Source organism: Erythrolamprus reginae, chromosome 9 (assembly GCF_031021105.1).
Source record: "Erythrolamprus reginae isolate rEryReg1 chromosome 9, rEryReg1.hap1, whole genome shotgun sequence".
In the NCBI taxonomy this organism is placed as follows: Eukaryota; Metazoa; Chordata; class Lepidosauria; order Squamata; family Dipsadidae; genus Erythrolamprus; species Erythrolamprus reginae.
The window spans coordinates 4,822,234-4,894,322 of record NC_091958.1 but is presented as its reverse complement, the minus strand read 5'-3'; the positions used below and the strand labels follow the sequence as shown (position 1 = coordinate 4,894,322).

The 72,089-nt window shown below is 40.4% G+C and overlaps 1 long non-coding RNA gene across 1 annotated transcript; it reads left to right on the top strand.

Moving 5' to 3' along the window:
• The first annotated feature begins 18,150 nt into the window (after positions 1–18,150).
• LOC139172464 (uncharacterized) lies at positions 18,151–44,942 on the top strand. The gene is made up of 3 exons (XR_011559879.1): positions 18,151–18,235; positions 40,169–40,355; positions 44,734–44,942. It is a non-coding gene; the product is annotated as an uncharacterized lncRNA (long non-coding RNA).
• The last annotated feature ends 27,147 nt before the right edge of the window (positions 44,943–72,089 follow it).

The window sequence follows — 72,089 nt, the reverse complement described above, 5'->3', positions numbered from 1 at the left end:
GATTCCACTGTCCCTGAGCTGTAAACCAAAGAACAATTGGCCATTTGAGGTCTTCTTTAAAATTTCTCTGAAATTTGGAAGAGCTCAGAGAAGATGCCCCAAGATTATTTTTTTTCAGGATCAGGAATCTCTTTAGAAGTGAAAATGGTATCTGTACTGAAAATGGGAGGAATTTCTGCATGTCTTCTCTTGGGACTGAATTGAAGAAGGCCAACCAAAGGGGCTATGGATCACAGGCAAAGGAGGATAGAATTACAATTGGAGTAGAGTAGAGTACGGTAGGGTAGGGTAGGGTAGAGTAGAGTAGAGTAGAGTAAATTAGAGTAGGGTAGAGTGCATGATAATAGAACTGAACAGAACAGAACCAAACCAAGCCAAGCCAAACCAAGCCAAACCAAGCCAAACCAAGCCAAACCAAACCAAGCCAAACCAAACCAAACTAAACCAAACCTCTTTATTTGGCCAACTGTGATCACACACACACAAGGAATTTGTCTCTTGTGCAAAAGCTCTCAATGTGGCCACTTCATAAAAGAACAACTCTGGTTGTCCTACTGCAAATTGCCAAGCCCCCAAATCCTGATCACACAACTGTAGGGATATTGCCATGGTCATAAGTGTGAGGACCAGTCTTAATTCATGTTTTCCCCTCCAGCAGCGTTGTAATTTCAAACAGTTGCTAAATGAAAGATTGTAAATCAAGGGCTGCCTGTTTAAATAAAGATCATATCTTCTATTTACATAACCTGATTGTATCAGAAAGGTGGATAAATAAACCCCACAGCTTTCCTGGGACCATCCTGTCCAGATGTTGTTATTTAAAAAAAAAAAGAAAGGAAAAAATTCTTTGATTCCAATTAATGAAAATGGCTGGGTCAGCCTGTCATCTCCTATGCTCTTTATTGCTGTACAGACATTGACACGGCTTATTAAAACCTCAGGCGCTCGACGTAAGCTCTGCCTTGGAACCAGTTGCCAGAGGCATCAATGCGCACACCGAACCTGTCTGCAGGTTTCTGGGTTTTTCAGATCTGTCATCGCTTGAATCCTTCTCATGCATCCTGGCAAGTACAACAGAGCAGATGAAAAAGTCCAGCCAACCTCGCAGAACATCAGGGAGGACGGAGGGAGAGAGACAGTGGGAACAATACATAAACACTTCAAGGGTGTTGCTTTCCCTGCCTCCTGGGTGAGGACTCCATGATCAATACGGTCCATGTAGGAGGGGCCAAAAACAAAGACATAAATCTGGGGAAAGACTCCTAATCTTTGCTAATCATTCTTCCCGACTGCTTCTCTGTGGTGGCCCCGGCCCTCTGGAACCAACTCCCCCTGGAGATTAGAACTGCCCCCACCCTCCCTGTCTTTCGTAAACTACTCAAGACTCATTTATACCGCCTGGCATGGGGGAGTTGAGATAGCTCTTCCCCCTAGGCCTTTACAAGTTATGCATGGTATGTTTGTGTGTATGTTTGGTTTTATAATAGGGGTTTTTAGTTGTTTTTTATTATTGGATTGTACATGTTGTGTTTATTATTGTTGTTAGCCGCCCCGAGTCTGCGAGTCTCCCCGAGTCTCCAATAAATTATTATTAATTAAATTATTATTCTAAGGTGTGGGCCTGAGTTGATCAAAGCACCAGAAAGGTAAGTGATACAAAGGAATATCACTCAGACCACCAATTTTCTCTGATCCAGGAATAGTGCCTACATCAATAAGTTCCCTCCATGTTAGCTCAAGGGCTCGACATACTTTGTTGGTTTGCTCCTCTGAAGACGAGACCATCAGTCCTGTTCCTGGACCAGAGTAATTATGAAAATGAAATTGCAATCGATTGTTTGATTAAATTTTATGCCACTTCAATCATGCAACTCTTGGTGTTGTACAAATCAAAGGGCCACAATAAAACGTGTTGGGAATTAAAAACAACTCAACCAAAAATTAAACAATAAACAAAGTAATTCATAATTACATTGAGATCCCAACGGCCTTATCTAACCAGGAGAAAGCTCTCCACAACATGTCTGTTTTAACCTCCTTCCAGAATGCTGAATAAATCTAATTTCCTGGGGAAGACTACTTCATTTGAGGAACATATGTATATGAGTGTGAGAGACAGGTAACTTGCTCTATATACCAAACAAATGACACTTTGGGATCCCCATATCAAAACAACTTACCTTGTGTGCGGCCAGAATCTTAAAATAACATTTAACGCAGCACAGTATTTAAGCAAAATGGTTTGGTTGAGATCTGCATAAGCAGGACGGATTGAGGTAGATTGTAGGGGTGACCCCGAAATATAATTTTATTACATTTTATCTATGTCTTAAACTATTGTATTTTATTCCATTTTCACCTTAGATTGTATTCTATTCCAATTTTATTTTAAATCATATTTTATTTCATTTTAAATTATACTTTATCCAATTCCATTTTAAATTGCTTTTATTGAATTTCAGTAATAGTTTGTTTCTAGAACTCTGATACAGTCCAAAAGCTAATCAATCAATCAATATAAATATATGACGGACACCTTTGGTTAACATCTCTGCTGTTGCCCCCTGATGTCTTAAGTGAGTTCTGGACTAAGATTCCCTGAGGTGCAAACTGTCTAGTAAGAAGAAATAATAATGCATCATAATGTATTAATATCAAGATGGTGAATATGATATTCAATCAAAGCTCTGCCTGATATTAAAGTTAAGGATATTGTAGATGAACCATCTAAGTTAAATAAAATTGATCATCTAATCCAACATCCAACAGTGACCGTAAAGAATCATCTAAGAGGATCACGCATACAACAGGAAGGCAATTAGTCTTTCCTCTTAATGTCAGGTGGTACTTACAGATTAACAGAGTTGGAAAGGACCATATAGGTCATCTACTCCAGTCAGTGATGAAGCTCCCACAACTTCCGAAGGCAACTTCTATTCCATTGGTTAATTGTTCTCACTGTCAGAAAATTCCTCCTTATTTCTGAGTTGAATCTCTCTTTGATCAACTTCCATCTATTATTCCTTGTCTGGCCTTTGGGTGCCTTAAAAATTAGCTTCATCCCTTCTTCTCTGTGGCAGCCCCTCAAATATTGGAAGACTGCTATCATGTCTCCCCTGGTCCTTCTCTTTACTAAATTAAAGGCCTACATGGCTTTGGACCAGACTACCTCTGGAACCGCCTGTTACTGCACGAATCCCAGCAACCGATAAGGTCCCACAGAGTTGGCCTTCTCCGGGTCCCATCGACTAAACAATGTCATTTGGCGGGCCCCAGGGGAAGAGCCTTTTCTGTGGTGGCCCCGGCCCTCTGGAACCAACTCCCCCCGGAGATTAGAATTGCCCCTACCCTCCCTGTAAACTACTCAAGACTCATTTATACCGCCAGGCATGGGGGAGTTGAGATATTCCTTCCCCCTGGGCCATTACAAGTTATGCATGGTATGTCTATGTGTATGTTTGGTTTTATAATAAGGGTTTTTAGTTGTTTTATTATTGGATTGTCACATGCACATTTTTATCATTGTTGTTAGCTGCCCCCAGTCTATGGAGAGGGGCAGCATACAAATCCAATAAATTATTATTCTTATTAATTAAATGAGCCATGTCCAGTTCCTGCAATTGTTTTAATCTCCAGTCCCTTAATCATCCTGGTTGCTCTTCTTTGTACTCTTTCTAGTCTCAACATCTTTTTTTATAGTGTGGTGACCAAAACTGGATGCAGGGTTCCAAGTGTGGTCTTACTAAGGCTTTATATAGTGGTATTAGTATCTCACTTGATCTTGATTGTATACTTGGAGAAGGACTCTTTTGAAGGTTAGTAAGAAGATTAAAAGATCCTTGAAAATCTGACAAAAAGCTATACTCTCTTACAATCAGTCACTTGTCTAAGGCTACACAGGAATGAGACAAGCAGGTATGGAAGTCCAACCACCATCCAAGAAAAGAGATTTATTCCCCAGTGTTGTTCTTGGCTGGCCTTTTGCCTGAGCTGGTAACTCAATTCTCATAAATTCTCCCCAAGCATGAAAGCTCTCTTATCCTGCCACCGTTAAGAAACAATCAGTAGCTCAGATTTCCTGGTCATTTATGATGCTCAGTATTTACGATAAGTCACCACTGGCTGTTTCTTTGAACGGGACCCTTGGTTAGCAAGGGGAAGGGGCAATATCAATCCACTGATGATGCCCAGTTGGACATCCAAAAATATTGCAACCAATTCTTGGGCTAGAATGGAATAACAGACTTGGAAGGGACCTTGGAGGACTTCTAGTCTAACTCCCTGCTTAGGCAGGAAACCCTATTTTACAAAAACCAGGGCAGTTAGTATCAATCCTGAAGAATCCAGGAAACTTTTAATTGTTGGATACCATCCAAGGACCAACCTCACTACTTTTCTGGAACTTATTATTACAAGAGGCCATGACATCAAAGTCTTGACTTGATTCTGTCTCCGTCTGAGTCTCCTTTTCTCCATAGCCCACACTTTAATAACAGTATGAGGGTCCGTAATTATAATTTTCTCCCCCCTCCAATTGGAATCTCGCTGTCAGCTCCAGTTTCTTGGAGCCATTCAGGTAGGGGGAGTCTACCATCACTGCCATTCGGGAAGGGGGAACTTCAAAACATTCACTCCAACCATGAACAATTATCACAATGTCGGCAAAGCCAGGAGAAGCCAACTAGCACAAATCCCAGCGACCGGTTAGGTCCCACAGAGTTGGCCTTCTCTGGGTCCCGTCGACTAAACAATGTCATTTGGCGGGACCAAGGAGAAGAGCCTTCTCTGTGGCGGCCCTGACCCTCTGGAACCAGCTCCCCCCAGATATCAGAGTTGCCCCCACCCTCCTTGCCTTTCTTAAGCTCCTTAAAACCCACCTCTGTCGTCAGGCATGGGGGAATTGAAATTTCCCTTCCCCCTAGGCTTATAGAATTTATACATGGTATGCTTGTATGTATGAGTGGTTCTTTAAATTGGGGGTTTTTAGATTGCTTTTTAATATTGGATTTGTTACATTGTCTTCTTTATTGTTGTTAGCTGCCCCGAGTCTTCGGAGAGGGGCGGCATACAAATCTAATAAATAATAATAATAATAATAATAATAATAATAATAATAATAATAATAATAGCAGATAGTGTAGCAATGCTCAGCTGGCTAGCGGGCATCATGGCTAGCGCGCAGAGTGTTAGGAAGCCAAGCTATCATGGTTTACTCTGAGTGATGCCGGGAGGGGGTGTAGTTGTAGGGTGGGTCAAAAACTACAGTTAAAAACGGTGGCAGGAGCTCCTAGTATTTGCTGCTGACAAAGTTTTCATTCTGCGGGATGATTGATAGTGAGTGCCTGGAGTCTGGAAATTAAAGGATTTTGTGTACAAGTCATTGTGTTTGCCTTTGTTCTATCGACCTTTGTGTGTATGTGCCTACCGTCCCTGTCCTACTGTCCTATTGTCCAAATTTACCTGTACCTAGCAATAGCACTTAGACTTATATATCACTTCATAGTGCTTTTGTAGCCCTCTCTAAGCAGTTTACAGAATCAGCCCCTTGCCCCCAACAATCTGGGGCTTTCTTTTGCCCACCTCAGAAGGCTGTGTCAATCTTGAGCCGGTGGTGAGATTTGAACTGCCAAACTGATGGCAGCCAGTGAGCAGCAGAAGTAGCCTGTAGTACAGCACTCTAACCACTTGCCATCTGCGAGTCTCTGGAGAGGGGTGGCATACAAAGCTAATAAATTATTTATTATTATTATTATTATTATTATTATTATTATTATTGCTTTTGTTTATGTTTATACCACACCTATTATGCTGTACACATTTTGAGAAAGAAAGGAAGGAAAGAAGGAAGGAAAGAAGAAAGAAAGAAAGAAAGAAGAAAGAAAGAAAGAAAGAAAGAAGGAAGGAAGGAAGGAAGGAAGGAAAGAAAGAAAGAAAGAAAAGAAGGAAAGAAAGAGAGAGAAAGAAAGAAGGAAGGAAAGAGAGAGAGAGAAAGAAAGAGAGAGAGAGAAAGAAAGAGAAAGAAAGAAGGAAGGAAGGAAAGAAAGAAAGAAAGAAAGAAGGAAAGAGAGAGAAAGAAGGAAGGAAAGAAAGAGAGAGAAAGAAAGAAAGAGAAAGAAAGAAAGAAAGAAAGAAGGAAGGAAAGAAAGAAGGAAGGAAGGAAAGAGAGAGAAAGAAAGAAAGAAAGAAGGAATGAAGGAAGGAAAGAAAGAAAGAAAGAAAGAAAGAAAGAAAAACAGACAGACAGACAGACAGACAGACTTCCTGGAACCTAACAAACCATTACTCCAAAGGGACTTTGGATACATGGCTGGCAAATTCAAATCCTACATCTGTCCATGACGGGATTCACACCTTCTGAGGCTACCTGCTTTCCAACCAGAAAAGGAAGGAACCAGGGAGGTTCCTTCAACATCTATCTAGGAAGCTGCTGGACATGCCACCATAGCTAGGACTGGTTGTTGTGCTGCACAGAACACAAACACAACTAGCATTGCACCGAACACAGAAATGTCAGGCACGACATTTCCTTTGGCGTCACTTCAGGCGCCATCCACAGCGAGGTTCACAGATCTGAGTTGTATGGAAAAGGCTGGAGGACGGTCAAACATTTCTACCCTGGGTTTGATGCCAAGGGATGAAGGCAGACGTGCGGGGAAGCAACCAAACTGCTAACGCTCTTGGCTCCCGTCCTGTGTTTATTTACACGAGCAATTTGGATGGGCACGCTGTTCTCCTGAGCCAGAGAACTCGTGTTTCCTTACCGAGTCTTAAATGTATTTCAGTCTCATGTAAAGTGTTCAAGCCTTTCATTAGTGGTTATGTTTGTTTATAATAGCTATAATAAGATGGCACCGGGGACGAGAAAAAAAAAAGTTAGGGAAGGATCTGAACTTTTTTTTTTGAAGTGCATGTTTTTAATGAGTCACTCTGGTTTAACCCTTTCGCTTGCATCGGTTTCCAGGCCGAGAACAAAAAAAATTACCCCTGAAACAAATTTTAAAAGGTAATATAGCAATGGCAGTAGCATTTATATATGTATGTTGGGAGCTGCCCTGGGTCTTCGGAGAGGGGCAGCATACAAGTCTAATATATATATACACTGTGCACACACCCCCCCGATGGCCTGTTTTGGTCCCAGGAAACTGCAGTGAGGCCTACTAGGCCCAAAAACAGGGCATGGTGAGGCCCAAAACAGCCCTCTCTAAGCAGTTTACAGAGTCAGCATATTGCCCCCAACAAGCACATTCTCCCCCATATTGCCCCCATGCATGTGTGACCCTTCCCATGCCCTATTATGGTCTTACTAGGCCACCCTGCAGCCTCATTGGACCAAAAACAGGCTTTGGGAGGCGCACCGCTCCCGTCATGCCCTGTTTTGGGCCTAGTAGGCCACCCTGCAGCTTCCTGGGACCAAAACAGGCCAATGGGGGGGTGGGGGTGGTACACAGTGTAGTGTAGTGTAGTGGAATGGAATGGAACGGAACAGAATAGAATAGGAGTAATAATAGAATAGAATAGAATAGAAATAATAGAATAGAATAGAATAGGGATAATAAAAGAATAGAATGGAATAGGATATAATAAAAGAATAGAATAGGAATAATAAAAGAATAGAATAGAATAGAAATAATAAAAGAATAGAATAGAATAGCATAGCATAGCATAGAATAGAATAGAATAGAATAGGGATAATAAAATAATAGAATAGAATAGGAATAATAAAAGAATAGAATTAAGAATAATAAAAGAATAGAAGAGAACAGAACAGAACAGAATAATTTGGTCATGTGATCGGACACCAATGCAGAAGCTCTCAGTGTACAAGGAAAGCAATAATAATAATAATAATAATAATAATAATAATAATAATACCAATAAGAGGCGGTAATAGAGGGAAGATATTAATAATACTAGAGCACTTGCTTTATGTTTACTTATACTTACAATAGTAAGTATACACCCAATACCAATCCGATATCAATTATGTGCCTGCTCTCTGAATGGTCCGATTGAACAGCCAATTTCAGGGCAGCTCAGCAAAAACAGGACTTCTTCAGATAACCCCCAGGATTGTTTTTTTTTTAAAGGAGGGCCATCCAGGGTAATTTAAGAGGTGGGGCCGCAATAGGTATCACATATTGCCAAGACAATATTACGTGATCAATTTCCCCGGATTTTTTTATTTCAAAGTTAACGACTGCCATACAAGAAACGGTACAAGAAGGGGCGACATTTGAGTGACAGCTGTATTATTTAATTCCCATTGTGTTTGTGTGTTTAAAACAAAAGGAAACCCATTGGGCTACTGACCAGTAGCTGTACAAAATAAGTGATGACAGGTGAAAGATAAGTGGTCCCTTGTTTGCTTTTCAAGCCACATCAAAGCCCGAGGCTCTGGCTGTGTAATTAACACCCAATGAAACCTCATGTCAAACAGAATTATTTAGCCAAATGTTCCACAGAATCGGATCTGATTTTCTTTTTCTTTTAATGGGGTCAGAATTAGTACCACCCTCTTCTATTTTATTCTCCCCCCCTCCTCCTACTCTTCTTTCCATTTGATGAAAGAGAATTTGCTTTCGCTATTTTGTTCAAAGGAGAAGAAGTCTGTTCTTCGCGGACCTTTTTCAATTATGAAGCGGCTGAGGAATCCTTACAGTTAACTTTTTGAGAGCCCTGCGCCTTTTCAGGCTCCCTGAATTTCAGCTTAAATCCCCAAGGGAAGAAATGAAGTGTTGGCTTTTCTTTTAATTGAGAAGAAAGAATAGCCAAGGTAACTTTGGAGTGCTGCAGAGGTGGAAAACACTGGCAGGAGTGCCCTCTACTGCCTTCTGTAATCAAAAAAGTTCCAAACTTTACTTTTCAACACCATGGACAACACATCTACTCTCCAAAAAGACTTTGTCTCAGATTGGTCTAACACCTGGCAACTTCAAATATCAACCAACAAGTGCTCTACCTTCCACATCGGCAAAAAGAATCCGAACCTCATATATAAACTGAATAAACAAAATCTCACAGCCAACCCCCACTCAGTAAAAGACCTTGGAATACTAATATCAAATGATCTAAGTGCCAAAGCCCACTGCAACAATATCGCCAAAAAGGCTTCTAGAGTTGTTAACCTGATTCTACTCAGCTTCTGCTCTGGCAATCTCACACTACTCACCAGAGCCTACAAAACTTTTGCCAGACCCATCCTTGAATACAGTTCATCTGTCTGGAACCCATGCTACATCTCGGACATCAACCCCCTTGAAAATGTCCAAAGATACTTCACCAGAAGCGCCCTTCACTCCTCCACTCGAAACAGAATACTCTACGAAAGCAGATTATCAATCTTAGGTCTAGAAAGCTTAGGACTACGTCGCCTAAAACACGATCTAAGTATTGCCCACAAGATCATATGCTGCAACGTTCTACCTGTCAATGACTACTTCAGCTTCAATCGCAACAACACAAGAGCACGCAACAGATTCAAACTTAATATTAACCACTCCAAATTTGACTGTAAAAAATATGACTCCAGCAACCGGGTTGTCGAAGCGTGGAACTCATTACTTGACTCAGTAGTGTCAACCCCTAACCCCCAACATTTTTCCCTTAGACTATCCACGATTGACCTCTCCAGGTTCCTTAGAGGTCAGTAAGGGGCGTGCATAAGTGCACCAGTGTGCCTTCTGTCCCCTATCCAATTGTCTGTCCTTATCTCATTTATCTTTTCTTCCTTTCAAATATGTTCACCTATACTTTTATATATTTTCTTCTATTCTTTTCTTTATTTATATTATTACATATCTATTCTCTTCAATGTGTATTATGTATTGGATTTAATAAATAAATTAAATAAATAAATAAAACTTCACCAACAGAAATTTTAAGGAAGTTCTCAAGCCCCCTGAAAATAGAAGAACCTAACAGAATCCTCCTTTTTCAGGGGAGGAGGAATTTCAAGGAAATTTTTAGCAATAGCACTTAGACTTCACCGTACTTTACAGCCCCCTCTGAGTGGGTTTAGAGAGCCAGCCTCTTGTCCCCAACAACCCAGGTCCTCATTTTACCAGCCTTGAAAGTATGGAAGGCTGAGTCAACCTTTAGCCGGTAAAGATCGAACTGCCGTCACTGACAGAGTTAACCTGCAATACTGCATTCTAACCACGGTGCCGCAATATTTTTGGAATATTACATGGGATTCATCCTGGATAGTTTGTTCCCTTGTGTGATTGATGCTCAAACAGTACAAAGAGACATCTACAGGACAGCCATAGTGTTCTGTCTGGGTGCCCCCAGACTTCAACACCAACTGGAAAAAGCAGCCAGACACGCTGGTAAAAGCAAAAGCACTTTATAGTTTGAAAAATAAACAGAGAAAAACCTGTTCTTCCCAACAGGCAGGCTATGAGGCTTCACAGCAAAGTCCTGACGGCCAGACAATACAGCAGACTTCTTGCTGGCACACACACCACTGTAGAGAATAAGCCCCCACGCCTTTTTCCCCAAGGTTTCAGCCTTCAAGGCCACAAGTCAGAATCAGAGACGCCAAAGATCACAGCCAGGTCCCAGGACTCCCAAAGATAATACTCCACAAGACAGGAAGGGTGGGTCTGCCTTTTCAGCCTTTCTGGGGAGAACCACACCCAAACCCAGCTGTTACCTATTTAGGACTGGAAGTACCTGGCTAATTGTCCCCTTCGTTGTGCTGCTCTTCTCTGCCTGTGATCGATGATGGCTTGAGCATTTTCATCTAAGGACTCCAGGCTGCTTGCTGGGGAGAGCTCCACCCCGGGGGACTCTGGCTGTTCTCCCTCTCCCTCGGCCTGATATTCCTCCTCCCCTTCTGCCTGGGCCTCCTCCTCCTCCTCCTGTTCCTCATCCTCCCCCTCTGAGCAGGGAGCCGGCAGAGGTTCAGCCGTTCCCTGAGGAGCCTCAGATGGAATCACAACACATAGTAGGCTTTGCACATCAATCAAGAGCTACCTTCAAAACCTAGGGCATAGCAATAGCACTTAAGCTTATATACTACCCCATAGTGCTTTACAGCACTATGTAAATGTAAATATTCTGAGTCCTCATTTTATCCACCTTGGAAGGATGGAAGGATGAGTCAACCTTGAGTCCCATTGTCTATGGAGATTGTTAGTCATCTAGGTCATGGTTATTTTCAAAGGTACCGGAAACAATGGATGAAAACTAATGGGGAAAGAGTACAGAGAAGAGCAACAAAGATGATTAGGGGACGAGAGACTAAAGCATAGGAAGTACAGTTGTAAGAACTGGGCATGGCTAGTTTAATGAAAAGAAGGGGAGAAACGATACAGTCTTCCAATATCTCAGGGGCTTCCACAAAGAAGAGGGAGTCAAACTATTTTCCAAAGCACCTGAGGGTAGAACAAGAAGCAATAGGTGGAAGCTAAAGAAAGAGAGAAGCAACTTAAAACTAAGGAGAAATTTTCTGAGTGGCAACAATCTGTGGAATAGCTTGCCTCCAGAAGTTATGAATGCTCCAACATTGGAAGGTTTTAAGAAGGTGTTGAATAACCATTTATCTGAAATAGAGTAGGGTTTCCTGCCTAAGTAGGGGGTTGGACTAGAAGACCTCCAAGGTCCCTTCCAGCTCTATTCTGATTGATTGATGGTTGACCCAAAGGTGTTTTTTTCAAAAGGCAACTGGGCTTCATTTTAGTTGCCTTTTGGAAAAGCACCTTTGGGACTTGAATCCTGTTGGGATCGAACTGCAGAGTAGGGCAGTTTGGCTGCAATACTATACTTTAATCATCACTGCGCTACCAGGGCTCCATAACTTGATCCCTCATTTGAATGCAGGTTAAAAAAAATTCCTTAGTGAGTCTTAAACTAGTCCACGTTACCCAAAAAAAAAAGGGGGGGGATGACTTGGGTTGACATAGAAACATAGAAGATTGACGGCAGAAAAAGACCTCCTGGTCCATCTAGTCTGCCCTTATACTATTTCTTGTATTTTATCTTAGGATGCATAGATGTTTATCCCAGGCATGTTTACATTCAGTTTCTGTGGATTTACCAACCACGTCTGTTGGAAGTTTGTTCCAAGCATCTACTACTCTGTCAGTAAAATAATATTTTCTCACGTTACTTCTAATCTTTCCCCCAACTAACCTCAGATTGTGCCTCCTTGTTCTTGTGTTCACTTTCCTATTAAAACACTTATCTCCTGTACCTTATTTAACCCTTTAACATATTTAAATGTTTCAATCACGTTTCTGTCCTCCAGACTATACAGATTGAGTTCAATAAGTCTTTCCTGATAAGTTTTATGCTTAAGGCCTTCCACCATTCTTGTAGCCCATTTTTGGACTGGTTAAATTTTATCTATATCTTTTCGTAGGTGAGGTCTCCAGAACTGAACCCAGTATTCCAAATGTGGTCTCACCAGCGCTCTATACAGCGGGATCACAATCTCCCTCTTCCTGCTTGTTATACCTCTATCTATGCAGCCAAACATTCTACTTGCTTTCCCTACCGCCTTGACTATCTTGAACCCACCAATTTTGGGAGCTTGCAAAAAGCGTGCCTTTCAGTCTCTGCTCTGGAGAAGCGTGGCAGAGTTTTAATCAAAAATAAGGAATTAACGTTTAATCTTTTGATTCCCCTGGGGTCTTCAGAGTTTTAGTTTTAATTACAGAGATGGCTTTCCTGGACAATGATGGCCAATTCCACCATTAGACAAAATGAAGCATCTGCCTTGGACGGGAGTTGAAGACAAGCAGGAAACTGGAGCCAAGCCTTCACCCGTTGCCCTCCTGACCCGAAGTAGCCACTTTGCTTGCTTTTAACTTTAATTATAGAGATTATTTTCCTGGCTGGTCTCAAAACATTGGGGCAATGAGATTCACATTGCAAAGGCAAACCCAGGCAGTTCAAGTTGATGCTTGGCTGCTTGGCTTTCAAAGGAAATGGAAGAAAACACTTACCAGCTTGCAAATTTGTATTGATCTGCCAAGCTCTGGGATAAACACATTTTGTTTCAATGTCAATTAAAGTTTCCTGTAAAGATAACAGAGTTAGATGCCTGTGGGGTTATTCACATGATTTAAGGTCACTGGAGTGAGTTTTGTGGAGACAAATGGAATATAAATAGTGCAATCGCTCTTAAGGAGCCTGATGGCGGGCAGTTCTCGTTGGAAGCCAGCTGATGGATCTATGTGCTGCTTTGTGTAGCTACATTGGCCTTCCGGAGTTAGCTGTCGTGGTAAACCTCCTGAAGCATCATGGGAAATTAGAATTTAGGGAAGATTTTTCAAGGGAAGAGTTATGACCAGAGGTGACCTGATGGGGGGTTCGCAGGAAGTGGTGGGTTGTTGTTTTTGTTGTTGTTGTTGTTTTTGTTGTTGTTGTTGTTGTTATTATTATTATTATTATTACTATTATTTAGATTTGTATGCCAACCTTTTCCGAAGATGGGAGGGGGGCTTACAGAATACAAAAAAACAACACAACAAAAAATCTAATTAATTAAAAATTACTACTAAAGTCCCATATATATATATATATATAAATATTAATAATAATAATAATATTAATAATAATATTAATAATAATAATAATAATAATTTATTAGATTTGCATGCCGCCCCTCTCCAAGGACTCAGGACGGCTCGCAATAACATAAACAGTGTACAAATTCAATTTTTAAAAATACAATTTAAAACCCTTATAATAAAATAAAACAATCACACAATCCAATCAAATCATACACCAACCTTAACAATTGGAGGGTGGTGTTAATTTCCCCATGCCTGGTGGCAAAGATGAGTTTTTAATAACTTATGAAAGGCGAGGTCTTACTCTGGGGGAGGCACCACAGAGAAGGCTCTTCCCCTGCGTCCCATCAGACAACATTGTTTAGTCGATGGGACCCAGAGAAGGCCAACTCTGTGGGACCTAATCGGCCACTGGGATTCGTGCGGCAGAAGGCGGTCTCAGAGGTATTCTGGTCCGATCGGCCAACTCATTCACAACCACACATTACATCTCCTCCTCCTCCTCCTCTTCCTCCTGCAATTATATTCTCCTTAAATACTGGTGATGAAATAAGGCACTCAAAAACTTAGATTTAGACTGAGAACTTAGATGGAACAATTAGGCTCCTAACCTTTTCTTTTCATTGCAAGATGCTTACTTTCAAAATCTAAATCTTCCAGAATTGCCTTAAGTCAGGTGGGACTTAAATTGATTGAAATAATAATAATTTTTAAAAACCCAGCTGGTCTACCTATTTTATAAAATCAGTCATTAGAATATTTCCCCCAGTTCTGGTGATCTCTAGATGAGATCTACCAGATCTCATGAAAAGAGCAGTTAGAAAGATGTGTTGTTTGAGAAATAACATCACTTTGAACTGAAGATCACATTGCTAAAATGATGCATCAGCCCCTTTTTCAAAGGAAGCAGGAGTTTGACATGTGAGTATTGAGTGACAGCTTCAAGAAAGAGCAATGTTCTCAGAAGAGAAGGATGAACTAAAACCATTTCTAGTTTTTATTTGTTTCTTTTTATTGGGGGAGTTGTGAGTGGGGTTGGTCAGCTTTGTTATCATTTTCCTCCCACACTATGTTAATAATAAATCATCTTGAGTTCTTTAGCAAAGCTAAGCAGGTTTGGATCCCGTACCTCTGGAACCATCCTCTGCCACACGAATCCCAGAGGCCGATAAGGTCCCATAGAATTGGCCTTCTCTGGCTCCCGTCGACTAAACAATGCCATCTGGTGGGCCCCAGGGGAAGAGCCTTCTCTGTGGCGGCCCCAGCCCTCTGGAATCAACTCCCCCCAGAGATCAGAACTGCCCCCACCCTCCTTATCTTTTGTAAATTGCTTAAGACCCACCTGTATCGCCAAGCATGGGGGAATTGAGACATCTCCCCCAGGCTTATATAGTTTTATGTATGGTATGCTTGTGTTGTATGGTTTTTAAATGATGGGTTTTTATATGCTTTTTTAAATATTAGATTTGTTATATTGTAATACTGTTATTATTATTGTTGTGAGCCACCCCGAGTCTGCGGAGAGGGGTGGCATACAAATCCAATAAATTACTATTATTATTATTATTATTATTATTATTATTATTATTATTATTATTATTATTAACATCCAGCAAACGAGATCACTATGCTGGATTTCGTATTTCATCACCAGCCAAGTGAATGCTGACTGGGGAATTCTGGGAGTTGAAGTCCAGATATCTTCAAGTTGCCAAGGTTGGGAAACACTGTTCTAGAGGATGATAGAGAACTGGAAGGCCTGGAGGAATCTTGTCGATGGGTAGTGATGGGTCGGACATGACTTCACAACTAACAGCAAAAACAACATATTTTCCCTAGTCCTCCCCCCCCCCCCCCCCGTTAAACTAGACATATCCAATTCCTGCAACGGTTCTTCATATGTTTCTGCCTCAAGTCTCCTAGTCCAACAAACTTCATTAAGGGGCAGAAATGAGATGGACAGAGAAACCCCTTAGTATAACCATAGTAGACTAATAAATACAAATAAAAGCAGCTTCCACACCCACTAAAGCTAGGGTTTGACCAGTGATGGGCTACCAAATTTTTTACTACCACACTGTGGGTTTCGCTTATGCATTTTGTTTCAACATCTTTCTGTGCAAATTGGATGCTCTGGGGTAGAGCTCCAAATTTTGCTACCAGAACTGCGTTCCTGACCGTTCCCAAGTCCATCACTGGGTTTGACACAGGGAAAAGACTAATACCTCGTTACACTTCGTATTAGGCAGATGATAGCAACACAACACTTGAGATCTACTTCCTCAGAAGACATGGTACAAGCAATTAATTAGGCATAAGGAAAAAGACAAATGAATGCTGAGTGTATTGATTAATGAACCGAGGAGGGGAGAAAATGGAGCAATACAAGAAAGTAGAGGCAGTAGGGAAAGGAATAATACGCCAATATGACTATGGATTATGAGCTTTGGAGTTGATGAGCTGCTTCTTTGGATGCAGTACTTCAGATGCCTAGCAAATTAATGCTGTAAATGCAAGAAGCAAAGAAAGAACAGTGTATGTTTGCATTTAATCTACACAAAGATGTATTTAAGGATCAGTCCAAATCCGGCACGTTTCAGTGGAGAAAAGCATTCTAGTGCTAGGTTGTTCCATTAAATTTTCTGCAAGTGATTAAGGTTTCAATCACCGAGTAATACTCTGCTTTAACACACTGCAATACGCTACACTGTGCAATAACTGGTGGTCCCCCCCCCCCTTGAATAATTGACTCAGTTGATAGATTTCATGCATTATTATTGGCCTGCAACAATGTTAACTCAGGTTGCTGGATGAAGAATGGTTGGTAAATGCAAGGACAGATTTTGAGAAGTGGTAGCAAACCTCTCCAGACCTTCTGACAGACAGACAGATGGAAAGAAGAAATTATTAAGGAGTGAAATGAAAAGTGTTGGAAACTATCCAACAAAGAAATCTCTTGCAGTTGGCACAGAACATAGCTGCTACAGACAGTTCTTAGAGACCTCTAGGATGGCCAATACACAAGCACGGAATAGATACAAACTTTAAATCGCTCCAAACTCGACTGCAGAAAATATGACTTCAGCAACAGAGTGATCAATGCCTGGAATGAACTACCTGACTGTGTGGTTTCTTTCCCAAACCCCCAAAACTTTCACCATAGACTGTCTTCAGTTGACTTCATGTCACCCCTAAGAGGTCTGTAACAGGCATGTATAAACATACTACTACCTTCAGTTCTGGAGACCTCACCTACAAAAAGATATTGACAAAATTGAACGGGTCCAAAGATGGGCTACAAGAATGGTGGAAGGTCTTAAGCATAAAACGTATAAGGAAAGACTTAATGAACTCCATCTGTAGAGTCTGGAGGACAGAAGGGAAAGGGGGGGACATGATCGAAACATTTAAATAGGTTAAAGGGTTAAATAAGGTTCAGGAGGGAAGTGTTTTTAATAGGAAAGTGAACACAAGAACAAGGGGACACAATCTGAAGTTAGTTGGGGGAAAGATCAAAATCAACATGAGAAAATATTATTTTACTGAAAGAGTAGTAGATCCTTGGAACAAACTTCCAGCAGACGTGGTTGGTAAATCCACAGTAACTGAATTTAAACATGCCTGGGATAAACATATATCCATTGTAAGATAAAATACAGGAAATAGTATAAGGGCAGACTAGATGGACCATGAGGTCTTTTTCTGCCGTCAGTCTTCTATGTTTCTATGTTTCTACCGTCCTTGTCCTACTGTCTTATTGTCCTCTTTTATCCTTACTTTTTTACTTATGCTATGTTTATGCAAACTACTACTATCCTATACATGTTTGTTTGATAAATAAATAAGATAAATAAATAAAAACCTGAGTTGAGCTAAAATTTCCCCTCCATGTTGGAACCTGCAACTACAGCAAAACATCAGAACATAAGAACATAAGACGAGCCCTGCTGAATCAGGCCAAAGCCCATCGAGTCCAGCATTCTGTGTCCCACAGTGGCCCACCAATTGTCCATGGGGATCTTGAGTAGAAAGAGAAGGCAAAACCCTCCCTTTCCCTTGACCCCCAACAAGTGGTACTCAAGGGAATCCTGCCTGCCTCAACCAACATAGAGGCAGCACTTGGACATCCATTTCAATAACCATCTACATGCTTGGCATCCATGAATCTGTCTAATCCTGCCTTGAAGCTATCAAGGCTGACAGCTGTCACGACCTCTTCTGGAAGTGAATTCCATAAACTAACGACCCTCTTGGTGAAGAAATATTTCCCTTGATTTGTCCTCACTTTCTTACCTATGAGCTTTAGGAAGGGCCCCCTTGTCCTAATATTGTGTGATAGAGAAAATAATTTTTCTTTATCCACCTTTTCTATCCCATGCATGATTTTATACACTTCGATCAAGTCACCCCTAAAACAAAGTCGCTGAAGCTGCATCCAGCTTTATGCTACAGGATATCTTTATTTTTCTACTTTTTTTGCCTTCTTCCTCATTTTTGCCATTCTTCCTCCTTATCCATTTCCCCCTACCCCCCAAAAAAAATTGTTTTGGAATGTCACAGCAACTTTAGCACAGATAAACCGTTGGCTGAGAGTGTAATGATTAATGATTGAACAGTGCAGTTGTTTCAGAAATAAAGACATGCTGTGACAGGAGATCTGAAGATTATATCTAACATTCGGGGATGGCTTATTAATCATACTTCTAGAAGAATTTGTGAGTAAATCAATCCGCCTTATTAATGATATTTCAACTTTGCTCTGCGAGATGTCTTTTATACTTCCAGATGGGCAATTATCTGTTTAGACCAAAAAAACAATATTAGTTACAGCCGGTATGGAAATGTTTGATCTGCGTAATTTAAATAAAAAGGAATGACGGCAGGTGAGTAACGAAGTATGAAAGATATTTGAAAGATCTTGCAGAACCGCGATAGCACGGCATTGGGAAAAGACTTAATTGTGATTTTTTTTTTTGTTGTTCCCTTCCCTTCTGGAAATCATATGATGTATGTACAAAGTTGATGTTTGTACACTGAAACGATGATCATAAACTAGCATAAAGGAAGAAAAAACTTCCCTTGATTGCCTCCAATTTGGATAATCTTCATTTATATATGAAGCGGTTAAGTATATTCTGGAAAGATTTATTAATTGAAGAGTTCTTCAAAGAGAAATCTTACATTCCTGAGCGCCAAAAGGAAAAGGCAGACAATAATTTAAAAGGACTTAAAAAAAAAAATCATGTCAGGTAACTAATTTTTCAGCTGCCTGTCATTTGTAACTCACTGAAGCTAGAAAGGAAGATATACTTGGTGACTTGGTGTAAACACAAATGGAAATTGATTTGGAAACCTACAAAGGAATTTGGCTAACTGTTTTATCATGGATATTTTAAATGTTTTAGCTCTGATAATGTAAAACATTTAAAATTAAGGCTTTGGACTAAAACAAAGAGGCACAACAGACACACAATCATGTGAGAAACACATTAAGTCTTCCTCAATAGGCCCAAATTGGTGACACCAAAACTATCTAAACTTGGAAGGACACTTTTAATGGTGTGAACGTCACGCTATTCTGGGTTTAGCTGGTTTGAATTCTGATGGTATTTCACAACCCAGCTGGGGCGAGTTCCATATTTTATTCATGTTTTTAAAGCTTTCATCAAAGCAGGATATGATTTTTCTTTCTTTCTGGATATCTGTATACATCTTGAGACAGGCTCCAGGCTGGAGCGAAATGAAAAATTGAGTAAGTCACATCTTCCTCTTGCTTCTAGCTCTCTGGAGAGGACCAAATATGTGGCACTCTTGCCAATTCGCAAGTGAGTTCAAACAAGAAGGAAATAGCCTTCATCCAATTTTCATCCAAGCTTACCTACGTTTGTGATCAAAGTAAAGTTCTTGCACCACTTCTGGCTATTATATTTCTCTGACATCTGATTAATAAAAGAAGACGGATCCTGCCCTGATCTGGTGCATGTCTTGATAGGGACAGTATGTGGGCCACACAAACTAAAAGATGTGTCACCACTAAGCATCTTTTCTGTTCAGGAAAATGAGACATAGTATGGAGCCCTTGTGGACTCCCAGCTGTTTAATGATCATCAGTATGAACCTCACCCCAAGTCAGCAGTCAGGAGAGCTTTTAGCCAAGGATGGGCAACCATGGCCACTTAATGACTTGTGAAGTTCAACTTCCAGAATTCCCGAGCTCTGGGACTCTGGGAGTTGAAGTCCAAGGGTGGTAAAGTTGCCAAGTCCAACCTAGGAAAGCTATGCAGAGCTTCAAGTCAACCCTTTGAATAGTCTTTTAGATCAACTCTTTGAATTAAAGCCAAAGAACAGGTTGCCTTCAGAAGTTGTGGGTGCTTCATCACTGGAGATTTTAAAGTAGAGATTGGACAGCTGTGTGTCCATAATGGACTAGAAGACCTTTCCAGGTCCTTTCCAACTCTGTTATTCTGTTGTCAAATCTTTGAATCAAATCAAAAGGGTGACTCGAATCAATTTGACAGACTTTGGTTGTGCGCACATACACTTTTAATCAAATCAGTCCGACATATTATATTGACCCAGTCATTCAAGCTGACTTGGCTTGACCCAACTCATCCAACCTAACCCAACCCAAACCAAACCAACCCAACCATTTAAATTAGAAAATGGGATCTATTGCTAATCGATCAATCACCTCAACTGACAGAACCAAGTCTTTAGGCTTTTATGGAAGTTTTGAAGTTTGGGACCACCCTCACTTTGGGGCAGGGGGTCTGATCTTCCAGAGGGCCAGTGTGACAGCACAGAAGGCCCCCTTCATGGACCCCGACCCCATCCTTAGGCCCATTTCCTCTGCCAGTATTGATGGCAGAGGACAATCTAGTGAGACGAATATCCTGGACCATCTAATATGTTTAGCACCATAAAACATTGGATTCCTACAAGGATGACAAAATTAATTTTCTGAGAGATTTCTAGTGGGGACAAATTTTTGTTTTACTATAGGTACTTCTCAACTTACAACAGTTCACTTAGTGACTGTTCAAAGTTACAATGGCACTAAGAAAAGTGATTTATGACCTTTTTCACAACTACTTTTAAAGGGTCTCCATGATTGTGTGATCAAAGTTCAGATGCTTGGCAACTGACTGGTACTTATGACTGTTGCTGTGTCTTGGTGTCATGGGATCCCCCCTTTTACAACCTTCTGACAAGCAATGGGAAAGCCAGATTCATTTAACAACCAGGTCACTAACTTATCAACTGAAGTGACAACTGTGGGTAAGAAAGATCGTAAACAACTGTCTCAATTAGCAACAGAAATTTTGCTCTCAATTGTGGTGGTAAGTCAAGGACTGCCTCTACCTTCTCTATAATTAACCTGTTAATTATCTTTTCTTTTGGTGTTTGGGACCTAATGCCAATATTTTCTTCCAACTCCAATGGACAATCCTGTTGTGGTTAGCTCTGGCCCTGCTCCTGCCCCAAGGACTGTGGATGTGGGGGAGACATCCACATGCTGCAGGCCTGTTTTGCCCCCGGTGGAATCTGCTCCTCTGACCAAGAAGACATGAGTGACAGGAAGGAGGAGAGTGGGGCAGACAGCTCAGAAGGAGATCAACTATCTAGCTCCTCCTTGGATTCAGAACAAGAGTTCATGATACAGCCACGCATGAGGAGAGCGATGCATAGGCAACAACAACTGAGAGATTATTATCAAAGAAAATGAGGCCACCTGTGGGTGGGTGGGGCTGTGGTCATTAGTGAGGCTGCTATAAAGAGCAGCCTGTGGGTTTGGCCATTGTGGAGGATTATCTGATCGTTGTGTTTTGTGACTGCTTTACTGACTTTGACTTTTTGTGTGCTGATTTTTCCCCGCTTTGAAACTAAACCAGAGCAAAGTGTGTGTCACTTTGTGAAAGAAGAAGGACTGTGAATGGCCTCACATCTGCAAGCTAAGTATCACAGAACTGATAAGGGACTTGTACAAATTACCAGTTTGTTTCGGAAACTTCAGATCGTGCAGAATGCAGCTGCGAGAGCTATCATGGGCTTTCCTAAATTTGCCCATGTCACACCAACACTCCGCAGTCTGCATTGGTTGCCGATCAGTTTCCGGTCACAATTCAAAGTGTTGGTTATGACCTATAAAGCCCTTCATGGCACCGGACCAGAATATCTCCGGGACCGCCTTCTGCCGCACGAATCCCAGCGACCAGTTAGGTCCCACAGAGTTGGCCTTCTCCGGGTCCCGTCAACTAAACAATGTCGTTTGGCGGGACCCAGGGGAAGAGCCTTCTCTGTGGCGGCCCCGACCCTTTGGAATCAACTCCCCCCAGATATCAGAGTTGCCCCCACCCTCCTAGCCTTTCGTAAGCTCCTTAAAACCCACCTCTGTCGTCAGGCATGGGGGAATTGACATGTTCCTTCCCCCTAGGCTTATAAAATTTATGTATGGTATGCTAGTGTGTATGACTGGTTTTTAACTTGTGGTGTTCTTAAAATTAATTTAATATTGGATTTGTCTTGTATTGCTGTTGCTGTGAGCCGCCCCGAGTCTGCGGAGAGGGGCGGCATACAAATCTGATTAAACTGAAACTGAAACTGAAACTTGTTTGGAGACCAGTGCTTTTGCTATACCAAAAGAGGGCTTGGTTTAAGTGAATTTTCATTACAAAGAACATTGTTTTGAATTTTCAAACGTGTGTGTATCTGAAATTTGTACCTGTGAATTTTTGGGAGGAGTCTACCAGAGAGCCCGACAGAACAAATCCTAAAGAAAGAAGCAGTGAAACTCAGATAAGTGTGCCCATTTGCACACATACCTACACTGGCATGCATATTGCAGAATCACCCCCAAATTTTCAGCACCACCCATTTTTTCAGCAGGGAAAAATGCGGTCCACAATACTCCTTCCGAAGGGAGAGTCCTTCAGACAAAAATCTAATTTACGATTCATGCAAAACACAATGAAGTCCAAATGTTACCAGGGGGTTTTTTTTTGGGGGGGGGGGAAGCATTTTTGTTTCACTAAGGTGTACACGTTAAATTATCAAAGGATTCAGCATGACAATATGGTTATTGATGGTTATCTTAAGTGCCTTCTGTGGCGAGAAACTGAAATTAAAAACTTGAACAAAACAGGAGACATGAAAGTACAGGTTCTACAAACACTAGGTTGCTTATTAAAACCGCTTTGATCTATTGCTTCTTTGATATCCAAGGTCTTATCAAGAATTCACTTTCAGGGGTAAATATAGGTAGTTCAGAGAGATTTCATGACATACTGTAATGGTCTTTTCCCTGACACTTTTTTTTTAATTACTGGAAAAGGGATGGAGAAAAAGAAAATCACGGAAAAATGCAAAGTTCTCCTGGTTCATAATCTACCTGAAACCTTTAGTCCGAAAGAGTTGATTATTTGGAAATAAGACACATGTGTGCCACATTTTCAAGCAACCCACACTGAATTTCCATTTTCAAATATGAAGCATATTTATTTATTTATTTATTGGATTTGTATGCCGCCCCACTCCGCAGACTCGGGGCGGCTAACAACAGCAATAAAACAGTATATAACAAAATCCAATAATAAAAACAGTTAAAAACCCATTATGTAAAAACCAGTCATACATACATACATACCATGCATAAAATTGTAAAGGCCTCGTGGGAAGTGTATTTCAATTCCCCCATGCCTGGCGGCAGAGGTGGGTTTTAAGCAGCTTTCGAAAGGCAAGGAGGGTGGGGGCAATTCTAATCTCTGGGGGGAGTTGGTTCCAGAGGGCCGGGGCCGCCACAGAGAAGGCTCTTCCCCTGGGTCCTGCCAAGCGACATTGTTTGGTTGACAGGACCCAGAGAAGACCCACTCTGTGGGACCTAACTGGTCCCTGGGATTTGTGCAGCAGAAGGCGGTCCCTGAGGTAATCTGGTCCGGTGCCATGAAGGGATTTATAGGTCATAACCAACACTTTGAATTGTGACTGGAAACTGATCGGCAACCAATGCAAACTGCGGAGTGTTGGTGTAACATGGGCATATTTGGGAAAGCCCATGATTGCTCTCGCAGCTGCATTCTGCACGATCTGAAGTTTCCGAACACTTTTCAAAGGTAGCCCCGTGTAGAGAGCGTTACAGTAGTCGAGCCTCGAGGTGATGAGGGCATGAGTGACTGTGAGCAATGACTCCCGGTCCAAATAGGGCCACAACTGGCGCACCAGGCAAACCTGGACAAACGCCCCCCTCGCCACAGCTGAAAGATGTTTCTCTAATGTGAGCTGTGGATCGAGGAGGACGCCCAAGTTGCGGACCCTCTCTGAGGGGGTCAATAATTCCACCCCCCCCAGGGTAATGGACGGACAGATAGAATTGTCCTTGGGAGGCAAAACCCACAGCCACTCCATCTTGTCTGGGTTGAGTTTGAGTATGTTGACACCCATCCAGGCCCCAACAGCCTCCAGGCACCGGCACATCACTTCCACTGCTTCGTTTTATGTACACTGAGAGCATCTGCACCAAAGACAAATTCCTTGTGTGTCCAATCTCACTTGGCCAATAAATTATTCTATTCTATTCTATTCTATTCTTATTGTTTATTAGATTTGTATGCCGCTCCTCTCCGAAGCCTCGGAGCAGCTCACAACATTCTAGCTAAAAGCGTACATATCCTCAGAACTTTAAACAATCTTGGTGGAAACATGGCCTGGTTGAATTGGTCCATGATATCTTTATCATTGATTTTCCCAGTATGAAATATATGAAGTCAGTACATGGCCCCAAATTGCAAGCAATGCTGGAAAGCTAACCATGTATGTAAAGAAGGAATAATGCAAACCCAACTTTTCTTTCTGCCTTAGTGCCAAATCTTTCTGAAACAAACCTTTGTACGAACTACAGAAATCAGAGCCGAATTCCGATTTTATTTCCAAAGCTGTAGGGAATACAAAAATACAGAAAACTCTTTGCCATAGCCGTAAGAAGAAGAGGTGAAATTTTTTTTAGCGGACTGAAAGACGAACGGTTGTGCATATATTCATTCATGGCTGTGTTTGTGTTTGTGTCTGTGTGTCTGTGGTTTCAATTTTATGAACCCTTCTAGGCAAAAATCTGTAATCAATATGCTATTGTCTCAAGGCTTCAAAGCAATCCATGATGAGAATATTTGTTTAGCTACATGTAGCCTTTAGTTTTATGACATGATGGGACCAATGAAATGTGTTCAACGGCACAAATAGAAACATAGAAATATAGAAGATTGACGGCAGAAAAAGACCTCATGGTCCATTTAGTCTGCCCTTGGAGTATTTCCTGTATTTTATCTTAGGATGGATATATGTTTATCCCAGGCATGTTTAAATTCAGTCACTGTGGATTTACCAACCACGTCTGCTGGAAGTTTGTTCCAAGCATCTACTACTCTTTCAGTCAAATAATATTTTCTTCTGATCTTTCCCCCAACTAACCTCAGATTGTTCTTGTGTTCACTTTCCTATAAAAAACACTTCCCTCCTGGACCTTATTTAACCCTTTAACATATTTAAATGTTTCGATCATGTCCCCCCTTTTCCTTCTGTCCTCCAGACTATACAGATTGAGTTCATGAAGTCTTTCCTGATACGTTTTATGCTTAAAACCTCCCACCATTCTTGTAGCCTGTCTTTGGACCCGTTCAATTTTATCAGTATCTTTTTGTAGGTGAGGTCTCCAGAACTGAGAACAGGATTCCAAATGGGGTCTCACCAGCTATGCTAGAGGTACAACAAGCAGGAAGAGGTATAAAAAAAAATAGAGTTGTTTCATTTGTGTCACATGCACATATATTTCCAGAGTCAATATTCAGTGTCAAATGCCCTTTAATCTGTAGTTAAAAATATTTGCAAATAGGAAACTTCAAAGATTATTTCTAGGAGATGCAAGTCTCGGATCTGGGTGACAATTAGAGACAAGACCCCATAGCTATCCCCCCCACCAAAAAAGCAATTTTGGGATTTCCTTTCTTTTTCCTTGAAGACGTTTCGCTTCTCACCCAAAGAGCTTGTTCAGTTTTGACATTGGTCGAAATCCCATCAGATTCAGTCTGAACTGAAGAAGCTTCTTGAATGAGGAGGGAAACGTCTTCAAGTTGTCTCGGGAAAAAGCTCCTGTCTTAAACATTTTTTTTTGCCTATCTGCAATGAGTGTTAAGAATTTAAAATTTGAGGACTAGTTTTGTTTTTCTTAAAAAAAAAAACCCAATCAAAGCTTTTCCCTCTCCTCAAAGAGGTCTCCTTGTGTTTCTTATCTGTTGGCCCAGACTGAAATTGGCCTGTCATGTAATCAATGGGCTATGATAGGCTGATTATCATGTAGGATAAGTGATATCTATTAGATAAAATTGATCCTGACATAATTCAGGAGACGGAGGGGAAAAAAGCAATAGTTAAAAGCAAGAGACCGCGAACCCTGAATTGGGCCCTTTGTACATTTTAATGGCTGTCATTGAAAACATCAGATCTTTGGGCAAACCCATATTGATTGAATAATCCTTGTCATCTCTTAGCTCCTAACAAAGCTATAATGACACAACTACCAGCAAAGATCTATTTTGGGGGGGGGGGGTTCTCACTCCTCCTTTAATTAATTTGATTAATTTAGAGCCGGAGCGGCACAGTGGTTAGAGTGCAGCACTGCAGGCTACTTCAGCTAAATTCGTAGCTATAGTTCAGCGGTTCAAATCTCACTACCGGCTCAAGGTTGACTCAGCTTTCTGTCCTTCCGAGGTGGGTCAAATGAGGACCTGGATTGTTGGGGGCAAGAGGCTGACTCTGTAAACCGCTTAGAGAGGGCTGTAAAAGCACTATGTAAAAGCACTATGAAGCGATATATAAGTCTAAATGCTATTGCTATTTGATAATAAAATAAATGCTATAGTTTGATCACTTTATTAAATTATAATAATAATGTAATAATAATAATTTATTAGATTTGTATGCCACCCCTCTTCAAAGACAAATAATTGAGTAATGTTTATAATTGCAGGCAGTCCTTAGAAACATAGAAACATAGAAGATTGATAGCAGAAAAAGACCTCATGGTCCATCTAGTCTGCCCTTATACTATTTCCTGTATTTTATCTTAGGATGGATCTAGGTTTATCCCAGGCACGTTTAAATTCAGTCACTGTGGATTTACTGACCACGTCTGCTGGAAGTTTGTTCCAAGCATCTACTCCTCTTTCGGTAAAATAATATCTTCTCACGTTGCTTCTGATCTTTCCCCCAGCTAACTTCCTTTGACTTATGACCACAAGAGAGTCCCAAATTTCTCTTGCTAAGTGAGCCATGGATTAAGTGGGGTTTCCCCCTATTTTACAATCTTTATCGGCACAGTTGTCAAGTGAATCACTGCAGTTTTTAACTTAGTAACCTGGTCTTTAAGTAAATCTTGATTCCCCACCGACTTTGCTTGGCAGAAGGTCGCAAAAGGGGATCACGTGACCCGGGGACATTGTAACCGTCATAAACGCCTGAATTTTTGATCACGTGACCATGAGGATGCTGCAAAGTGTAAAAAAAAACACCCCACAATTCACTTTTAAAAGAGATGTTGTAACTTTGAACGGTCACGAAATGAGCTGTTGTAAGTTGTGGACTTCTCTGTATCATTTGATCAACACAATCATTTTAATTTGATAACTTTCTTTCCATTCATTGCAAGATTTCCCACCGGGATTCTCTTATTCTTTTTATTCGGTTTGGGATTTCAGTAAGAGGCAAAAAAAACCCAACAACCATTAAATTGTGGGGAGGAAGAACTTAACCCCTTTGTGGTGGCTGGACTGCTGCGCATTTAATGCAAACCTCTCCACCCCCCACCCATCCCACAAATGACAAGTTTGTGAAGGATTCGGACCTGGAATGGACAAAGAAAGCTGTCATTTGTGTGGGATCTGTTAAAGGCGAAAAGAGAAGGCCTGGGAGGGTGATAAAAATTGTAGGGGTGGGTATGCTGGAGGCGGCCCCCCGAGACCAAATTTCCCTTTATGAATGCAGAAAAATTCATCAAACGGAAATCATTAAATGGAGCAGATGGGGCTTCTACTGTGTGTGAGTGTGTATGTGTGTAGATTGCACACAAAGGAAAAGTAAGAGGGGAAGTGCAAACCCATCAGATCAAAAGATGACAGTGGTAGAAGGATCCTGGGCTTGGATTTGTTTATTCTACTGTCCTTATCTTTGTGGTTGGGTGTTTTCTTGTTTGCACTCAGTGTCTCTTCCTCTGTGTGTGTGTGTGTTTGTGTGTGAGAGTGGGAAGTCGAGAAAGAGCTGATCAGAAAGTCCCTGTCAAATTGATGTTCTCTAGGTAGGTCCCGTGAGAACCTCTCGCTTACCGCCTCTGCCTGTTTGAAGAAATAGAAAATAATGACTTGGAAGTGAGGGGAGGAAAGATTAATCTATCAGAGGGGAAAGAATCACACAATGTCCTTTGTCATTCCAACTCCTCTTCAGATTTGGAGATAGGGTCACCAGAAATAAACAAGGTTCTTTGACCATTGAAGTCCACCAGGCTGGTCTCATCGCCATATCTTTTCTGTAAAAAAGGTTCCTGGGATAACGCTGAAAGGGGCATATTCGGAGGGAAACTTACGTTCTATTCCTTCCAAACTCTTAGGCTGGCACATTGAACAAAATGGTTGTTGAACTCAACATTTATTTATTTATTTATTTATTTGGACTTTTATGTCGGCGTTCTCCGAAGACTCGGGGCAGCTCGCAACATATAATAAAACATAGAAACATAGAACTCTGACGGCAGAAAAAGACCTCATGGTCCATCTAGTCTGCCCTTATACTATTTCCTGTATTTTATCTTAGGATGGATCTATGTTTATCCCAGGTGTGTTTAAATTCAATTACTGTGGATTTACCAACCACGTCTGCTGGAAGTTTGTTCCAAGTATGTCCTACTCTTTCAGTCAAATAATATTTTCTCACGTTGCTTCTGATCTTTCCCCCAACTAACCTCAGATTGTGCCCCCTTGTTCTTGGGTTCACTTTCCTATTGAGAACACTTCTCTCCTGAACCTTATTTAACATATTTAAATGTTTCGATCATGCCCCCCCTTTTCCTTCTGTCCTCCAGACTATACAGATTGAACTCATTAAGTCTTTCCTGATAAGTTTTATGCTTAAGAATACAATACATGGAACAATACATAACATTTTGGGTCCAATTAATTAAATGTATAATCTAAAATTAAAAACCGTAAAAAACTCCAGTCATTCCCATTCAATCAGTTTCTCTCAGTCCATTCATTGGCTAGGAGACAAGATCTCCGGGGGGAACTGATTCCAGGGTGCCGGGGCCCCCACAGAGAAGGCTCTTCTCCTAGGCCCCGCCAACCGGCATTGTCTAGTTGACGGGACCTGGAGAAGTCCAAGTCTGTGGGACCTAACCGGTTGCTGGGATTCATTAGGTATTTACTTTAACCATCAAAGGTTAAAGTCTTTTCCGGCTCTAGGGGGCAGTGCTCATCTCTGTTTCTAAGCCGAAGAGCCAGTGCTGTCCAAAGACATCTCCAGGGCCATGACTAAATGCTGGAGGTGCACAGAGCGTTGCTATCTTCCCATTGAAGCATTTTTTTCTACTTGCATTTTTTTACATGCTTTCGAACTGCTAGGTTGGCAGAAGCTGGGACAAGTAATGGGAGCTCACTCCATTACATGGCGCTAGGGATTTGAACCGCCGGATTGCCAACCTTTCTGATCGACAAGCTCTGAGTCTTAGCTACTGAGCCACCACGTCCCTTATTGTAGCATAAATAGCTGTGCCATCCAAATGTTAATTCATGGTCCTCCAGCTCAAGTAACCAGAGTTTAATGCTGAGCATTTGATGGAGGGAGGAAGGAGGAGGAGGAAGAAGAAGATGAAGAAGAAGAGGAGGAGGAGGAGGAGGAGGAGGAGAGAGAAGGAGGAGGAGGAAGAAGGAGAAGGAGAAGAAGTAGAAGAAGAAAAGGAGGAGGAAGAGGAGGAGGAGGAGGAGGAGAGAGAAGGAGGAGGAGGAAGAAGGAGAAGAAGAAAAAGAAGAAAAGGAGGAGGAAGAGGAGGAGGAGGAGGAGGAGGAGAGAGGAGGAGGAGGAAGAAGAGGAAGAGGAGGAGGGAGAGAAGAAGAAGTAGAAGAACACAAAGGAGAAGAAGAAGAAGAGGAACAGGAAGAAGAAGAGGAAGAGGAGGAGGAGGAGGAAGAAGAAGAGGAAGAGGAGGAGGAGGAGGAGGGAGAGAAGAAGAAGAACACGAAGGAGAAGGAGAAGGAGAAGAAGAAGAAGAACACGAAGGAGAAGGAGAAGGAGAAGGAGAAGGAGAAGAAGAAGAAGAAGAAGAAGAAGAAGAAGAAGAAGAAGAAGAAGAAGAAGAGGAAGAGCCAACCACAAATTCCTTTCCTTAACCAGCAGGAAAGTCCCTGTCCTTTTGTGAGCTTTCAAAGTATATAAAGTATATATTCTTCTTCTTCTTTTTTTTTTTTTTGTAAATATGCCAGGCTAAGGGCCTGTACAACATGTGATCTATAATAAACTTCAAAAGAACACCTTTGACATCTTAGATAAGTTGCAAATGATGATGCGGTGAGATCTTTTGCCACTACAAAGAAAGAACAAAAGAACTAACATGAAAGAGAAATCAATAAACATATGGCAATTAATAAAACATTTTCTATGAATACCATACAAAGAGTTTTACAACAGCATTAAAAAAAACACCCAAAAGTTGTTTCAATGTGGATTTAAAAAGGATCAGCTGTTAGATTAAGATGCCCGTTTTAGTCACAAAAGATACATAAAATTTAAAGATTTTGTCATAAATCCATCACATGTTAGAAGTATGAACAGACTCTTTTTTTAAAAAAATCATCACCAATAAATCCAGGAAAGAAAACATAGGGGTTTTTTCAGTGTAACAAAAGCAACGATCACAGAATTAAATGAAATGAATGCTGTTCATTTAAAACGAAGATTGGTGAGGGGAGGGAATTTATCAGTTTTATATCAAATTTTAAACCCACATAAACACTTGTTTTCCTTAATATTTTAAACCATTTTTATTTATTTCTTTTGTAAGTAATGTTATGCTAACCATTACCATAGACCAGTGTTTCCCAACCTTGGCAACTTGAAGCTATCTGGACTTCAACTCCCAGAATTCACTGGCTGGGGAATTCTGGGAGTTGAAGTCCAAATATCTTCAAGTTGCCAAGGTTGGGAAACACTGCCATAGACATTACCAGTTCCTTTGCAAGATGCTATCAACAATAATTTATTGCCAAATTTATTGTCCTAATGAAGACATGGTTATTGAAAGACAGCAAGTTTCCTTTGGTCATTAACACACCTTTGAACTGAGAACTTAATGCTATCCTGAATTAGGATCATATAATATTCTTCTTAGCATGTCAACTGCTTGTTAAGTACCTATTGAGATCTTTCTTGTGGCCTGGCATTTGCAGTTGTTAAATGTGAACCAGAAAGGTGGCATCAAGCTAATGGCCAAAGCTAAGAAGATAAAACCACAAATGAGTGACTAAGTGTGAGCTAGGAGAAAATAAATTGTGGGCCAGGTAAAGTCTTGGCTAAGGAAAAGCTTGGTGGAACTATCAGAGAAGGTTGCTGTGTATAAAGAACACCTGCTCTGAAGCTTCTTCTGGCTTCTGGAGAAGACAGTTAGAGGGATAAGAAGCAAAGCAACTTCTTCACTTTGGGTTTTTGGGTTTTAAAAGCAAACGTAGTCTCTAAGAGGCTTCTTCAAGAGGCAACTGATTTTTCTTTGAAGAGGTTTCGCTTCTCATCGAGGAAGCTTCTTCGGCTTCTTGGGAAAGCACCTTTAGGGCAACCATGGCATGACTGAGAACATCCATAGGCAAAGGCAACAGTTGCTTCAAGGAGCATCTTCAAAAGATTGGTTGACTCAAAGGATCCTCAAAGTGATACCAATTTGTCACCAATTGGATCTTCTCTAATTGATTAAACCGGGAAGTGCTTAGCATTATTATGTCAATACAACACAGCAAACGAGATGACTATGCTGGATTTCGTATTTCATCACCAGTCGGGCGCTTCCCAAGCACCTAGGACTGCGTGATGTAGCAGAGAATTATGTTTGCCAATCCCAGTAAAGCGGCCTTTTGCAATTGACAGATGGAGATTTTGTCAATTCCGATGGTTTTCAAGTATTATTATTATTATTATTATTATTATTATTATTATTATTATTATTAGATTTGTATGCCACCCCTCTCCGGAGACTCGGAGTGGCTCACAACAACAAAACAGTACAAATCCAATGGTTAAAACAATTTAAAACCCTTAATATAAAAAAAACAGAGGTGGGTTTTAAGGAGTTTGCGAAAGGCAAGGAGGGTGGGGGCAATCCTAATCTCCGGGGGGAGTTGATTCCAGAGGGTCGGGGCCACTACAGAGAAGGCTCTTCCCCTGGGTCTTTTTATTATATCTTTTATTACCATGTATATTTAAATAGATTAATTGTTGATTGGATTATATCCAGTGGTGGGTTTCAAAAAAGAAAATTATTGGTTTTGTGGGCATTGTTTAGTGGACATGGTGTGGATTGGTGGGATTGGCAGGGGAAGGATACTGCAAAATCCCCATTTCTTCTTGATCAGCTGGGACTCGGGAGGCAGAAAATAGATGGTGACAGGACCAGTCAGAGGTGGTATTGACCGGTTCTCCGAACTACACAAATTTTCCGTTACTGGTTCTCCACAGCTGGTCAGAACTTGCTGAAACCCACCTCTAATTATATCCTGGTATCATACTCCCTTTTGAGAAGTACAGACCAAGATAGTTTTATTCGGGGGGGGGGGGGACAAAGCATGTGTGTCTCGGAGGATCTGCCAAAATCCCAATTTGATCCATATATCTTTTTTTTTAAAGTCAAAATTCCTTTTCTTAAGCTCTCAGTGTTCAAAGAACATGCAATGATTTGTTGAGAAGACAGGAATAAAGGAAACCTTTTGCGTTTTCGTGGCTGTTGTTCTAAGAATTCAGCTCAAGCTTTCTTTATACATGAGAGCCACATGAAAAACTTTTGATTGACTGGTGCTGCATTGTATCTCATCATCTCGAGAAAAACAGAAAGAATAGTTGAAACAATACCCTGAATCTTCTTAAATCTTTCGGCCAGACATGGTTCCTGTTTTCAATGATCAAAATATTTTTCTGGAAATGAAGTGATGGAATTTGAGATTAAAAAACAAAATAACAGCACCCTAAAAGAAAGTGGCACTCTTTTCAGTAAGGAGCTCACTCGAGTGGTGGTTGAACTTTACTTCAATGTTATTGTCAAGCCGGTGCAGAAGTTGGTGATAAATCAACAGTTTGCCATACTATCTGTAGAAAGTCTAATGTTTATGGGAACTTGGGATGGGTGATTTCACGAGGCAACAGATGCAGCCATAAAGCCTTCTTTCGAGAAGTTCAAGACCATAATACCACATCTCAGACATCAACACCTTTGAAAATGTCCAAAGATATTTCACCAGAAGAGCCCTTCACTCCTCCCCTCGAAACAGAATATCCTACGAAAATAGACTAACAATCCTGGGCCTAGAACTACGGCACCTAAAACACGTTTTGAATATTGCCCACAAGATCATATGCTGCAATGTCCTACCAGTCAACGACTACTTCAGCTTCAACCGCAACAACACAAGAGCACACACCAGATTCAAACTTAACATCAACCGCTCCAAACTTGACTGTAAAAAATATGACTTTAACAATCGAGTTGTCGAAGCGTGGAACTCATTGCCCCCAGCCCCCAACATTTCTCCCTAAGACTCTCCACGATTGACCTCTCCAGGTTCCTAAGAGGCCAGTAAGGGGCGTACATAAGTGCACTGGTGTGCCTTTCGTCCCCTGTCCAATTGTCTTTCCTTTCTTTCACCTATGTTATATATTCTCTTCCTTTCATATATCCTCTCCTCTAAGCCCTCTTTTATATTATCACATGTCTATTTTTCTTCCTATGTATTTGTGTATTGGACAAATGAATAAATAATAAATAAATAAATAAATAATATGTCCACTACCTGGGTGGAAGCAGAAGGAGGAGTTGCTATGCTGACATAACTTAAGTGGGCAACGTGGCAAAGTTGTGGGTAGGGTTGGAGCAAGGCATGTGAATTTTCAACTGGGTGGGAAGCTAAGATTCGGGTTTCCCGGTGTAGGTGCCAGGATGGCTCTGGAGTATCGGCGACAGGGAATCCTTCACTGGTGGGTAGGTTAAACTCTCCCAAATCCTGGGGCATCTCAGGGCTCTATTCATCGACCTTAGGGCAATTAAATGGATCAATTCAATTTTCCTGCTCCAATTATCCCCATCTTTCAAGATCATAACCATATTTAGTGTCATTTATGAAGTCTGCCCTGATGACACCTTTAATCTAAAACATGATCAAATAGTCTCCTTTTGCCTAAGGATAACTTGTCTTTTTTCTTTTAAAAGTCACATAGCGCTGAAAAAAGTACACAATAATTTAAAGGTATTTTTTTAAAAATTTCTGGCGGCTAAGGGCAAATTAGCTTTTCATTATGAAATTCAGTTTAAACAACTTATTAAGAGCAAAGGAGTCCTCCCTTTCTTCTGTTTAAGGCAGGCAAGTTTTCATTAACTTCCTTTCTGAATTAAACATCAGTGAAAAAGCATGTCATTAAGTTTTATTCCGATTGTATTTTTTAAAGAAAAATCTAATTTCACAGACTTTCAAGTAAGTCCAATGCATAATGTGATTTTTTTTTTTACCCTGCCAGAAAAATGATTTCTCCAATGGCTCCGAGACAACCTCTCCTGTAAAATATTTTATAAATAATCAGCTCAGATTCATGTCTTTGCTAATTGACAAAACCATCTCAGAATTCAGATGTTAAGGAGAGGAGAGAAGGGGAGAGAGAGCAAGACAGGTATTCCAAAGAAAAAGTCTTTTTCACCGATGATACTGAGTTGGAAAATCCATCTACTTGTTGTATGATCAACCACGGCTGGAATAGTGGAATATCTAGGATGTTCAGGAGAAGTCAGTTGGAAGTTTGGGATCATAGTTCTTCATTGTTGGATTATATGGTGGCCTCAGAACTCTTACTAAAGGGTGATATAGTATCCCTAAAAAAGGACTCTAGAAGATCGCCCAATCAATTAGCAAAGTAGTTATTTTCTCTTTGTGTTTCCACATTTATGATGGACATTTGCCTGCTAAACTTCTTGCAATTTGCAACTTCTTTATGCATGTACTTCCTTATCATGACCTCAGGACTTTACAACTGTTGCAAATACATTTTGGTCTCCAAAAGTGCTCGGATTTTGACCTTAGAAGATAGGACATCGAATAATAAGGTTGGAAAAGACCTTGAAGATCTTCTAGAAACATAGAAGATTCAATGATAATATTTCATTCATTCATATCTAGGATGTGTTATTTGAGTGTTTCCTTCAGTTGTTTGAGCAGTATAGTATTCCAAGTTTGGCTTCACCAGTGTGGTATAAAAAGCCGAGGTGGCGCAGTGGGTAGAGTGCAGTACTGCAGCCCACTAAAGCTGTCTACTAGATCTGCAGGTCAGCAGTTCAAATCTCATCACCGGCTCAAGGTTGACTCAGCCTTCCATCCTTCTGAGGTGGGTAAAATGAGGACCTGGATTGTGGGGGCAATAGGCTGGCTTTGTTAAAATAGTGCTATTGCTAACATGTTGTAAGCCGCCCTGAGTCTAAGGAGAAGGGCGGCATTAAAAAATTGAATAAATAATAATAACAACAACAACAACAACAACAACAACAACAATAATAATGTGGTACTATCATTTTCACATGATTTTGAAGCTATCCCTTAGTGATCACTATTATGGAGATACTGCAATGTCCATACCGTGTTTCCCCGAAAATAAGACACTGTCTTATATTAATTTTTGCTCCAAAGGTTGTGCTACATCTTATTTTCGGGGGGTGCCTTATATTTCTCAAATAAGACAAATTCACAGGCAGAAAAGCTGACAACCCCAAAGAAAGTGTACCGTACAGTACACTGATTACGGTACGGTACCTGTCAGTATGGCACCCACCCACACAAACAACGGCACTTATATGGTACAACAGTATACGCCCGCTATTGCAGCTTCCGGCCACCAGAGGAACTACAGTCTATGCACTGTAATGGAGACTGCAATGGCGGTGAGACAGCAGCAGACTGTGTCTGCTGTACTGGCTGGTACAAAGCGATGGAAGGGGCCAGCAGGGGACGCCACATTATTACGGTACTGCTATGAACAGCTTTGAATGGTACCGTATGTTTTTCCACCCTACCGTATGTAAACTTGACTACGCCTTATTTTCAGGGGGTGCCTTATATTAGCAAATTCTGCAAAACCTCTGACATGCCTTACTTTCAGGGTACGTCTTATTTTCGGGGAAACAGGGTACGTATGAGCATAAATTGTAAGTCAGTTCTTTGAGTGCCGTTGTAAGTCAAGGATTACCTGTATGCAGGTATATTTTACGGACATGCATCGTTTCGAAGAGGCATTTTGCTTTGGTGAATCATGGAGCGAAGCACCTCTAACGCAACTCATGCTCAACACAAGCACACAACTCACAGCTCATGTCCTCACACTCACACATATGGGGTGTAACACTTTCAGACGTAGCAGATTCATACCGAGGCACTCCCTTTCCCATCAGTATTTCTCCGCCATTGTAGCAATTTCCTTCATTTTCGTTCCAACTCTATCCATTGGAAGTTCTTTCCTCTCCAACACGTGCATGCAATATGCACACAGTTGTACGTATGTACACATACGTACAACTAAGAACTAAGTTGCCTTAAACAAGATCTAAGTATTGCCCACAAGATCATATGCTGCAATGTCCTGCCTGTCGGCGACTACTTCAGCTTCAACCACAACAATACAAGAGCACACAACGGATTTAAACTTAATATTAACCGCTCCAAACTTGACTGTAAAAAATATGACTTCAGTAACCGAGTTGTCGAAGCGTGGAACTCATTACCGGACTCCATAGTGTCATCCCCAAACCCCCAACACTTTACCCTTAGATTATCTACGGTTGACCTATCCAGATTCCTAAGAGGTCAGTAAGGGGCGAGTACAAGTGCACTAGAGTGCCTTCCGTCCCCTGTCCTATTGCTCTCCTATATCTCCTATACCTTTCCTCTATTCCTATATCTCTTCTTCTATTCTTTCATTGATATGTTCTATTCCTATATCTTCTTTTCTATTATTTCTTAGATATATTTTACTATGAGTATCTCCTCTATAACCTTCATCATGTATTTTACTATGTGTATATTGATATATACCCACTAAAACCCTCATTGTGTATTGGACAAAATAAATAAATAAATAAACACACACACACGCACAGAGAGAGAGAGAGATTTGGAAGAATCTCTCTCACTTCTTTGCAGCTTGTTTTATCTTTGCTTGAGAAGTGAATAATTCATAAGCCTCTCTCTGCTTTACAGTCAAACGCATTCTGTCCACCCAAGACTGCTCGACAGTTTGTGATTTATTATTTAATAATTTGCAGGGTTGCGCTGTTGTAAGGTGAGCAGTGTGGCTGCTTGCAGAACTGTTACAATCTGGCCTAGTTAGCTGTCCTTTCTTTTGCTTTCTCTGAACAGCATCCGCTATTGATTCTTTGCTTTTTTTTAACAAACCTCTGCCATGTAATCCCACAGCTGCTGATCTCAAAGCTGTTACTCCAATATAAAAAGTTGGCCCTACTCTTCCTCCAAAAAACAAAAGCCAGGATTTCCCCCGCCCTCCCCTTCACTTTTTTTCCTTTAAAAAAAAAACACACGATCAAGACTTTCCTTCTTTCTTACTGTTTTTTTTAATACTTCTTTTCTTTGTTTCTCTTGTTTTGTGTAGTACACCGTGACAATAACAGGAGAGATGACAGCCATTTCTCAGAAAAAAAGATTTTTTGGGGGTGGGGAGGGAATAAGACAACTCTTGATGAACAAAAGCCTTTGGGGAAATAGAGGCTGAAGCTTTCATTATCCCTCTTGGCAAACGTCTCACATAGAATATTTGCCTGGAACTTTCTCAGCCTTTGAAAGTTCCTTGCCATCAGCCCAAGGAAGCTGCAATCTTTCAGAGAATAGTTGTCTAGCTCTATTGTTGTGTTGAAGCTTCGCCAATAGAGTCCAATCTGGTTTTAGTGCTGTGTTTCTATAAGCAAAACCCAAAATTGAAACTTAAAAAACCCCATAACTTCAAACATCCTCATATTGATTTTTGTCTCTGTTTTTTAAAGAAACGTGTTATACTTCTGAAATTGTTCAACAACTAAGGTGAATTTTTGTCTGTTCCTAGACCTTGCATTTTTAGTATTTGTCTCTGCTTGCTATGTGAACCGGAGAGGCAACAGCACTACAAATATTAATTGGTGCATAATTGCAACATACAGTACATACACATCATCTTTCACTGGTTGAGACTCTAGAAAGAGTGCAGAGAAGAGCAACAAAGATGAGGCTAAAACACATGAAGAACGGTTGCAAGAACTAGCCATGTGAAGAGAAGGTTCAGGGATGACATGATAGCAGTCTTCCAATTTTTGAGGGGCTGTCATAGAGAGAAAGGAGGCAACCTGTTTTCCAAAACACCTGAAAGCCAGACAAGAAGCAAATGATGGAAACTGATCAAGGAGAAATTTAATCTAGAAATAAGGATAAATTTTCTGACAGTGAGAGCAATCAACCAATGGAGCAGAAATTGCCTTCAGAAGTTCTGGGTGCTTCATCATTGAGGACTATCCCATTTACACACCTGCCCATAGTATGTAGCAACTCTAGGTGGTGTAGACACTAAACCAATACAAACAGATAAAGACCAATTAAAAATACAACCAAAATACATTAAGATTTTTTCTAAGTGGTGAAAAAATTCACTCCTATTGAGTCTGCAAACCAATTTACTATCTTGTAACTAAGTTCCTTTTATCATAGAATACCCAGGTCTATTGACAAACCATGATTTGAAGTCCTTCTTGAAGGCCAAGAGGGTTGCAGTAAACATTACTTTGGGCAAAGGATGTTTCATATGGTGAAAACCATGGCAGAATTCTCCTCTAATTTTAATCTTCAGATAAAAGTTCAAAGTACATTTAGGAGGTACTTTGCAGGAGTTGGGTATGTCTAGTTTAGTGAAAAGAAGGACTGGGGAGACATGATAGCACTCTTCCGATACAGTATCTCAGGAATGGCCACAAAGAAGAGGGAGTCAAACTGTTCTCCAAAGTACCTGAGGGTAGGACAAGAAGCAATGAGTGGAAACTAATCAAGGAGAGAAGCAACTTAGAACTAAGGAGAAAATTCCTGACAGTTAGAACAATTGATCAGTGGAACAGCTTGCCTTCAGAAGTTGTGAATTCTGCAACACTGGAAGTTTTAAAGAAGATGTTGGATAACCAGTGGTGTAAGGTTTCCTGCCTAAGCAAGGGGTTGGACTAGGAGACTTTCAAGATCCCTTCCAACTCTGATATTATATTATATTATATTATGTTATGTTATAATAATAATTTAATAATAATAATTTATTGGATTTGTATGCCGCCTCTCTCCGCAGACTCAGGGCGGCTAACAACAATAATAAATACAACATGTACAATCCAATAATAAAAAAAGAAGATTATGTTATGCTATGCTATGCTATGCTATGCTATGCTATAATACTACATTTATTTATTTATTTATTTATTTATTTATTTATTTATTTATTTATTTGTTGAGTTGAGTTGAGTTGAGTTGAGTTGAGTTGAGTTGAGTTGAAAGGGACCTTACAGGTTATCAAGTTCAACCCCTTGCCTGAGCAGGAAATCCTACATCAACCCAGCCAAATGGCAGTGCAATCTCCTCTTGAAAGTGTCCAAAGTTGGGGAGTCCACAACCTCCGCTGGCAGGCCGTTCCACTGGTTGATCGCTCTCACTGTCAGGAAATTCTTTCTTATATCCAGGTTGAATCTTTCCTTGGTCAGTTTCCAACCGTTGTTCCTCGTCCGGCCCTCTGGTGCCCTGGAAAACAGTGTGTCCCCCTCCTCTCTGTGGCAACCCCTTAAGTACCTGTATACAGCTATCATGTCCCCCCTAGCCCTTCTTTTTACTAGACTATCCATGCCCAGTTCCAGCAACCTTTCCTCGTATGACCTGGTCTCTAGTCCGTTTATCATTTTAGTTGCTCTTTTCTGCACCCGCTCTAGAGTCTCTATATCTTTTTTATTTATTTATTTATTATTTGGATTTGTATGCCGCCCCTCTCCGAAGACTCGTGGTGACCAGAACTGGATGCAATACTCCAGGTGCGGTCTGACCAGGGCCTTATAGAGTGGTATTATTACCTCTCTGGTCTTGGAGTGTATCCCCCTGTTCATGCAGCTTAGGATTGTGTTGGCTTTTTTAGCCGCTGCTGCACATTGCTGGTTATCCACTAAGACTCCAAGATCCCTTTCACAGTCACTCATGGTGAGTGTGGCTTCGCCTAATTTGTATGCATTAACTACATGATAATCTTCAATCAATGAATAATTAACAGCCAAAGGAAATAACAAATTATTAAACCGGCTAACATTTCTTCTGAATGTTTCTTAGCGATAAAAGGAAACCAGGTCCCCAAAGAACAAAATGGCTGGACACCATCCAAGCTGACACCAGCCACAACATAGAAGAACTCAAAGAGGCAATGCAAGATTGGATGATATGGAGACACCTGGCCCATGGAATTGCCAAGAATTGGACATAACTGAATGGATAACATAGTCATCATCAACATTCTTCCGTAAGACCTAACACAAACTATTTCTTGGTTCAACTGAATCTGCTGGCAAAGCAATCCAACCATTATCTTCAATGCAATGCAAATGGGTTGGTGGGGGGAACCAACAAAATCCCACCACAACAATTGCATTCTTTCAGGTGTGCCTTTTCATACAGAATGCTAAATTATCTTATTATTTTTGTATGTCATTCCTTGGGGATATTGAATATTCGCTTGTATACAACTCACAACCTCTCTCTGCGCTTTGTTACAACCTTGCTCTGATTCTGTGTTTCTTCTTTCCATCCGGCCTTTTGTCGAGAGTCGAGCAATGTTCTATTGTGCCTTTTGGTTTTTCTCACATCCCCCCAACATATAGTATAGACACATTGTTTTTACAAACGCCATGACAATATCTTGCATTTGTCAAGTAAATAATTAAACGTTCAAGGCAGCCTTAAAAGGGGTTGCGATAGAACAGATGAAAGAATGGAGAAATGTCAAAACTCGATGTGAGAAAAGGAAACACACCGAAGAAGGGATTTTGAAAAGTTTACCCTCAAAGAAGGTTAATGTCTTATGCAGGTAAATTCAAAATGTTGGTTAGTGACCAACATAGCATCTTTTCCATCAATTCTTCATGGCACTGAAAAAAAAATGGTTTATGACATTTTCCAGCGACCGATAAGGTCCCACAGAGTTGGCCTTCTCCGAGTCCCATTGACTAAACAATGTCGTTTGGCGGGCCCCAGGGGAAGAGCCTTCTCAATGTCAGCCCCTGCCCTCTGGAATCAACTCCCCCCGGAGATTAGAACTGCCCCCACCCTCCTTGTCTTTCATAACCTTCTCAAGACCCACCTATACCGCCAGTATGGGGGAGTTGAGACACCTTTCCCCCAGGCTCTTTATATTTTATGTTTGGTATGTATGTGTTGTTTGGTTTTTAAATATGATAGGGTTTTATATACTTCTTTCTTTTAATATTAGATTTGTTTCACTATAATATTGTTTTTTATTATTGTAGCCGCCCCGAGTCTTTGGAGAGGGGCGGCATACAAATCTAATAAATTATTTAATTAATTATTATTATTCTCACATTTACAACTGTCTATGGGCGTGATGGAGAACCTACGGCACGCGTGCTACAGGTGGTATGTGGAGCCATATCAGAAGGCACGCGATGTGTTGCTGTATTTCAGGTCCAACACTCATGCGCATGCTAGCCAGCTGCTTTTTGGCCTTGGAGAAGGCTGTTTTGATCCTTCCATCCTTCCATTCCCCTCCTGTCAGGTAGAACGGAGGAAGTAACTGTGAGAGGAATCTTGGAGTCCTACTGGACAGACATTTAAATATGAGCCAGCTGTGTGCAGCAGCTGCCAAAAAAGCCAACACAGTTCTAGGCTGCATTAACAGAGGGATAGAATCAAAATCACATGAAATCTTCATACCACTTTATAATGCCTTGATAAGGCCATAGTTGGAATACTGCATTCAGTTTTGGTTGCCACGATGCAAAGAGGATGTTGAGACTCTAGAAAGAGTGCAGAGAAGAGCGACAAAGAGGATTAACGTCAACGAAACAATGCCACTTTTTTTTTAAAATAAATTTTATTGATTTTATAGGTTTACAAAAAACAAACATATAACAGTGCACAGTGCATGTGCCCATCACCAAACAACACACACACCCCGTCACCCCCACCACCCCTATAGGAGGATTCAAAGACTTTTAAGCTATTTGTCTATCTATTGATCCTTGGCTCTATCTTGAACGCTTTTTTACTAAAAGAGTGATTGTAGTTTATTTTTCGTATTTACATCACAGATTCTACTTAACATATAATCTTTTACCTTATTCCATCGCACCATCAGCTTCTCTAGTTTATTCTCATCAAAATTATTTAATCTTATTTCCATAATTTCAAAATGTATGTAATCCACCATGTACCAGTACCAATTCTGTAGTGTCCATTTTGTAGAGTCTTTCCATCCTAATACTATCACCGCTTGAGCACTTTCCAATGCTACAGTTTTAATTTCTTTAGATTCTCCTAGTTCCCTATATTTAATTAAGATTGCTGTTTCTTTTGTAATTATCCAATTAATGTTTAACATTTTATTAATTTCATTCTGGACTACCTTCCAGAATTTCTGTATTTCTGTACATTCCCAGATCATATGCATAAAGATTCCTTTTTTCTGGCATCCATGCCAGCATTTACCTTTCTCTTTCCCATGGAAGCATGCAAGTTGTGCAGGTGTATAGTACCACTTATGTAAGATTTTTCTTCTCATCTCTTTAACTTTCGTGTTTTTCATGAAACAATGCCACTTGGCGGGACCAAGGAGAAGAGCCTTCTCTGTGGCGGCCCCGGCCCTCTGGAACCAACTCCCCCCAGAGATTAGAACTGCCCCTACCCTCCTTGCCTTTCGTAAGCTACTCAAAACCCACCTCTGCCGCCAGGCATGGGGGAATTAAGACTTCTTCTCCCCCTAGGCTGATACAACTGTATGTATGGTATGTTTGTACGTATGCTGGTTTTATATATTAAGGGGTTTTAAGTTAGTTTTTAGTATTTGATTTTTACTGTATATTGTTCAAGACTGTTGTTAGCCGCCCCGAGTTTTCGGAGAGGGGCGGCATATAAATCCAATAAATGAAATGAAATGATTAGGGGACTGGAGGCTAAAACATAGGAAGAATGTTTGCAGGAACTGGGGATGGCTGGTTTAATGAAAAGAAGGACCAGGGGAGACATGATAGCAGTGTTCCAATATCTCAGTGGTTGCCATAAAGGAGCCAAGCTATTCTTCAAAGCATCTGAGGGTAGGACAAGAAGCAATGGGTGGAAACTAAAGAAGGGAGAAGTAACTTAGAATTAAGGAGACATTTCCTGACAGCTAGAACAATTAGCTAGTGGAACAGCTTGCCTCCAGAAGTTGTGAATGCTCCAACACTGGAAGCTTTTAAGAAGATGTAGGATAACCATTTGTCTGAAGTAGTGCAGGGTTTCCTGACTAAGCAGAGGGTTGGACTAGAACAGTGGTCCCCAACCTTTTTTCCATCAGGGACCAGTTTCAGCAAGACAATTTTTCTATGGCCCGGTGGGGGCAGAAAGGGGTATGGTTTGGGGCGGGATTAAGCATGGGGGTGTAGCTTATCGTTCCATTGCCTCTCTTTCCTCCCCCCTTTTTAATTTTGCAGGGGAGCCGAGGTGACAGAGGGAGGAAGGGTAGGAGGGGGCGGTTTCCTTTCTCTTTCCCCTCCTGTTCACTCGGGACCCCCCTTTGCCTCAGGCCGAGGCGGTCCACCTGAGGGAGAAAACTTTTGCTTGGTTCCTTCCTTCCTTTCGGCAGTTTCAGAGGAATCCCCCCCCTAGCGCCCGCTCCGGCTGGGATTGCAGCAAGGAATCCTAGAGGGGGGGAGGTGCCTCCACGGACACAGTCACCTTCCTTTGCGATTGCTGCCTGCTTGGAGCGCCCACCACTGCCAGGTCTGGTACTTTTCTTGCAGCAAGGAATCCTTCCAAAAGAAAATTACCGGAGCTGGTGGGGGGGGCTTCATGGTTACACGCACACCCCTGGCTTTGCCCCCAGGAATAGGGTGGGGGAGCCTAGCAAAAAAAGAGCTGCACAATGCCAAAGTCTTTCTGTCTGAGCTGCAGGCAGAGAGAGGGCTTCATGAGGAGGAAATAGACCACTTTCGACGAAGGGAAAAAGACAGGAAAGGAAGGAAGGAAGCAAGCAAGCAAAAGTTTTCTCGGCCCAAGTCAAACGGTGGTCCCGAGTGAACGGGAGGGGAAAGAGATAGGAAACAGCTTGGCACTCGCCGGCTCCAGAGCAGCAACTGACTCCGCGGACCGGTGCAACATGTCCCGCGGACCGGTACTGGTCCACGGACCGGCGGTTGGGGACCCCTGGACTAGAAGACCTCCAAGGTCCCTTCCAATTCTGTTATTATTATTAAGCTTCTTGGATGAGAAGCAAAATGTTTTCAAAGAAAAACCAAGAAAGTCCATACACCTTTGATTTCACCACTTAGCAACCATTGTGCTTTTACAACAGTTGTGACAGTCTCCTGTCCTGTAACCACTGAGAGCAAAATCAATGAAGAAGCCAGTAGAGAAGGTCGCAAATTGAAGGACAAGGCAGAACATTTTGGTTATTTGGGTCTCCAGAGCTCTCTATTTCAAAGCCCTCTTTTAATCTAAAGCTGAAACAATATTAAAGTATGCAGCATAAATAATTTCCTTCAATTATCAGGAAAGACATGAATTTTCAGGCCAGTAGAGTTTTTAATCTTCAGGTTCCAAACTTAATAATTTACTTAGGTAAGAAAGACGTAGTCCTTTGCCTACAAAATTAAAACATTTTTTCTTTTTCTTTCTTTCTTTTCAAGTGAGAACCTTCCACCAACACCCCGACTGGGGGCAGAGGGAGTTTGAAGCGAAGACTATATTGTAAATTGTGGGAATTATTACATGGTTGGCGACGGCGTAAGGGCAAGGGAAACGCTTGAAGTACCCAGTCACCTAGCTTCGTCGGAAGGCACGAAAGATTGACAACCTATTATGAATGCTTCAGATGCCAGATAAATATTTCAATGCAAATAAATAAAGGATGGGAAAATGTTTCCTCTCCTGAATGGATTTTTACAGTTGGCTGCGCACAATAGTTTGAAGACGGTTGGAGATTCTGGTCTCCTGTCCAAGGCTTGGCATCCTGCAAGTCTCTCTCCGCTCGGAAAACAACCAGGTTACACGGTGCATTCAATTTAGAGGTACAACAAAACCAATTAATCGACTTCCCCCACTTTCAGATGGAATGTAAAACTGGTCCACAGAACATCACAACATTTCATGGGTTTTGCATTCTCCAGCAATTTATTTTAAAATGTACCAATTGTGTGGAGGATAATAGTTTCTCTTTGTGTGTGTGTGTGTGTTTTCCTTGGCTTCTTTTTGCTGTGAAGAAAGGGATGATCGGGACAATGTTGTTTTGCTGCCTGTCACATCCTGGAGTTATCCAGAATGAAATTAAGATGCACAATCCGTGAATCAAATTTGCTCGATTGTAACTGCTTGATGAGTAGTGTTGCAAAGACAACACAAACCAAGGAGGGAAAAAAGAAAGAGAACATACTGATTTGGGTTCAGTTATTGTTTCCTCTTTTCATTCCATTAATATGGATATGCCCTAAACGAACAACATTATTCCTCTGAGGAATGAGTGAGCTTCACCGTAAGACAAATCTAGAATGAAGCAGCTTTTTAAAACTTGTGGCAATTAATAAAAACAAGTAAATAAAAAGAAGACTGTCAGATTTTCCTAGTCAGGGCTCAATCTCATTTAATTTATTTTTTTTTGCAGATAATTTTGCATGCAATAATTGCTGAAGCACTTTAAAGTATGGGAAGATTTAGTAACGGACATTTATTTCTGATTTCTGGCAATACTTGTCCTAGTGAACAATGGGTTTGTTTAATGATTGCGGCATTCACATTGTGACCATGGCATCCACTATTCATTGGCTAACAGCAACAACAACAACAACAACAACAACAACAACAACAACAACAACAACAACAAAGGTTGTAATTTCAGACCTGGTCAGGTGGTGACAATCACAACTTATGACATTATTGCCAGGTTCAATAATACTCATAAGAGGAGGACTAGCCAATTCTCTCTGCATTTCATGAAGATTCACCCTGATTTTCCTTTTGCAAACCATTTTCAATTTACATGCACGTGTACACAATTAGAATGATATGCATGTTGTGGTTACTCTATTAAATCCTGTTTTATATTTTTTTGAACCCTGAAATTAGATTTATTATTTTGGGGAAAACAGGGTATCTATTTATATTTATATCTACATCCTTCCCTCCCTCCCTCCTTCCCTCCTCCCTTCCTTCCTCCCTTCCTTGTTTCTTCCTGAAAATAAGACCGTGATGTATATTTTTGAACCCTGAAATAAGCATTATGTATCTCTATCATCTATCTATCTATCTATCTATCTATCTATCTATCTATCTATCTATCTATCTATCTATCTACTTGCCTACCTATCTCCATCTACCTATCCATCTATCCCCTCCCTCCCTTCCTCCTTCCTTCCTCCTTCTTTCCTTCCTTCCTTCCTTCTTCCTTCGTTCCTTCCTACTTCCTTCCTTCCTCCTTCCTTCCTTCCTTCCTCCTTCCTTCCTTCCTTCGTTTCTTCCTGAAAATAGGACCTTGTCTTATTTTCAGGAATAATAAGATAATTGGGCTTATTATCAGGGGATGTCTTGTTTTGGGGAAAACAGGATAGGACGTTGCACAATACTTCAAATCACAATGTAAGCACACAGCAGAGCACTTAGCAAGAGATTATGCAGCCCAAAGTAGCCATATTTAAAACTAGCCATGTTTAAAATGTTGCACAAAGGTAACCACTGGATTCTGATTGGCTTGGTTAGGTCTGGGATGCTTTTGCAGCCCCCGTAGCTTTTTTATTCCATTGCCAAGACAAATATATGGTTCTCAGGGTCATGTTCAAGCGTAATACTGACTATTTCCAATTTAATACGATACTGAAGTTAAGATTCTAATTATGGGCCTTTGATTATGTAGCTTTTGGGTTGCGGCTTGCAAGAAATGCCACACTGTAGACTTTGGGGAAAGCTTGACACAACCAAAAGCTTTTGGATATCAAGAACACTATTGTACTACTGTCAGAAATATCTCATCATCAAGCTTTACTTTGGATTGTTTGGCTACAGGCAAATAATTTTGCCAATGTGAATATATTGTTACATCTATGGTTACTCTTAAAGCAGGGGTGGGTGGGAGGTAAATGGCTTGTTAAATTTTCTTTCTTTCTTTCTTTCTTTTCTTTCTTTCTTCCTTCCTCTCTCTCTCCCTCTCTCTTTCTTTCTCCTTTTCTTCATGTTCTTCCAAGACTTAAACAAGAATTTTTAAAATTCCATTATTCCTTTAAAAATAGAGGGTGGACTCCCTTCTTTACATTTATTTTTCATTAATAAGTGTTCTGCTAAGTGGTTAATCAATTGTAATAAATATTGTGGCAGATTTTCTTATGGAATGATATGGACTGAGTTTTAAAAGAAGGAAGTAAAGTACAATCGGAACCAAATTCAATATCAATTTGGCAAAGTCAAGTTTTGGAGCCTCGGTATCTTCCCAACAACAAAACTCACAATTCATGTGAAGGATTTCTATTAAATAACAAAACCAGTTTGTTATGCATTGATGATTTGTTTTCTTTGAATAGTCATTCAAATATTTGTTTTACATATTAAGTCTGTTTTTTCTAGATCTGGATAGTCAAGCAGGAGACGACAAGATTAGATTGGAGAAGAAAGAAAATTATTTGTAGGCAGCATTATTTCTTTGGATCATGTTCAATAAGCCTTTTATTTTATTTATTTTTAATGAAGGGACACAAATCTAACTGGAGATTGTATGAACATAAACAACAATAGCTAAATGGTAGCTCCAAGTTGAATTCCAAATAAACCTTTCCCAGTAATAAAAATGTTCTGAATTATGCTCAGTTTAATATGTTCAATTCAGAGGAACATCAATTGAAAACTCAGATTTTAGTTTATGGAAATATAACATCTCCCCACTTCCCAACATGAAACTTGGTGTCAGTGGATATAACACTCCTACTGTATTTTGCTCTCCTGGACACATGGACTTTAGAGTTATCTGCAGGGATCAATAGGGCTACCAGATGTAGGCAGCAAAACTTCAGGTCCCACTAGATGGCAGGAGAAAGTTAAAGTCTGCTGAATTTCTCTGCTTCCATCTAGTGGTGGCTTAAAGTTTTGCAGCCTAAGTTTGAGCCTTAAAATAGCCAGCGTTGGGGACATTGATGTTTTATATGTCCTTTGTGGTTGAGAACACTCATAATTTCTTAAAAGGACCAGTTGTGCAGAGCGATAGACTTCTCCAGGGTCATTAAACATTAAATAACCACGTCTAAAAACTCCCTGATTTCTCATGCCAGCTGTAAATTACCTTATTAAGAAGAAACAAAAGCCATCCAATGTCATTTGGCAGACAAACCATACATTCCCCCTCCTCCTTTTTTTCTCTTCTTCTTCTTCTTCTTCTTCTTCTTCTTCTTCTTCTTCTTCTTCTTCTTCTTCTTCCTCCTCCTCCTCCTCCTTCTCCTCCACTCAAACCCCACTTCCTTCTTCTTCCTCTTCTCAATCTTTCTCCTCCTCCTCCTCCTCTTCTTCTTCCTCTCCCTCTTCTTCATCTACCACCCCTGATGAAGCTCTGTGTTGCCTCTCCCAAAAGTGTAGCAATCAATGAAGATAATTATACGTAGAACTACTGACACGCTACGCCCCATTCAGAAGCTACAACACAATCAGAACGTCAATTATTTAAACTGTAACTAACATAGCTCTGCATGTCTTTGCGGGGCTTAGACAGAAAACGGAGCATTGTTAGAATGGCATAAAAGAGAAAATGAAATATTAATGGAAGGCAGCTTTGTTCTCAGCACAGCAAGACCGAGGTGGTTGTAAAAACTGGATTCCTGCAGTTGCTACAGCTTTAATTAGGAAGGTCACTCTCTCCCTACCCTTGCTTGGGCTCCTTTAATTTCCACCGAGAAAAAAGGCGTCTGCACTTTATTGAACACCCTTGAATTTTTATTTTTAGAAAATCAAAACAGCAACAATTCTTGGCATCTGTTGTGAGTTCTAGGTGTTATTTGCTCTTTAGAGATAAAGCTCTTTCTATAGCTTTAAAATACAAGAGCAGGCAAATATATTCGGATTGGAAGAACCTGCTCTGTAGGGATATTATAGTAGTAGGAAGAAGAAAAATCTTTACAACCCCAATGCTTGAATCCACTTAAGGCCAAAGTATATAGAATAGATATTATACATCAGTTATGCTGGGTGGATTTTTTTAAAAAGGTTTTAACCATTTCTCTGCTGAGATTCTCTTTGTACAAGGCAGAAAACAATAGAATGTCGTGGAGATAGCACAATGTTTGACTTAAATAGAGAGTAAACATCTTAGTCCCGGCTGAATCATGGTTTGATTGGTAAGTGTGAGTGTATGATTGTATTGATTAGTTTAAGGGTTTTTACTGTTATTAATATTAGCTTAATGCGGTTTTATTGCTGTTAATATTTGACTTAACTTTAGAAACATAGAAACATAGAAGACTGACGGCAGAAAAAGACCTCATGGTCCATCTAGTCTGCCCTAATACTATTTCCTGTATTTTATCTTACAATGGATATATGTTTATCCCAGGCATGTTTAAATTCGGATTTACCAACCACGTCTGCTGGAAGTTTGTTCCAAGCATCTACTACTCTTTCAGTAAAATAATATTTTCTCATGTTGCCTTTGATCTTTCCCCCAACTAACTTCAGATTGTGTCCCCTTGTTCTTGTGTTCACTTTCCTATTAAACTTTCCTATTAACTTTGTACTGTGTTGTTTTATTGTTGTAAGCCGACTCGATTGGGTGAATTATAAGTCAAACAAGCAAACAAACAAACAAACAAGCAAACAAACAAACAAACAAACTCGCTCCTTATCTCAGAGACAATCTAGCTGGGAATTCTGCCAGCATGGAGTAAAAGGTAACTTGTTTCGTACTGGATGTTTTAATAGCAATATAGTTTTACTTTGAATCTTCTGAGTGTGTGTGTGCTTTTTATTCTGATCGGTAACCCAGCCCAGACAGAACACTGGTCACTCTGGTTCCTGGCACAGCAGTTAAGATGCTCGGCATCTCAGTTGGAAAGCCAGCAGTCCAGGTTTGAGACCCAGGTTTCATGTGATGGGGTGAGCTCCCATCTTTGCCCTTAGCTCCTGGCAACCTAGCAGTTTGAAAGCATGCAAATGTGAGTAGATAAATAGGTAGCACTTTGGAAGGAAGATGAAGAGACCTCACCTACAAAAAGATATTGACAAAATTGAACGGGTCCAAAGGCGGGCTACAAGAATGGTGGAAGGTCTTAAGCATAAAACGTATCAGGAAAGACTTCATGAACTCCATCTGTATAGTCTGGAGGACAGAAGGAAAAGGGGGGACATGATCGAAACATTTAAATATGTTAAAGGGTTAAATAAGGTTCAGGAGGGAAGTGTTTTTAATAGGAAAGTGAACACAAGAACAAGGGGGCACAATCTGAGGTTAGTTGGGGGAAAGATCAAAGGCAACATGAGAAAATATTATTTTACTGAAAGAGTTGTAGATCCTTGGAACAAACTTCCAGCAGACGTGGTTGGTAAATCCACAGTAACTGAATTTAAACATGCCTGGGATAAACATAAATCCATTGTAAGATAAAATACAGGAAATAGTATAAGGGCAGACTAGATGGACCACGAGGTCTTTTTCTGCCGTCAGTCTTCTATGTTTCTATGTTTCTATGTTTCTATGAACAAGTTGGCTCAATGGCCTTGAAACTGAGATAGGCTTAGAGTCGGCAACAACCAGCAGAACAAAACCTCCAGGGATTTCTTTATCTTTACTCCAGATAACAGATGCTGATGCCTTCTCCCTAGGCTTATAAAATTTATGTATGGTACGCTAGTGTGTATGATTGGTTTTAACTTGTGGGGTTTTTTAAATTAATTTAAATATTGGATTTGTTTTACATTGTATTGCTATTGCTGTGAGCCGCCCCGAGTCTGCGGAGAGGGGCGGCATACAAATCAGATTAAACTTAAACTTAAACTTAAACTTTATCCAATTCTATAGCCCTTTGCCATTTTGGCACTTACTTCTCTTTTGATGCAAACCAAAAGCGATCGCATCTAACTCAGCTCAGATGCTACAGACGTTGGGTACATTAAAATAATATATGGTATAACCACAATTATTGATTTCAGTATAGCATTTAAGCATTTTGGCATATCTATCTACAATCCAGATTCTTTTTAAAAAAAAAACACCGTATGGTACTTTGGAGAACTGTGTGGCGTATTTAAAAATAATAATTTGCACATTGAGAAATAGATTAACGTATGAAAAGCTCTCAGATGCTCCGTGATTGTGACATTTATTAAAAACAGTCACATTTGAAAAACAGGGAAGTACAATTAGAACTAAATTGTTCCCGCTCTAGGCTTTCATAACATGAAACATAGACAATCAGATTTCAGGACAATAGAAGACAAGTTAGCTCTAATTTGACTATGGGTAGTTTAACCACATTCCTGTTAGTCATTTTCTAATATAGTCATCTATGTAATTACATTTGATTTTTAACAGTCCTTGGGAGAGAATGTTCTTAATTTATTGACCTTCCAAAATGTAATTTATTATTTTTTGCACATATTTGTAGGAATAAATTAGATTTCCGTGGCAAGAGACAATTTACAGCTCTCAGGGTTTTTTATACCTCTTGTAGTAAATATATAGATTAGCAAAAGTTATCCTGTTATCTGTTTAGTGAAGCTGTGGGGTTATTTCCCCCCCCTTCCTTTTAACGGAAAGCGAAAAAGGAACATTCCTGATATTCTCATCAGAAAATTCCTAATCGTTCTGATGAAATGGTTCTTTTTTATTCTTCCTGATTCTTCTAACTCTGATTCGTTAAACAAACAATTGTGTAGTTTGGAGCAACTGCATGTCACAGAACATAAGCATATTTGTATTATATACAGGTGGGGGTTCAAACTTACTGCCACTACCGGTGCTGATTTGCGCGCAGCTCTGGATGACTGGCGGGTGCGCCAGGGCGTCGGAGTGAGATTTGGCTTCTGTTTATGCGCAGGAAACAAATCTCGCAAGAGGGCACATGGGCGTGTCAGATTTGCAATTGGTGCGGTCTGCATTCGCTGCCAATTGGTTTCCGGACTCAAGCGTTGGTTATGACCTATAAAGCCCTACATTGCACGGGACCAAAATACCTCCAAGACTGCCTTCTGCCGCATGAATCCCAGCAACTGGTCAGGTCCCACAGAGTTGGCCTTCTCCAGGTCCCATCAACTAGACAATCTCATTTGGAGGAATGACCTAGGGAAGAGCCTTCTCTGTGGGGGCCCCAGCCCTCTGGAATCAGCTCTCTCCAGAGATTCATACTGCCCCCACCCTCCTTGCCTTCCATAAGAGTCTTAAGACTCATTTATGCCTACAGGCTTGGGGCCATTTGATTCTTGCCTCCTGATCAATGAATGTGTTGAGAGAGTGTTGAGTGTATGGAACGATCTAGTTTTTTAATGCTATTTTTGGAGTTATAGATTTTTAATTAATTAATTGGATTCAAGATATTGTATATTGATTATTATATGTTGTGAGCCTCCCCAAATCCTCGGAGAGGGGTGGCATAGAAATCCAATTAATAAATAATGAATAAATAAATTTGGGTGATTTTCACCCAAAATTGCCAAAATCTTGCACGCATGTACATCCTCTCATGAGATTTAGCTCCCTGCACATGCACAGAAGCCAAATCTTCTTCCGACACATGCACCCACCCACCAGTCATGTGGAGCGCAGTTCCATTTTTGCTACCAGTGCGGTCGTCCCCTTGCTAATTATATGTGAAACCATGAATCATGTGACACCACTTCTCTCTTAATTCTTTATTGGCCAAGTGTGATTGGACACACAAGGAATTTGTCTTTGGTGCATATGCTCTCAGTGTACATAAAAGAAAAGATACATTTGCCAAGAATCATGAGCACTTAATGATTGTCACAGGTGTCAAATAAGCAATTAAGAAACAATCAATATTAATAAAAATCTTAGGATACAAGCAACAAGTTACCGTCATACAGCCCTAAGTGGGAGGAAATGGGTGATAGGAATGATGAGAAAAAACTAGTAGTAATATTAGTGCAGACTCTAAATAGTTTGACAGTGTTAAGGGAATTATTTGTTTAGTAGAGTGATGGCATTCGGGAAAAATCTGCTCTTGTGTCTAGTTGTCTTGGTGTGCAGCGCTCTGTAGCAAGGTTTTGAAGGTAGGAGTTGAAATAGTTTATGTCCAGGATATGAAGGGTCAGTAAATATTTTCACAGCTCTCTTTTTGACTCGTGCATTATCCAGGTCCTCAATGGTAGGCAGGTTGGCACCAATTGCTTTTTCTGCAGTTCTGATTCTCCTCTGAAGTCTGTGTTGGTCTTGTTGGATTGCAGAACCAAACCAGACAGTTATGGAGGTGCAGATGACAGACTCAGTGATTCCTCTGTAGAACTGGATCAGCAGCTCCTTGGGCAGTTTGAGCTTCCTGAATTGGCGCAGACAGAACATTTTTTGTTGTGCTTTTTTGATGCCATTTTTGATGTTAGGTAACCATTTTAGGTCTTGAGATATGACAGAACCTAGAAATTTGAAGGTCTCTACTGTTGATACTGTGTTGTCTAGTATTGTGAGAGGTGGAAGGATGGAAGGATTTCTCCTAAAGTCTACCATCACTTCTAAGTTTTTTTCCTACAGGTTCCTTTATAGAGAAATAGCTTGCATTTGAACAGGTGTGAAAGGTTTTCAAATGGCTTAAAATTCTGAATCATTCCTTGCGTCTCACCAATATCTCGGTTGGCTCTTGAAAAAAAAAAATCCACACCATGCCTGTCATTGAAGCAGGCGATTTCCCTCAATGCAAATAAATTGTATGGGAACTAAAGGATAGCTGAAACAAGGGGCTATGGGGCAGGGTTTGAATGCCCCTTCGAGCTTTTAATTAACATTCTCTGAAAAGGAGCCTCTTTTCTCCCAAGCAAGTAATAAGAAGCCAAAAGATGGAAGCTTTGCAGATGCTCAGCTCCTGCCTGCGCTCTAAGAAACTGAGAAAAGACTAATCAGGATTGTTTTAAAGCCATTTTATTTTACTCTTTGCCAAAGCTTCAGTCTCTCATTAGTTCCCTCTTAGCTGGCATCATTGTCTGGTTAGTGTTTGAAAATCACCAAAGGAATTAAGATTTCCCTTAATCCTCCTTCAAAGGCAACACTTTTGAAAAATGCCATTTCCACGCAAGAGAGATGGAAGGCTGGCCCTGTTCAATTCCACAAAACAGAAATACACAGACAATCTCACACACTCTTTGGTCTTCAGAAAGAACTACGACAATCAATTTTATTTGATTAGTCAATCGACCATATCAAAGCAAAACTTGGTCGTCATAAAACTGTGACTGGTTAAAATACAATAAAATTGGATAAAATAAAGGGAATTTGGATAAATAAGTTAAAATGCAGTATGGTATGCCAAAATTGAGTAGTAAAACATGAGAATATAACTCATGCAAAGGATTGTATTAAACAATTTATTTATTTATTTATTTATTTATTTATTTATTTATTTATTTATTTATTTATTTATTTATTTATTTATTTATTTATTTATTTATTTATCAGATTTGTATGCCGCCCCTCTCCGCAGACTTAGGGCGGCTCACAGCAATAATAATACAATGTAAACAAATCTAATATTTAAGTTAATTTAAAACCCCAATTTAGAAACCAATCATACGTACTAACATACCATGCATAAATTTTATAAGCCTAGGGGGAGGGAAAGTCTCAATTCCCCCATGCCTGACGACAGAGGTGGGTTTTAAGGAGCTTACGAAAGGCGAGGAGGGTGGGGGCAACTCTGATATCTGGGGGGAGTTGGTTCCAAAGGGTCGGGGCCGCCACAGAGAAGGCTCTTCCCCTGGGTCCCGCCAAACAACATTGTTTAGTTGACGGGACCCGGAGAAGGCCAACTCTGTGGGATCTAACTGGTCGCTGGGATTCAAATGTAAGGTACTGATATAAAATATTCTTAAGTGAATTCATCTCCTTTGCATGCCACCCCTATATGTCCTATAAAACGTATTCTCATCTGAACAGCCCTGACTATAAACTTAACGGTTCTAGAAACTACATATATAAGAATTAGAACAGCTATTTTGGATTTGTTAGCTTTGGGAAGCATGTTGAGTTAAAGACAACCTGCACTGCATTTCGGACATTAATACAATCCAGAAATATTTCTGGAGAGTCCAGAAATATTTCACAAGAGTCTTCTACTCCTCTGCTCACAACAGAAAACATTATTCCACCAGACTTGAAATTTCAGGCTTAGATAGTCTAGAACTACATCGCCTTCATTATGATCTAAGTGTAGTTCATAAAATCATCTACCACAACGTCCTACTGGTCAATGAATACTTCATCTTCAACCCCAATAATACACAAGCACACAATAGATTCCAACTCATTGTAAGCGCTCCAGACTCAAATGCAGAAAATATAACTTCAGCAACAGAGTGATGAATGCCTGGAATACACTATCCAACTCTGTGGTTTCTTCCCCCAACCCCCCAAATTTTAACCTTAGACTGTCTACAGTCACCCCTTCCTAAGAGGTCTGTAAGGGGCATGCATAAACACACCATTGTGCCTACCATCTTAATGTCCTATTGTCCTAATGTACCTGTGTCTACTTTGCTTATGTTTTTGTTTATACCAATACCTGCTATCTTGTACATGTTTTTGAGGAACAAACATACAAAAACAAACAAACAAATAAATTTAAAGCATGGCTGACTGAGGAATTCTGGGAGTTGAAGTCCACAGCTCTGATAGTTGCCATGTTAGTCACTTCTGCTGTAAAACTTTCCATGACAAAATAATGATTGGTAGAGCTACACCTTCTCCAAACACACACCATAATGGTTGGACACCCTTGATGTCTGGGGAATTCTGGGAGTTGAAGTCCACAAGTCTTAACGTCACCAAGATTGGACACCCTGTTATACAGCAAATGTAATTTGTTTCAAGTATAGTTTTAAATATATATATATATATATATTCTACCATCAATGCATCGACGAAGTAGGCAAAGACTTGCTTTGGCCAGAGGGAAATTCTCACACATTTATTTATTTATTTATTTATTTATTTATTCATTCATTCATTCATTCATTCATTCATTCATTCATTCATTCATTCGTTCGTTCATTTATTTATTTTATTTATTCATTTGTCCAATACACAAATACATAGGAAGAAAGATAGACATGTGATAATATAAAAGAGGGTGAAAATGAACTTAGAGGAGAGGATATATGAAAGGAAGAGAATACAGTATATAGGATAGGTGAAAGAAAGGAAAGACAATTAGACAGGGGACGAAAGGCACACCAGTGCACGCCCCTTACTGGCCTCTTAGGAACCTGGAGAGGTCAATCGTGGAGAGTCTAAGGGAGAAGTGTTGGGGGTTAGGGGTTGACACAATTGAGTCCGGTAATGAGTTCCACGCTTCGATAACTTGTATTGCGTGACTTTAGACTTTGCTGTTCACAAAGTGGGGGGAAATGCAAGCTCGTCTAAATATATCTACAGAGACATCCAGCCAGCAACCTTGAAGACGGCACATTTTAAAAGAATTGGAGTGGGGGGAGGGAAGAGGAAACCCCAACATTGTTCTATGAGTCTTAAAATCAAAAGGCTGCCCAACTTCCAAATTAATGTATAACAATGCTGCATATCAGGAGGTTACTGTAAAGAGAATCCGTGGGAGTTTACAGCTAATGAGACTCAGCAGTGGCTTTTGACAGCATGCTTATCTCTTGCCAGTTCTTGCTAGCCCTTTAAGATAGGCAAGGTCAAGAAAGAAGCTCAGTGGGGATCCCAGAAAAATTCTTCATCCTACGAGGGTAAAACAACACAAACTAGAAAGCTCTTTGCTTCTTTTTTGCCCCACCTTCTACTAAACGGAACCTTATTTTGAGTTGTTTTGCCGCACTTTTCTATTTCTCAGGATGTAATGTTTTGTCAAAGCTCCCCTTTTATCATAGAATCACAAGCCTAGAAGGGACCTTGGAGGTCTTCTAAGCCAACCCTGTGCTCAAGGCAGAAGTCGTAATGCCATCCTAGACCAGTGTTTCCCAACCTTGGCAACTTGAAGATATTTGGACTTCAACTCCCAGAATTCCCCAGCCAGCATCCGCTGGCTGGAGAATTCTGGGAGTTGAAGTCCAAATATCTTCAAGTTGCCAAGGTTGGGAAACACTGTCCTAGACAAATGGTTATCCAATCTTTTTGTTGGAGCACTAACAACATCTAGAGGCAAGTTGTCCCACTGATTAATTGTTCTAACTGTCAGGACATTTATCCATAGTACTGGGTTGTTTCTCTCCTTGGTTAATTACTATCCACTGCTTCTTGTCCTGCCCTCTGGTCTAATGATCATTCACATCAAAACAACGAACTGATAATACATAATTCTACTATCTTTTAATGAGTTTCTAATAAAGAGGTGGGCAGCGAGCTGTAATCCAATGAACTTTAACAATTGTTATTTACTTATTTAATTTCTCTACTTAAATTTAGATCTAGAGTTTATCCAAGTCTATTCTTCTTTTCAGATGATGTCCAGAATGTTTCTCAAAATATTTGTATACATTACCAAAAAAAAAAAAAAGATACACATAGAATCTAGCAAAGAAAACTTTAAGGTCACTGTACAGGAATATAACTAGAAATGACCTGGTGTATCTTCTCACAATATGGTGTCTTCCCCATATACCAGCCAACCTTTTGTGTTGCTTTCCTTCCCCGCTTCTTCCTGACGTTCACATACATTGTTAATTGAGAGTCCCTTATTAAACTTTTTACATCTCCTGAAAGAATGAAAAAGAAACAAGAATGAAAATCCTGCTTTTTTAAAAAAACTGCCTGGGAAAATTGATAGGATAAATAAACAACAGAACCAACATATCATCAAGGAATACGAAAAATGGAGGGAGGCACCTTGTCTTGATCAGACACTAGCAAGAAATAAAGCTTTTTGATCGAAAACCTGATTAAAATTGCACAAAGAAATCATTACTGGGGAAGAGAAAAAACCCATACTTTAAAGCTCTTATAAGAAGAGAGAGAGAGAGAGAAAGACAGAGGGGGGGGAAAGAGAGGGAAAGAGAGAAAGAGAAATCAATTTCAATTTCGGAGAGCAAAAGTTTTCCTGCTTCCAAACGGGAGAGAATGGAAGAGAGGTGTGAATGAAATGTCCTGTTTGCTCATGGTGCACTTCTCAAATACGCTGAAATACCCCAATTGTAAAGATCTAAATTCTAAGTGCACAATGCCCTTGATATCGGATGGTTGCATACATCCATGCTGTGTTCCTCTTTATTTGTCTGCTTTTCTTCTCTTTGTTGTGGCCCAATACTCTGAAGACAATATGGTGAACCACTTGACATTGGTTGGGTTATTAAATTGGGAACAGATTCTCCTTGCCTCCAACTCCATTGGATTGTTATCTAATTAATGCTCACCATCCAAGAAGCTGGTGGATGATTTACATATAAATATACTTCTTTGTAACGCAGAGAAAAGTTTTCTTCTTCTCTTCCTCTTTTTTTTTTAATATAGTCCTTTCTTGTTATTTGTTGTGAAATAAAGATATCGCCCGTTCTTTTATTTCCCTCTTGGGTCAAAAAATTAAACTCTTGTTTTTCCGATCGCGCTGTTTGGGGGTTGAGATGTCCTCAGGCAACATTACAAACTTAATTTGTAAACATTGCTTTGAAAAATCTGGCCTTTTGGAAGACTCTGAGTTATTAGAAAAAGGTCTTTGAAATCTCTCTAGCTAATCAAGTTGTCTCTTTTATTTTCTGTTATTGATTTGGGATACCCTTCACACATTGGTCTTGATTCCTGGGTCTTCTTAGAGCCAGTTGCAGATAAGAGGGTGGTTTTGTCATGCAAAGCACCCTGGTATTAAGGACCCTTGATGCAGATTAAAATCGGGCACAATAACCAACCAAGGGCAAAAATTTAAAAAAATGTAGAAAGTTGTAAAATCCAATCTGGGACTGACTAAACAAAATTGGATCTGCGTGTAACACGAAAGGATAACAAGGAGGATCACATGCAGAATTATCACAGATTTTTAGATAAACAAAAATGTAAGGTTCACTTTTTAGTCTGTGCTGATCCTTCTTTCAAAATTTCTCTGGGCAAGTCCATCAGATTTCAAAAAGGGACTTCACTATCTGAACCAGTTCTCCATCTTTTATCATACTCAGCTCAACAATTTAAGAAACATGGGATACCTTTAATGTTACCCTGTCTTCTCCTTCCACCTGTGACTTTAAATAAATAAATAAAATGTTATTGACTTTTTATTAATTACATTTCTTAGTGCTTAATAAACATCACGTTGTCTGGGCATTTAATTTGCTTAACAACGCATATTACGTTCTTAATCTCTATCTCCGAGTCTTCGGAGAGGGGCGGCATACAAATCTAATAAATAACAACAACATTAATAATAATAATAATAATAATAATAATAATAATAATAATAATAATAATAATAATATTTTCCCCCAACTACTGGCAAAATAGATTCCATGTTGGATAGTATTCTGTATCTCCTTTCTGCTTAATTTTCAATATCAGTCTATCCATTTCTGTGCAGTCTAGTATCTTCTTAATTATCTCTTCATCTCATGATGTTTCTTCATTTTAATTTAATTTAATTTAATTTATTTAACTTCTATCATTTATTTTCCCAATGTTGTGCAAATATAATCCTTGCTGCCATCACGACATGTAATATTAAATGCATACTTTCCTTATCTATTTTTTTCCCCCTGACATTCTGTCTAAATACAAACAGTCCGGGTTTAAAATCTACATGCTTCCCTATCATCTTTTCTAACCACAGGTTTATCTTTGCCCGAAATTGTTTTGCTTTAACACGAGTCCACCACATATGATAAAGTGTGCATTTTCATGCATTTTTCCAACCCCAAGGACCCTCATTAAAAGCCCCGAACTCACATTCAATAATTTTCATGATAATCACCCACCTTGCTTTCAGATTGGCAGGACCATTAAAAAAAACCAAAAACCTCAACCAAGCAAATCCTATCTTTGTTGGCACATCTGACAGCAATTCGCAGGCTGCACGACTATGGGATCAGCCGAAGCAAATCCCTCATTTTCTCAAAGACATATTGTCTTAACCGAGGAGGTGCAGTTGGAGTATAACAAAAGCCTCTTTCTCACCTACTTGAAGCTTAAGCACTTTATTATTGGTTATTAGGGCGCGAGCCCTCGAGATAAACCTACCACCCTGTACACCCCTTAAGAGCAAGTAAGCAAAATATCTGGCAGAAGCCTATTGTAAAATGATGAATAACCTTGCTAAGTTGCCATAAGGTGCAAGCCGCAATGGAATCGTTATTTGTCAGACATGTATTGTAACCCCAAGGTTATCAGGCTGGACCACCAGCTACAAGAAGGGTACTTAACATTATCACCCCTCGTTTATTTCTTCTACAGGCTCAAAAATCTCTATAGGGATTGCTCCTACTTAGGGGTGGGCAGGTCGTCCACCAACCTTTTTATTTTTTGGAGGGTATGAAATTTTCTTTATTTTTCTTCGAATGTACAGTAAAACAACATGAAACAGTAAAAAAATACACAGAATCAATGCTTAAAATAATAATTAATTATATTTCTTTGGTATGTTATAGATTCAGAAAGAAAAAATGCTTTTAATATGTACTTTTTATCCTCTTCTTTGCTAAGTTAATTAACTACACATGAGATAAAACGATAATGAGTCTTCCACCAACCGTGAGGAAAGCTTTAGCAAGATAATGAAAAGGATACCGAAGGCTACTCTAGGACAGGTACCTATGCTTGCTTGCTTGATTTACTTAGTTACTTTAAATAAGTAACTTACTTACTTGCTGTAAATAACTTACTTACTTACTGTTACTGTAAGTAAGTAACTTACTTACTTACTGTTACTGTAAGTAAGTAACTTACTTACTTACTGTTGACCTCTCCAGATTCCTAAGATATCAGTAAGGGGCGTGCATAAGTGCACCAATATGCCTTCCATCCCCTGTCTTAATGTCTCTTTGTGTCTTACTATCACCATGTCTATGAACATTACTATTTCTAATTTTCTTCTTATCTTTTATTCATGTTCAAAACAAACAAACAAACAAACAAATAAATAAAATAAAATAAATACTTACCTACCTACAGAGACAGACAGACAGACAGACAGACAGACAGACAGACAGACAGACAGACAGACAGACAGACAGAAAGACAGATAACAGTGTTGAAACCTTGGTGGATGTGGTGTGGCTTGGTGGGCATGGCAGGGGGAGAATATTGCAAAATCCTCATTTCCACCCCACTCTGGGGCCACCCAGAGGTGGTATTTGCCAGTTCTCCAAACTACTCAAAATTTCCTCTACCAGTTCTCCAGAACTTGCAGGATTTCATCCCGGATGGATGGATGGACGGATGGACAGATAGATAGATAATCAATATATTTAGATAACTAGACAAACAAATAGACAGGACTGTCTGTCTGTCTGTCTGTCTGTCTGTCTGTCTCTCTCTCTCTCTCTATCTATCTATCTATCTATCTATCTATCTATCTACTTATCTACCTATCTACCATCTATCTATCATCTATCTATCTATCTATCTATCTATCTATCTATCTATCTATCTATCTATCTATCTATCTATCTACTTAGACTTCTTTGGACTGCAGTGGACATTTTTGTCTTCAACAAGGACTCTAAGGTGCCTGAATACCTGATGCCAAGAATCAAAGACTGGGCATTTGAAGAGCTAAGTATGAAATCTCACCTATATTGAATTGCTTCACAAGAAGATAACTTCTAAAATACGGAGTGGACTCATGAAGACCAAAAAGGAAGTTTTAAGTAGCAACTTTCCTGCTCAACAGCACCGCCTGCCAGATTAATTTAAGTACACCAAAATTCAGGAGGTCAGATGGCCAATGGAGGAGAGTATCTACCATCGTGTTGATCTTGGATGGTGATTCTTATCCCAAACCTCAACATGCCTGCCTAGTGGTGTGCCCGCGAAGTTGCTGTCTCAGAAGATAAAAATTTATGGGGAGAAGAATTTTCATTGTAAGAAGGTCTGAAATTGAGGACCAGATGATCCAGTTTCACCATGGACCTCTGCATGAAGAAGGAAGGAAAGAGCCATCTACTGTTAGGAAGCTTTGCACATTTGCAAGACCCTTAAGCACAATGAACAAAGTTTTACAAGGATAAATAAAACCATGAGAGCATTTGAAAACACCATAATTTTGGTCTTTCAACAAGAAGGGCTTAGTAAGGTTAGGAGGCACTTGAAGTCCACAATGATTTACATCCTGTGAGCTGGAATGCGACATTAAACACGGTCTTCCCTTCCAAGTTCATCTTGTCATCCATAGATAAATATAAATTAGAACAAACCAAAATAAATGGGTGGGTACCAAGAATCCACAAAACAACTGACCATAATAGAAGACCTGGTCTCTCCATTCAATAGCAAAAACAGCCCATTACTTGGTTTAAATGACTGGTTGGGCTGGAATGAAATATTATGGGACAGGAGCGTTCATCGAGTATGATACAAACAAGTCAAAAAATAGTCAGGGTACAGCCACATAAAACAAAACACTGACCAAATGTAAGGATAAACAGGTTGCTCTCTCATGTTTTTGGATTCCTCTTCTTATAGGATGCAAATCTCAGCAATGTCGCTTAGGAAGAGAAAAAGTCTTGTTTGTTAGATGTGCCAGGTTAAAGAAAAATTTAAAATAAAAACAAATCTAACAAAAATGGTGACATCTGATGATAGAAAAGGAAGGAAGGATGGAAGGAAGGAAGGAAGGGAAGGATGGAAGGAAGGAAGAAGGAAGGAAGGAAGGAAGAAGGAAGGAGACAGGAGGGAGGGAGGGAAGGAAGGAAGGTGAGGGAGAGATGGAAAGAAGAAGGAAGGAAGGAAGGAAGGAAGGGGGGAGGGAAGGAAGGAGGGAGGGAAGGAAGGAGGGAAGGAAGGAAGGTTTGCTACATTTGTGCAAATAAAACAGAGGGCATGAGGGCAAAAAGAGCCATAGAAAGTGAAGTGTTTTACATAATACATTTATGTATCCTTCTACAATCTATTTAGAAGAGGAGATTTCGGGGAAGGGAATTCATTCTTACGCATTTTTATTGAAGAAAACCAAATTTCCTTTGTTACAGATAATTGAACCAGTCTATTGATTTCCCAACATCCTATCCTAGGTTTATAGCGAATGGATAAAAACACATTTCAAATTCCATAAACATTTCTGGTACATCTTACCAACTTATTGCATTAATTATCACGGTACTCTGAAATGCAGTAATGAATTGAAAGGAGGGGGGAGGAAGAAAAACATAATCCCTCCAATAAAAGGATGCACATCAATCTTGTTTGAGATTCTTAAAACTGGAGGCAGATTTCATTTTTCCACCATGAAGAATTAGCACAGGAAGAGCTAATACTGCAGAAAATTATACATTGTGCGGAAATCGTTAAATTAACACTAGAATTAAGAAACAATGATGAATCTCTATTTTACAATTGCTGGGATCTATTTTACCATTGGCTTGGAAAAAAAGAACAAATCCGTCAAATAAACCTTAAATTCTTAACTATGTAAAAGAAACTTACCCGGTGTAAAAGTTAATTGTATAAAGGAGATAAAGATATGTGTAAGAATTAACACTATTACTTGGTTTTTTCTTTTATTCTTTTTCTATTTTCTGTTAATTTAACTATCTTGAATAATTAGCAATTCAGATTATTAAGTTATTTATAAGTAGAGATTGTATATAGTTAATACCACTATACAGACCTGTTGCACATTCGCCCGCTTCCCATTATGTTTTAAATTTTATGTGTTTGTATGGTTTTTGTATTGTTATTGTGTATTTATATATGTAAATAAAATTTATTTTTAAATAAAAAAAACTGGAGGCAGATTTCGAACCCCGTCGCTGTCTTGTAGGTTTGTCCTCTTTCCCTACCCCCACATCACACACCCTCCCAGTGCCATAAATGTCAAGCCAATTCAACAGCTAAAGGTTGATCCAGCAGGTGGCATTGTTGTCTTGTGGCACATGGTACCTGTGTTCCTCTGTTCCAGGGATGGGCTCCTATGGGCAGGGTCAGGTACGCAGAACTGGTAGAAAAAAATTGATTCCCTCCCCCCCCCCCTTCTGAGCTCTGGGTATGTTGTCCCCTAACCCCCAACATTTTACCCTTAGACTATCCACGGTTGACCTCTCCAGATTCCTAAGAGGTCTCTCCAGGTCAGTAAGGGGCGCGCATAAGCGCACTAGAGTGCCTTCCGTCCCCTGTCCTATAGTCTCTCCTACATCTCGTATTTCTTCTCTACTATATCCTCTATAACCTTCATTGTGTATTATTGTGTATTGGACAAAATAAGTAAGTAAGTAAGTAAGTAAGTAAGTAAGTAAGTAAGTAAGTAAGTAGTAAATGAATGAATGAATGAATGAATGAATGAATGAATGAATGAATAAATAAATAAATAAATAAATAAATTGTGGCAATGGGTAGAGAATGAACCACTGATTGACTGTTCTAATTACTCAGCTCACTGCAGCAATAACCATGAGAGCTGTGGGAGAAAGGAAACTACTTGGATGCAAAATAGCTCTCTCATTAATTTTGCAGCCCTAATACGTTCCATGTCCACCCATAATGCAGTTTTAGGAACTAAGCCAAATAAGATGAATGAGGTTGAATTTGGGGCACATAACAACAATGGAATTAGTAGCAGAAACCAATAAACGTATTGGTGAGTGGTTGCTTTGATAAATTTATTTTATTCTATTTTTTTTTCTTTTTTCTTTTTTGCTCAGAAGGTAGAACATTCTTTAGACCAGTTTAGGCTGATTTCTATTTCATCATCTAATAATAATAATATTATATTAGATTTGTATGCCGCCCCTCTCTGAAGACTCGGGGCAGCTCACAACATAATAATAATACAATACATCACAAATCTAATAATAAAATTTAAAAAGTCAGTTAAAAAACAATTTTCACAAGCTAAACTTTCTCTTAGGTTGCACTAAGGCTGTGCAACGCCTTAGAAATAATTTGCAAATACCCTGTTTCCCAGATAGTAAGACACCCCCGATTGTAAGACGTATCAGGGGTTTCAGGGGGGTCGGCTAATATAAGCCGCACCCCGAAAGTAAGACATATGTCTTACTTTCGGGGAAACACGGGTATTGCCGCCTCCCTCTCATCTAGCTGTGCGCCGCTAATCTGCGCGCTGCTAATCTTCGTGCCGTTAATCTGCAAGTAACCCAAATTGATGCCGTCGATTTCCTGATAACCAGCTTGGAAATCTCCATTGTAATCCATGGAAGTGGCAGCAGAAGCCGCAGCTGGAGCCATCCCGCAGGTCAGAAACATGTTTAAAATAAAAGGGAGGTAGGGAGGTCGCCAGTGGGGAGTTTTCCAATATAAGACATACCCCGAAAGTAAGACATAGTGGGGCTTTTGGGGATAAAAAGAAAGTAAGACACTGTCTTACTTTCGGGGAAACACGGTATGTTTCAGAGCACAAGGCATGTGAATGCAGCTCCATTTAGTACTTTTTAAGGTAGTCACACCTTTTCCCAAGCTTCCCTGGCAGCTGCAAAGATCAGCCACCTGATCTTCCACAAAGGATGCAGCTGCTTTAAAAAGACATGGAAAGCTGTTAAGTTCATATGCTCAGAAATACCTTTTCTAAATCACTCCTCAAGCTCTGGGTAACTGCAGTGATCTGAGACGTGATAGAGAAGAAATGTACCGTAATTGGATGCTTCTGGGTACCAGATTTCTTTGCTCTCCCCATCAGTAAGAGTTAAACCTAGCTCAATACCATACCTATCAGAGAAGCAAAACTTGAGCTCTCAGGTCCAGGTTTGACTATCAAAACCCTTTCTATAAAGCCACCAACTGAACTGTAATCTGTAATGTGACAGAGTGAAAATTGATTACATACACGGGAACTAATCGTATTAATTCAATTTATTTTTAATTGGATTTAAATGAAGGGATGCCAAGGGTCCTGTTGTCACGACTCTGCTCATTTTACTATCCCGATCCCACTTTCTCTTTTATTTATTTATTTATTTATTGGATGTGTATGCTGCCCCTCTCCGTGAACTCGGGGCGGCTTACAACAGTGGTAAAAACAGCATGTGACAATCCAATACTAAAAACAGCTAAAAACCCTTGTTTTAAAACCAATCATACATACAAACATACCATGCATAAATTGTAGAAGCCTAGGGGGAAAGAGTATCTCAGTTCCCCCATGCCTGATGGCAGAGGTGGGTTTTAAGGAGCTTACGGAAGGCAAGGAGGGTGGGGGCTATTCTAATCTCTGGGGGGAGTTGGTTCCAGAGGACCGTGGTCACCACAGAGAAGGCTCTTCCCCAGGGTCCCGCCAAACAGCATTGTTTAGTTGACGGGACCTGGAGAAGGCCCACTCTGTGGGACCTAACTGGTCACTGGGATTCGTGGGGGGCAGCCAGTGATGGGCTCCTATGGGAATGGTCAGGAATGCAGTTCTGGTAGCAAAATTTGGAGCTCCTCCCCAGAGCACCCAATTTGCACTGAAAGATGTTGAAACAAAATGCATAAGTCACACCCACAATGTGTTAGTAAAAATTTTGGTAGCCCATCACTGGGGGCAGCCCATACCATTCTGCCAAGGAGTTGCATGTTGCGTCTCATAATGATAGAGACTTCCCAAAGCACAATGGTACCTCTACTTAAGAACTTAATTCGTTCCGTGACCAGGTTTTTAAGTAGAAAAGTTTGTAAGTAGAAGCAATTTTTCCCATAGGAATCAATGTAAAAGCAAATAATGCATGCAAACCCATTAGGAAAGAAATAAAAGCTTGGAATTTGTTTGGGAGGAGGAGGAAGAAGAAGAGGAGGAGGACAGTTGCTGCCCAGAGCAAAGGGAGCGTTTCTTTTCTCTGGGTGCTGGCAGAGGTTTATTCCCTCTCAAAGTGCCCAGAGAAAGGAAAATGCTTTGTTCGCTCTGGACTGCCAAAGCCTCCTTAAGCACCACTGAAAGGCTCCTCTAGCAGCCCAGAAAAGCCGGAGATGGCCGGGATTAAAGGGGGAATGGCAGGAAACTGGCCGGGCTTTCGGGCCACTCTCAAATTTCCTGGGAAATTTTTCCGGGCTCGGGTTCTTAAGTAGAAAATGGTTCTTAAGAAGAGGCAAAAAAATCTTGAACAACCGGTTCTTATCTAGAAAAGTTCTTAAGTAGAGGCATTCTTAGGTAGAGGTACCACTGTACTTGTTTCTTGTTCTACCCAGCATTCTGTGGCACAAAGTGGCCCACCAATTGTCCATGGGGCTCTTGAGCAGAAAGAGAAGGCAAAACCCTCCCTTTCCCTGGACCCTCAACAAATGGTTGGCTGGATAGGTTTCCTCTAAAGCTTGCTTGCTTGCGTATGTATGCATGTACGTACAAACATATCTACCTATCTCTGTCTCTCTCTCTGTCTCTCTCTCTCTCCATCCATCCATCCATCTATCTATCTATCTATCAAGTCAGTCAGTCAGTCAGTCCATCTGTCTGTTCGTCCATCCATCTCCCATCTCACCGTGAGGCTCAGCCTTTCCCTGTATAAAGCTTCTTGGGGCCCCAGCCATTCCTCCCCCCCATATAAAACTAAAGCAGAAATTGTGCACTTAAAAGAAACAAAATAAATAAATCTAAGCCACCCCATCAGATGTCTGTGCACCGAGGGAGGGAAACGGCGACGCAGGGGGAAAATTACACATTAGCCCTCTCCATTATGAGAGAGAGGCTGTCATCTTTCAGCAGCCAGCAATCCATTAATCATCCGACAATCGTTCATCCCGTTCTTTCATTGAGACATTAAACTGTGGCCCTTTTCTGTCTGTCACCGTTGATCATCCAGATGGAAATTAGAAATCCCAGAGCATTTTCTAGATAAATAAATAAATAAGCGAAGGGCCAGCCTGCTGACCCTCAACCATTTGAAAGAGAAAGAAGGGGGTGGTAGGGGGAAGAGTTTTCATTGTCCACAGCTGCGTGGCGAGCTCCTGTTAAAGTCCAAAGGCATCACATTTATTGGTGATATATATATATATTTTCATGCCTCAATGGTGATGAGGATACTCTGAGATTCCCCCGACGCTGAAGGGCGCGAGGTAAAATCATAATCTATAATCATTTGTATTTACACACTGTGGACAGATAATCTGACAAAAATTAAGACGTACACCTGAGATTCATTTGAAGGGATTTTTCATCATCAGAAAAGCAATCTGTCTCGTGTATTCAGCCTGGTCAGGGGAGAGCCCATAATAGAAACAGCTGTACGTTGCAAAATAACCATCAGAAGCTGGAAAGGGGAGCTAAATGAAGAGGCCGACCAGGGACTGGGAGCAAGGCGGTGCAATCGCTAAGCAGGGTTGATGGCTGAAGAGGAGGTGATAAAGAAAACACAAAAGAAGGCAGGTTCACAACTTGTGGGAGGCAGTGGCTTTTGTGGTGAGATAACTGAAACATGGTAAGCTAGGCAAGAGGTCAATGCATCAAAAAAAAAATAATGACTGGAACTCTATTCAATTCAATTTATTAGATTTCTATGCTGCCCCTCTCTGAAGACTTGGGGCGGCTCACAACAATAATAAAAACAGTATAATAATGGAACAAATCTAATAATAAAATTATATTAAAAACCCCCAACAATTTAAAAACCATACAACACATATATACCAAACATAAAATATAAGAAAGCCTGGGGGAGATGTCTTAATTCCCCCATGCCTGGTGATATAGGTGAGTCTTGAGTAATTTGTGAAAGACAAGGAGGGTGGGGGCCGTTCTAATCTCCGGGGGAGTTGATTCCAGAGGGCTGGGGCAATCACAGAGAAGGCTCTTCCCCTGGGGCCCGCCAAACGACATTGTTTGGTCGACGGGACCCGGAGAAGGCCAACTCTGTGGGACCTTATCGGACGCTGGGATTCGTGCAGTAGAAGGCAGTGAAGGGCTTTAAAGGTCATTACCAACACTTTGAATTGTGACTATTGTCAGACATGTCACTAGAAGGCAAAAATCACAAAACTGCATCTCACTTATTTTGGTCATGTTCAAACTGTTGGTAATGACCTATAAAGCCCTACATGGCATCAGACCAGAATACCTCCGGGACTGCCTTCTGCCGCACGAATCCCAGTGACCGCTTAGGTCCCACAGAGTCGGCCTTCTCCGGGTCTCGTCAACTAAACAATGTTGTCTGGTGGGGCCTAGGGGAAGAGCCTTATCTGTGGTGGCCCCGGCCTTCTGGAATCAATTCAAACTGCCTCTACTCTCCTCGCCTTCTGCAAGACCTTGAAGATCTATCTATGTCGCCAGGCATGGGACAATTAATGTATCTCCTTCTCTGACCATTAAGAGTTATGTGTGGTTGTGATTGTATAGTATGGATTGTTTTTTTTAAGATAGCAGGTTATTAGTCATGGTTTTAACTATTAGATTTGTATTGAACTGTTTTATTGCTGTTGTGAGCTGCCCCAAGTCTTCGGAGAGGGGCGGCATACAAGTCTAATAAATTATTATTATTATTGGGAACCAGCATGAGCTGCCCTACTTTGGTCTCAAAGGCTGGTCCTGCTTTGCATCTGTTAAGCTTTGGCTATAGTGCAAGCAACCTATGCTTACTTTACACTGAAGTGGAGAAAGGCGCATTCCATCCTGTTTGATACACTGTTGTTTGGTTTGATTTATATGTTCAGGCGCTAGAGGTAGCTGCTCTCAATTTTCCTGCAATTAAAAAGGGCAAGCCAGGGAAGTTGACAAATTGTCCTCCGTTTGGCTACCGCTCTTATGCCATGGATATCTTTTAAACTAATCCATCCAGTTTCAACACCGGCAGGTTTTGCCTTGATAAATCAAGGAAGACCTAAAAGGGCTGGGAGCAGATTACAGGGTCATCTCTCACACACGGTAGACTTGCACAAGTTTACAACACCTGTGTAAATGTATCGGCGGGACTAATCCCGATGCAAAACATTCAAATTATTTTTTTTAAAGAAATCAGGAGGAGGAGGAGGAAGCTGCATTACAATAAATCACTGCCAAGTGAAGTTTGACCTTTGTATTTCTACAAGATGCTGTGGTTGTAGCACCACGGACATAGAAACATAGAAGACTGACGGCAGAAAAAGACCTCATGGTCCATCTAGTCTGCCCTTATAGTATTTCCTGTATTTTATTTTAGGATGGATATATGTTTATCCCAGGCATGTTTAAATTCAGTTACTGTGGATTGACCAACCACGTCTGCTGGACGTTTGTTCCAAGCATCTACCACTCTTTCAGTGAAATAATATCTACAGAGAGGGGCGGCATACAAATCCAATCAATCAATCAATCAATCAATCAAATATTTCCTCACGTTGTTTCTGATATTTCCCCCAACTAACCTCAGATTTTGCCCCCTTGTTCTTGTGTTCACTTTCCTATTAAGAACACTTCCTTCCTGAACATTATCTAACCCTTTAACCTATTGAAATGTTTCTACCATGTCCCCCCTTTCCCTTCTATCCTCCAGACTATACAGATTGAGTTCATTAAGTCTTTCCTGGTAAGTTTTATGCTTAAGACCTTCCACCATTTTTGCAGCCCGTCTTTGGACCCATTCAAACATGGTTTTTCGTTGGGTGCTTTTATTTGCATTGAAAAAGAAGACAGATCCGTAAACCCAGAATAAAAGATTGGCGGAATATACGTCCAATGTTGTAGCAGCATCACAACCGTCAACGCCCCAAGGTTAAAGCCTCTGACTTTGATCCAGAGTGCATTTGTATTATGTTGATACCCACATCCTTTGGAGAAGAGATAATGAATTCACCTATCATCAGGAATGTTCTTATTTATTTGTCCATGCTACTTCCACAGAGGTCTGTTGGATGGTAACTGTTGTGCCCACCCAGCAACTGAGCAGAAAAACCCTTGCTAAAAAGTTTGAAGTCCACCGCAGGCCCAAGATATCTGTGGTCAAATGGCTAGGGAATATGAATATACCTGTATGTAAAAAAGAAGGATATAGTTCCTCTGCTCAAAGAGAGATCTTCTATTCAGGGATGATAGTAGTAACTGGATAGATATAAATTGACCCTTCTTTCCCTTTCCCAAAATGTTATGTTCCCATGTTTTTAAGACAACCTTTAAATTGGTTAATAGGCTTTTTTGTGTCAGCAACATACTCTGGATAATTCCTTCCTTCCTTCTAGGTTTGTCCTGAAAAATATTAGATGGATCTCTGGGAGGGAGGGAGGGTTGGGAGAAGGAAGGAAGGAAATAAGGGAGGGAGGGAAGAAGGAAGGGAGGGAGTAATTAAGGAAGGAAGGAAGGAAGAAACAAACAAGGGAGGGAGGGAGGAAGGGAGGAAGAAAGGAAGGAAAAAGGAAAGAAGGAAGGAAAAAAGGGAGGGAGAAAGGGAGGAAGAAAGGAAGGAAAAAGGAAGGAAGGAAGGAAAGGAGGGAGGGAGGGAATCCTCTATGAATACAGTTTCAAAATTGTGATATTCCTCATGAAGATTAATTGGACAAGGAGTTGTCACTACACTTCATTGATGTTGCGGCCTTTGTTTTTAATTAAATAAAAATGTGTTTAAGCATTTTTAATGTCAGAACAACGTTTACAAAAGGAGACATTAACTTGTCACTCATTGATCTGTAACATTACCAGCTGTGACAAGAGGTCTTTGTGTAATGGCAGCTCATCAACCTCTAAAGAGTCTGAAATCTCATAGATTTTTTAAAGCTCTTCTCTGGGTGGTGGGAAGTGGAGGTGGTGGGTAAAATCATCTAGACCTTTCTTCTATAGTTCATATTTGGTGATGGGAGAGGAAAAAAGCATAGCTTTACATATCCCCATAA